The sequence below is a fragment of the Haliaeetus leucocephalus genome, unplaced genomic scaffold, assembly GCF_000737465.1.
Source record: "Haliaeetus leucocephalus isolate CR32 unplaced genomic scaffold, Haliaeetus_leucocephalus-4.0 Scaffold451, whole genome shotgun sequence".
NCBI classification, from domain to species: Eukaryota; Metazoa; Chordata; class Aves; order Accipitriformes; family Accipitridae; genus Haliaeetus; species Haliaeetus leucocephalus.
This window is the reverse complement of record NW_010972887.1, coordinates 280,628-351,892: the sequence shown is the minus strand read 5'-3', so window position 1 is coordinate 351,892 and position 71,265 is coordinate 280,628. Positions and strand designations below refer to the sequence as shown.

The 71,265-nt window shown below is 47.5% G+C and overlaps 1 protein-coding gene across 1 annotated transcript; it reads left to right on the top strand.

The window, feature by feature from the left end:
• The first annotated feature begins 27,877 nt into the window (after window positions 1–27,877).
• MARCO (macrophage receptor with collagenous structure) lies at window positions 27,878–37,894 on the top strand. Its single transcript, XM_010575123.1, has 15 exons — window positions 27,878–27,992; window positions 29,061–29,162; window positions 29,551–29,781; window positions 30,150–30,185; window positions 31,421–31,465; window positions 31,832–31,939; window positions 33,253–33,364; window positions 33,484–33,524; window positions 34,089–34,187; window positions 34,283–34,336; window positions 35,393–35,437; window positions 35,586–35,693; window positions 36,895–36,936; window positions 37,272–37,448; window positions 37,764–37,894. Exons 1-15 carry the CDS (start codon window positions 27,878–27,880, stop codon window positions 37,892–37,894), a joined length of 1,446 nt encoding a protein of 481 aa, XP_010573425.1.
• Window positions 37,895–71,265: the final 33,371 nt, after the last annotated feature.

The following is a 71,265-nucleotide window of genomic DNA, read 5'->3' as shown; positions in this document are numbered from 1 at the left end:
ATCTTCTTGCGATAAAAAGCAGCAAGCCAAATATTGGAGCCCCAGTCAATAATGTATGAACAGATTAAGCAACCTTTCTCCCAGGCAATTATTTCAGCAATTGAAAACCGCGCTCGCTTCAAATTTCGAAAATAATAATAACAATAATAGCAAAAGTAAATAAAACCCAGCGCCTGTGCTATGGTCTCTTGCTCTTTGCCCCTTGCTCGGGAAGGGTGGGCGTTTGGTTTTTTTTTTCCAGCCGGGGAGAGTAGCAGAGAAGGTATTTAAAACAGCAGCAGCCTGAAAATCACAACAATTCATAATAATCTATGGATCGCAGGAGTAAATAGGCATATCGCGGGGACACCGGCCTGCCTGTATTTATTTGTCTTTAAAGCTCCGGGTAAATTAAGTTTCCGGCTGTGTAATTCTAACAAAAGGTGATAGAAAACGCACTGGGGGAGTAATAGATGGTGGCACCAGGGATCAGAGGGGGGAATGGGTTTAATGCTGATTTATGTGCCGAGGGCCAGGGCGCGCCGCCGCCGCGGGAGCAACGCGAGCAGCTCCGAGGGTGCGGGGGCTCCGCGGGGGCTTCGCCACGGGGGAGGTCGTGGGGGGGGCGGCCAGGCCGAGGGGAGTCCCGGGCACGGCACGACTTTGGGGAGCAGCCGCTGGCAGGAGGCGGCTGGTGCCTGCGGTCCTGGGGGGGCTGCTTCCCTGCGTGGGGAGAGAGAGGCGTCCCCTGGAGATCACGGAGGGTGGGGGGGATAAATTCGGCTGCAGGAGAAGAGCGGTGGGTGAGGGCAGGGGGGCTGGCAGGAGGGACGCGGGTGCCTTCACCCTCCCAGTAAGGGGCAGAAGGCAGAGAGCTGGGATGGGTTTCCCCGAGCCAGCCTCGTGTCTAAAGTCGCTGCAAAGCTTTGAGAGAGAAAACCCGCCGTCACCCACTGCAGGCTACTTTTTTTCCCCCCTTTTTTACTTTGCGACCCTTGCCCTGTGGCTGCCGGGCACTGCTGGCCATGCGGCAGGCAGCATTTCCTTTGCGTGCTTGGCTCCGGCTCCGCGATAAAAACTTTCCCCCTTCTTCACTGGTTCTGATCTTGGTCTTGAATTTGGTCCATGGTGCAGTGGCAGTAACTAGCCGTTCGTTTCGGTTGCAAAAGCAGCGAGCCGGTCAAAAGCAAAGAAACTGAACTTTCTGGAGGCAGCCTGGTAGAAACGGGGGTCTGTGCCCTCCAGGAGAAACCGCAACCAGGTTTGAAGTGAGGGATGGGACTTTGGACCCGTTTGGGGGCTAGGTGGGAGGAAGATGAGAAATTATTTGGGAGCAACGATTCCTCCTGGTGCATATGACTGAAGAGGTCTTGCAGGAGCGCCGAGATGTAGGAGCACCCAGCCCCACCGACCTTCTACAGCTGAGAGCCTTTTCCAAGACATGCCAGAGTACAATAGAAATACTCGCTAGCATGGCACTTCACCTGCACACCCAGCCCTGCAGCCAAATCCCACATCCCTCTCCAGACAGCAGCCTTACATTCCTGAGCTAGACAAATGATGAAAAAGTTCCAGTTACCGTCTAATGAAAGGCCTCCATCTCCCTTCCCCCAGAGGTTTCCGATGCACATATAATTAGCTCTCAATATTTCATGAATATGGGGTTTTACTAATTCCTTTTCACTCAGGAGATTTCACATTCACCGTTTTACCCTCTCTGTCATTTTGCACAAAGCCGTGGCTGTGGGAAGGGTGGTTACGGGTTGGGGTGGGTTCTTCTAGCTGGATACACAACATCCCTCAGCTGCCTGAGGCCTCAGCCCAGACTTCCTGAGAGACACAGATCCCAAATGAGGGTCCACAGCTTTGTTTTTCATGCAGAAAATTAAATGTTCTGTGGGATTCCGGTCCTTTGGGGCAAGCATTTCTTTGGATGGGTAGCGATTCAGGAGCAGGTCTTCTGCTTCTGAGCTACAGTACGTTTTGGAGGGAGATCAGTACTTTCTGACCAAAAAGAGCAGTCGTCTCAGACAAACCAGGAGGTAGAAGTCAAACCAAATGTCATGAAGAAATGTCACACAATAACAGCTCCAAATGGTCTGATTACTACGCAATCATATTAGTAAAAGAGCTCTACCCTCCCCGTCTGTGTAACGAAGGGCAAACCTACCCCAGCATCATCTTAATTTTTATTCCATCTGTTTCACTGGAAAGCACTGGGGTAAAAGTTCTTGTGTTCATAGTCTGCATGGAAAAAATTTCGGAAGTCTCATCTCCCTTCCCCAGTCCCAGGCTGGCTCTGGGCACAGGCACTGAGGATACCCGTCGTGTGCAGGGATGAAGTGCAGTCAGGTCTGCCACGAAGCTGCCCTTTCCCATTTTGATTCCCCTGCTAGAGCTGCCGGCGTGTTGCAGAGGGTCTGACCTTGTCGCCCACATGTCGCCCTGGCATCCAGCACCCTCTTGCCTCTGTCTGCAAATAGTTGCAGAAATTCGCAGGCCTCTGTAGGAAAAAAAAAAAAAGCCTTTAAACTTGTTGTTAGGAGACTGAGAAGGACCTTCAGCTGCCGCAGGGCAGGCTTTGCTGGGCTGGTTTTGCAGCAATAGCCATCCTTCCTCTAATCATGCCACAGATAGCGACTGCATCTTTTTTCTTGTCCTGCTCCATCTGAATGTATGTGCCTCGAGTAAAGTGATGTAACAATAGCTCAGTCCTGGGGGAGTTTTCCTAAACACACTACAAGAACAAAGTTTGGTCCTTCTGTTCAAGAAAATTTAGACTAAAGGACTTTTCACCACATCGCTGTAGTGCTGAACACTGGCATTTGCAATGCAGTGGATGGGTTTCTGTAAAGGCGACCCCCCAACCAGAAACAGCTCATTAAAAATCCTATTATCCCCATAACTTGCTTATTATTAATTTAAATGGCTGTCTTAAGATTTGTAAGAAGGAAAACAAATCCTATAATAAACCATACTTAGAATCACTGAGCCTGGTGGGCAAAGGATTTTATTTGCCACACAATTTATTTGGATGTTAAAGAGGTTTTCCAGTTTACAGTAACTGCTGTCTCTGTATGTGGCCCATTGAAGGATAGCTGTGTTTTCTCACAGTAAACTTTGTGAGTCGCTAGTTACTGTGCTTTGCCTATTTCTTAATAACAACTTTACACTTATATGGGCCTTTTCCACCCTACAATTCTCTAGTTGTTTACTAGGAAGCCAAGAGGAGCTGGTGAAAGGGAGAGGAGTTCCCCAAGTGACTGACATGGATGCAGGATGAGGACCTGCAGGCGTTCTGCTGAGCTCTGAGTCACGTTCAACAGAATTTTTCCCTGTGTCAGGGAGAGACTGTTCATTCTCAGAATGTCCATCCCTCCGTGGGTGTGCTGCAGAGGGATTTTTCTGTATTCCTCAATCCCTGGGGTGCCAGTGCCGGTAGTGAAACCCCATAGGAGTTAGCACATTTGGAGGTTATAAACCCAGGCCTTTGCTGCCTACAGGGAACATCTCAGAAGCTGAAAATATCTCCCTTACCTCTCTCAGGACTGACCTGCAGCAGAAGCAGGACTCTAAAGGAGAAAGGGATTCTCCATCGCTGCTCTGGGCTGAGATGGCCAGCGCTGAGACCCCGGCCAGGTCCAGGCACTGCCGTGCTGTGCCCGCGGACCCTGAGGGGTCCAAAGCCGTGCAGACACTGCTCTGGTGTGCAGGGACCATGTGGCAGAAGGGCTCCCAGAGAGAACTGCTCCTGTTTTTACTGTTTCCTGCTGCACTGTGATTAATCTGGTTTTCAATGTGTGCTCTTTGCTGTTTGTGCCGTGACTTCAGAAGTCATACAGTTTTTAATCCAATGGTGATTTACTGATCCACACTTCTCATCCGTGCGGTGAGAAAACGCCGTGCGTGAGACCTCAGGGGCCAAATTCTCACCTGGAGTAAATGGTGATGGAGAGGGAGCTTCAGCGAGTGGGGCTGTCCCACCTCGGGTGCTCCAAGCAGAGGCTCACCAGAGCGCACATCCCCGGGGCTCAGCGCTCACTGCGGATGGAAACAGCCCGGCCCCTTTCCTGGGGTTATTAATGCCTTTTTTGTCCAAATGCTGGTTTCCAGAGACATCTTGTGGCTCTCGCCAGCTATCACAGCTGAGCTGCTCCACATCCCAGCACGCTGCTCCTCCCGCAGCATTGGCTCACCAAGCTGCTTCGCAAGCTGCTTGCTGTTTTCACCCTGAAGGAAATATTTTTTTATTTTATTTTATTTTTTTAACTCCTCGATGTGCATTTTTGGCTTTGTGGGACTCCCCTCTCACATGCAGCTCAGGTTAGGGTATGAGTGTGAGCATCAGTCTCTGCAGGAGAGAAGCCCTTTGCAGAAGTGTCTCTGGTGGGAGAGCCTTCCCAGGCTGGTGTCACCGCAGGAGAAAATCAGTGGTTGCTCCTGACACAGCACCCAGCGCTGGTGCCTCAGCAGCTGATGCAGCACAGGGTTTTTTTTCATCAGCTCCTTTGATGACAGTGCTACAAAGGCAGAGAAATATAAGGCAAAAGTACTTTTGTGAGAAGCAGGGGAAGGGCAGTGTTGGCCCACGGGCAGAAGCTGTGGGCTGGCCGTGCGTCCCTGCGTGCTACAGACAGGAGGGACATCTCCAGCCCTTGCAGCAGGGACTTCCAAGAGCAACTTCTCAGCTGAAGTGGGAGGGATGAACCCTACCGGCATGTGAAAGTTGATCCTTTTCGGAAAGGGGATGGTAGGAAGCAAATAGCGAGGATTAGACCCCATGACCATGAAGGTCCCATCCATCCCCAGGTTGGCCGCACAGGCGGTGGTGCAAAAGCAAAGTGCTCCCAGACTGCAGAGAACAAGGCACTGCCGGGCTTTTAAAATCTTTTCAGAAGTCATAAATTAGCGGTAATTATTCAGGAGATAAAGAAAGGGCATTTAGATCACTCAGTGTCAACAGATCTTTTCTTGTAAACTTCTTGTTTAGACAGCAAGCCCATCATTTTGTCTCCCAGGGTGGCTTGTACCAGCAAGCACGGGCAGCCCCACATCCCCGAGCACACGCGGTGCTGCCAGCTGACTCCTCGCTCCCGGCCGCGGGGCGCAGGAGGGAGCTGCTGGGTTCAGGCAAGGAAACCAAGGCTGTTCCTCAAGCCTCAGGCTCCCTAAGAATAACCGCAGTGCCACGCTAGGCAGGATCTGTCTGTCCAACACCCAGTTAATCCTCCGTCCTTTCAATGGGGAGAGAGCAGCTATGGCTGTGGTGTCTGAGCCGGCTGATTTCTTGCCTCTGTCTAGCCAGGGATTCCCTTCCTACTGCACAAAGAAAGCTTCATAGATGGGGAGGGTGATTTTTAATGTATATCCTATAACCACACAGACTCTTGCTGGGTCCAAGTCATCTATGCAATCTACACTTTCCCACTGGTGTATAATTTTCTTGGCACTTTCCTTGCAACAGGTGGGCTGCAATGTCAGGAAACTTAATGTGACTGCTTCACTCTTGACTAAGAAGATTTACTGCAGAAGACACATTGCTTACAGTTTTATGGAGATTTCTTATCTAAAGCCACGTAACACCCTATGGCGGGCGTCCACAACCTCGAGAAAGTCTCAGAACATCCAAACAAATGTTTTCAAGCAGGAAAGGAGCCAAGTTACCGTGTCTGTGCACAATATCAGGATGCTGGGCTGGGAACTCTAGCTGAGCTCACACAGTGCTATAACCCCATTTCGCCTGTCCGGGGTCCAAGGAACCTTACGTAATTCATCCAGCCCTGGAGAGGAGAAGCTATCGTGCATGAAAAATGACTTCCCAGGTGCCCTGGACAATGCGTTGGCTGCGCTGGCTCAGGCAGCGTGCTGCGCTCTGTCCTCAAGCTGATCATCGGCGTCTCCATCCAAGAGGTGGTCAAGCCCTTAACGTGGCCTTCGTAATGGCAGCGGTGGACCTGATCACAGCGGTGGGTGAAGAGATCTGTCTCCTGGCCTTTTATGGAGGCGAGGCACCACAAAGAGAGGACGAGCAGCCTGGCAGAGACACGGATGACCTGGTGTCCCTGCGTTGCTGCCTGAGGAGGTTTTCCTGCGTGGGGTTGTAGTTTGGTACAGCGCCCACAGCGAGAACCAGCCCCTCCGTCACAGGCACCGGTGCGACGGCAACGCCGCAAAGCAACGAGCACGTTGTGAGTTACAACCACTAAACACCAAGGCAACACTAATAAATCTTAATCTGAAGGCTGATAAACTGTAAAACACAACATAAAATATGATGCATGGGTTGGTGTTGAGCCTGCGAGCCTCTGATCTGTTCCCATGGGGGCAAATTCTGGCTGATTTTTACTGACGGAGCTCAAAGCGGGCCAGCTGCAGTCACCCAGGCTAAAGTTGGCCTCATGGCTCTTATCTAAATAATTCCTAGTTATTAATAACTTTTATAGTTGATACGTGGGACTGAATGGCGTGTGCTTTTTCAGTGAGGATAAACCATTCAATCACGTAAAGCCTCGCCTAAGAGATGTTGCTAGATGAATCATTTAGGTTGATTGAGGACTGTGTAAGTGATATATTAAAGATGTGCCAAGCAACATTCCTTGATGGGGAAAATTATGTGTTTTCTGGCAGATTCATAAGCTAAGGAATTCATCTGTGGGTTGTTAAGGAGATTATTGTCTGGTATGTGTGTATATACATGGGAATAGGAATACCAGTTGGTCCAGTTTAATAGATATCCAAAATAATCTGGTTGTGCTGAAATGAAACTGTCAACCCGGGCTGATGCTGGGTAAACTCTTGACTCATCAAATCAAATTGATTCTTGCAGTAACTCTTATGCCAAGGAAGAATTTGGTCTATGGACTTCAGAGACAGGAGCTGAGTGCGACATGACCGGCAGACTTTACTCTGTGAACATAGTTCCCCTTTATGTCAAGAACATTGCTTGCTAGGATCACTGAAAGAATGGCTAATATTTCTATAACTATAACTAAGTTTAGGATCAAGTGAAAAGTGCAATAGTTATTGCATCCAATTCAATTCCTCTTATTTTGATCCATACATTAAAAAGAATCCCAACAACAACCCCCTTTCATTTAAGGAGGTCCAAGCTGGGTCTTAAAACCAACTAACCCCAAGGAGGAAAAATTAATTTTAACCCCACAAGAAACCTTTGGTGCCTGTGATGCCATCCCAGGGCAAGCCAAAATGCCTCCAGCTTCTCCACCACTCTTTCAGGAAGGTATCCGTCCTGGCTGGCAGGGCTGGGGACAGGTTCTGGCTGGGGTGACGTCCAACCTCATGCTGCCACCAAAACAGCAGCTTCCTGAGGGAAGCACAAGACACCTGAACTGGTGGCAGTTTGTCATCTGCCAACGCTCACATCAAGGGCAGCTGAAAGGAGAAAAAGCATGATCAGAGAATATATTTTGCAACACATACCTATTTTGACACCTTTTTTCTTTCTTTTCACTTTGCTGGAAGTCGCATGTGTCCCTCTGCCCCTGCACTGCCACACTTTCAGCTGAATTCTTTCTTTTTCCACATGTTCAGTATGATCTCAGTTTGGATTGTGATTCAGTTCTTCAGGCTATCTTTAAAAAACTACTTGTGTCAGTTCGCGCAAATCTGTATTTCTGAGTCTGAATTTCACATTTGAAACATTAAGACAGCACCGAAAATAGCAGTCTGCTGTACAACCTGAGCTTTGTATTATCACTTTCATCAGTGATCTAACTTGATATCACTTTCAAAGCGGAGTTGATTTATTGTCTCGTGATCTGTTTTGTATAATTTCCTAGTTTATGGTTCTTACTTTTCCATGCCTTCATATCATACTGTAATTTTATCATCCTGTAGTGAAGGATTTTAAATCACTGCTTAGTTTCTGTCCTGTATCCTCCATCCAAGGGCACATGGCACTCGTCTGCAAGCCTCCTCCTGCCAGTTGCAAAAGGAGGGGAAACCTCATCTTGGCATGTTTCTCCCTAATATTTCGCCTCCCTGTTTGACTCTGCTTCTGCCCGCTGTGCCCAGGCTGCAGCCGATGACCAGAGGGGCTCTCCTCCGCTCTCGCTTGGAGAGCGCTGTTCTCCCCAGAGATGAGAGAGACAATAATTAATATTATTAACTGTGTGTCATGGACAAACCCAGCTTAGGAAGAGCCTGGAGAGCTTGCAGATGGGGAGCTTATGGTCACATCAATCAGCTGAACAAGCAAATGAGAGAGGCAGGCTCTTAAGCCCATTTACTCAGTGGCTCGGTACTCTGCAGTACTCAAGTACTTTGGCCATCTCTCTGTATGCTTTATAAGGTTATTGTGGCCATTATATATCTCACCTTCACATTACCCATTATGGCTTTGAGAGATGTTTAAAGTGAACTTCAAAGAAAGCTTAGAGTTGCTTAATGCTGCGGAGGAAACTTTAATAGCCAGTAGCGTGGGCGAGGTTTAATCTGCAGGGAAGCAGGCTGTGTTTGGTACGACTCCCAGACCAGGCTGCAGACCTCTGCCTTACTCTGCACGGGTGGGCATGGTTTGATACTGCTCTGACAGGAAAAGAAATCCTGGTATGGATGCAGCCATGGCCACTGAAGGGATATTTTTCTGGGTTATACCATGGAGAGGACGCAAGGTGCAGATAGCAACGTTAGAACTGTCTGCGCAGAAGGCTCTGCCAGCTGGAGGTAGACAAGCCTTAGGTGACGGATATTGCTTTATGGTGGTGTAAGTATAAACACACTGATTAAAGGCTTCATGTTTGAAAGGCTGTGACTACCTGAATGGCTTCCCAAGCGATACTTGGTGCTTTTCCACCACCACGAGGGTGACGATGCTGAGAATCTCTCCCCACACCTCTCTTCCCAGCAGAACATAGCCCAAAGGACAATCAAGTTCGATTAAACATATCAAACTGCCCAGCATTTACCCGGGTAAGGAAACTGGTTGTATACTCCCAGCTAGTCTCCAAAAAGCCTCTGCTGATCTAGGGAGCCTGAAGTCCTCAGCTGGTCGAACCAGATAATATCTTTCAGCTACTTGTTGGGAGCATGCATTCCTTGGGAAAGCTATGATAAACCTGGCACTTAACAAGGCTCGCAAACCAACTAAACAGCTGTGGGAGACATTTGGTGCGTTCGACAGTAAAGAGAGGAATGCTTTGAAGACCAGGCTTGTAAGGCAGAGCTCTGTCAACTAACTCTGGAGCAACCCGGCGAGCGGCTGAGGCGTATGGAGCAAGCTCAGCCTTTATGACTCTGCAGCCCTGCGACTCCCCTCCCGGCCAGCGTGTCCGTGATTTATCCCCCCACACCCCCGGACTGCTTTGCTGTTCTCGCTCCCTGCATTTTCCAGGGCTCTGTTTCACATTAACTCATCAGCAGGTTGCAAAGTCAGCGTGCCCGGGGAGAAGCTTTTTAAGAGACCCTGCAGATCATCATCTCTTTGCCACAGAAGGAAGCGGGAGGGAGGAGGATGCCTCCTGCTCCTTCTAGCCATCAGCTTCTCCACTGAGTGCATCTGAATAGTCTTCACTCCTTGATACACAAGGAAGAAGCTCAAGAGAGAAAGGGGTTCTGAGCTAGTCAAAGTCACTGATGGCTTTATGGTTTTGTAAATTGTTTCTGTTATTCAGAGAGTGCTGAAGAGCACTGGGGAAAATGCAGCCCTGGGGTACCAGGCATCTACCTGGCTGTGTTACAGTCAGTGTGTGCAGAAATACAAAATTTTATTTATTTATTTATTCTTTTACCAGACACAATATTATGCCACCTTCCCTCAAAGAACGAGGACTGAAGCTGTTTCATCTTAACACGGGGCAGGGAGATGCTGGGTTCCCCCCCACGTGTCCACCTTGGCAGGTTTCCACCTCTGTTGCTGGGAGGTGCTGAGCATTTTTTGTGCCCATGGCCACAGGGCACGTGCCAGGGAGCTCGCGGCATGGGATCTGGGAGGGGAGATCTTGGGCTCAAGTTTTCCTCCTGCAGATGCTTTCAGAGACTGAAGAACATCCAGGTCTTTGAGAAAAATATCTGGTTTACTCTGAATTGTTACCTCTAAAAGGAGATCTTACGCTATCACCTCATTACAGATGATGGATTATTTCACTGACCTAATTGGTAATCAGTGGGGTTTAGAAATATCTGTTTTTTCTGAAGACCAGTGACTACTCACAGCACTAATTGAGGAATCACAAATGGCTACATCTTTTTTGCTTGCAAAATATACTTTCAGTAAAGGTCACAGATCACCTCTGAGACCCTTTCTTGCGAAAGCAGCAAAGGAGAAGGTACTAGCCAGCTGTGTAACACCTCTGGGAAATCTTCAGTGATATTTTGAATTTTCATGGTACATATTTAGGTATCAGAACCACAGGTTTCTTCTTTCCAGAAGGAAAGATTTAAGCAACATCACACAAAAAAGACCCACCAACAAACCTTTCCTCATTTATCCAGGACTTTTTCCAGACCTTCTAGCGCCTGTCTAGAAGAAGAGGCAGACCACATCCTTAGGTATCTGTTCGCAATGAGCATCTAGGCAAGGCTTGAGGTGGGCCACCCTGAAGCCTGATGGCCAAGGGTCCCTAAAGCCCTGGGGAGCGCGGAGGGGACGGCGAGGCTGGAGGGCTCGCAGGCAGTCCGGCACCGCACCACAAGGTGGGGATGCTACAATGCTGAATGGCAGCCTGCTCCGGTCAGGGTAGCGCAGAGCTAACTGCATTCATCTCTGTATGATATGAAGTTTCTAATAGGCAAAAGCCAAGCCGTCACTTCGTCATTTAGTCCTGTATACCTTGCTCCGCGCCCCGGGAATTACCCTACATCATATCTTCTGCATAATCACGGTATTAAAAGCTTTAGAAAATGTTGGTGCAAGTGCAATTTGGTCCTGGGGGCCCCAGAGCTTTTTCTATTGCCTGGAGAGCCAGCACTGAGAATGCTCCCCGGGCTGGGGTGAGCTGGTGAGACACAGCAAGGCTCAGGGGAAAGAGGGGAAATCAGATGTGCCTCTTTTTTTTTTCATGCAGAAGCAAGGTGACACCACCGTCACAGAAAGGTGATGGATTTCAAGCAATTAAGGGAGCCTCTTCCTCTAGAGGCTCCGCTGGGCTGGAAAACTCAGCGCTTCATGCTCCTGCTCAGTTTTACTTGGTTTCCAAAGAGGCAGACGCTACAGCAAGAGCAATTCCTGTGCAGAGGCAGCGGATGATGGCTCCTTAAAAACTGTAAGACAAGTTGTTGAGCCCTGCCTTGCAGGGCAGCGTGCAGCCAGCGGGTGACACGGAGGCATTTCCCTTGTGCACATTGACCATCGCCCCCTGCTCAAAAACACCCACTGCCAGGGGTGCCAGCAAATGTGCGGCAGGCTCAGGGCTGTGCCTGTGATTTCCCCTGGCAGTGACGGGCATCCTGCTCTGCCTACAGCCCCACAGGCATCACAGGCTCCCAGACGTTTCAGGTTGGGTGAGCGTGACGCTTCCCACCAGCTGGGAATGGGACATCTGACGTAAAGAATATGGGCAAACAATAGCTGTGATACTTCTTGGATTTAACAAAGTTATTTGACAGCCTAGAAAAGAGAAGTGGGAACTTGATAACAGCCTTCAAATACGTAAGAGGTTATTATGAAGAGGGCAGCAGTCAATTGCTCTCCATAGCTGCCAAGGGGAGGACAAAAAGGAATGAGCTCATTGTTTAGCAACAGAGCTTAGTAGCAGGCATTTGGGGAAAAAAATATGTCCTTTCTAACTGCGAAGGTAACTATACATTAGGACAGGTTATCTACAGAGGGCTGGGAGTCTTTGAGTTTTAAGAGCAGATAGCACAAACATATGTCAGGAATTATCTTAAGACCCTCCCAGACCAATACTTTTCTTTTGTGATTTTAAGGTTGCCCTGCCCCAGGTCTTGCCTTCACACCTCATATCCCCAGGGACGAAGCTTGGTGGAGAGGATCTCTATGCCTGGGGAGGATTTCCCTAGTCATCACCTAGACATGGTTCTGGGAGCCTTTTCGACATCATTAAAGGTGTCTCAGCCCCTCCCTCCAGTTCTGCTAGTTCATACATTGCCCTGGCCCATCCCCATTTTGCTGCCCAGGAGCTCCCTCTGCTCTGAACATCCCAGCTCCTTGCCCCTCTGCCTGCAGAAGCGGGCTTGGATTTTATCTCAAGGTTTCTCTCTACGGACCTTCTTCTTGCTGGACTAGGAGTGCACAGCAGAAAGCACTAAGTCTTGATCTTTTCTCATTAAGGCCAGTGGGGACTTTGCTTTTACTGTAAAGGAGCGCAGGATGGGTATGGCCTTTCCTAAGCATCAGTTCAGCAGTGGCCTTGGCCACCCCAGTAAAAGGGTGTAGGTGAACAGGACCCCCCAGCTCTGCTTAACTGACTGATTTCAGCCCAGTATTAAAGAAGGCTCAGGAACAATGAAAATAATCCCCAAATCGGGGTTTCATGGAGCAGCTGGGCACCCCAGGGTCATGGGGAGAGCATCGCCCTGGGGCAACTGGGCTGGGATTGCTTGGCCAAAGGAAGTAGATGGCAAATGCTGGCATGATTTAAGCAGTGACAGCATGAGTTCATTAAAAAAAGAAATATGCCAAGAAACAGCAAATACCTGGGAGTAATATCCAGCCAGATCAAGAAATCCCTGAGCTGAGAATAACCGGAGGCTCAGAAAATGGTTAGGAAACATAATAAATATGTTCTTATATCCAGTTCTGCTCTTCCCTAGGCACCCACTTTTGGCAAACCTTAGGCAGAATGGTGGGCTACGTAAGGCCCATTTGAGCCAATGTGTCCACTCATACCCTGTGTCAAGAAAGGCTGCATGGGACTGAATAGGGCTCAGCAAATTACAGGATTTATTGCTCTAAAGGAGCGGGTTTTTCTCCTGCAGGCCCCAGTGGGAGGTGGGTGTTTCAGCCTTCTGACAGTGCTGGTTTTGCTTAGTTGTCTTTCAGAGACACCAGGATGTGGTCCACAGATTTCCAGGCTGAAGCCTGCAGGAAAAGCAAGTGGATGAGCACTGCAATAATTTACTACTGTCTCTGGCCATTTTTAACCCAGCTGAAGAGCTGGCAGCTAATATTCAACAGTAACGGCTCAGAAGAGGAAGGCAGTGCTCTGCCGAGGGGAAGCGAGTGGAGTTACACCCTGGTGGCAGCAGCACGAGTGAATCGGACAGGGACGATGAGGAGAGCTTGAAGTGACAAGAAATAACATGGGGCATGTAGCAAAAGGTCATGAATATTTTCACACTGATAAAATGTTTGGGGTTTTATTTTTGGGACGTGACAGAAAAGTTACATTCCAACAGCAAGGAAGAAAGTTAGTTCTACCTGCAATTTTATTTATACACAGCTGAGGAGATGAAGGTGTTCATCTGTGACTGCTTTATCTTTGGGTCCCTCCATCCCCAGATGAAACACCATGTACAGCAGTTTATTCTTTATCTCTTTATTCTTTCTGTCACTCGTGTGGTATGAAACGCTAACGTCACGGCTGGAACTAATGTCATTGGCAGGAGCTGGAGTTTCTTTGCCATACTGCTGTAAAGCTATCCCGGGCAATTTATATAGGTCAGAAAATTAAAGGTACTTTTTCAACAGAGAGTTCTGCTAAGGAGGGGATCCCGTGAGCTTGTACAAAGAAAGGGCACCCCTCAGTCCTGCTCAGGTTGGGGAGCGCTGGCAGACCGAGCTCCACCTGCCTGAGAGGATCCCCATCCCTGGGAAGTCCTGTCCCACCCAAGGCCAGGCTTTGCCACGAGGGGCCACAGGGCTGCAGCTCACCACCTCCAGAACCCTGGGGCTTGTGTAGACCCCCAAACAGCCTGGTTTCTCCCAGCCCTGGGGCTACCCCACGGTGAGCAAATCTCTGGGGAATCCTGATAGGAGAGGTAGGACTTTGCTTCTGGCTCGACTTGGCCAGCTGAGGGAAGAGGCTGCTGAGGGCAGAATGAACCTGTCTGTGTAGTGACTGCTGCAGGGGACTTGTCATTATTGTATAAAAGTTCAGTTATTGCTCCTTTGCTTAGAGCTGCCATGTGGACGTTTTATTGTTAAACATACAGAAAATCAATAATGGAAATATGTCAGCACTGCCCACTCGCACAAAGCAGAACATGACTTGATGTGACCTCCTTACACTTGGGCTGGCCAAGAAACCAGCAGCAACGCGGTGGGTTGGCTGAGCTTCCTCACAGCGGCAGGTCACGGCTGGGCAGCCCAAGCGGGTGGGGGTGCGTAACCAGCACCCACCGTGGCAGAGGTGGAGCTCAGAAAGTCATTTTCACTAAAATGTCCATCATAACACTACGTCAAACATGGCCAGGGCCACCGTGGCTTCATGGCTTCACGCAGGGGAAATCCAAGCCCGTGGAAATCAGCTGGGATGTTTCCAGCCTCTGTGTTGCGGTCTTCCACCCTGGGCTGCAGATGCATTAAGAGAAAGCCACAGCTTCAAGCCATAAACCCAGAGCAAATCTCAGCGTGGCAGCTGTGCGTACATGAGCAGGCTGAGCATTTGACAGAGAAAGAGATAAGCAGCTGTTGAAAAACAACTGCAGGTTCAGTTCTCCTTCAGCTCAGGCCAAGTTTGCCACCATGGGACAGAGATAAACCATAGTTAGAGACCGTGCTGTGGCCAGTGCTTTGAAAAGTGTCTGAGTTTAACATGTGATTATGCCTGAGTTTGACCTAAAGGATATAAAATGGCAAGTCTGAAGACTTTGCATCAAGATGAACGTTTGCAAATGAGCCCGAGTTGTCACCTATGGCTGAAAGTTGTTGCTGTTGTTTAGTGTCATTTATAAGGAAGGATTTATGCTATGAAGTCACTTTTTCATTGGGGTTTTTTTTTTCTTTGTTTATAATCATAGAATATTTGTTTATAATCATAGAATCATAGAATGGTTTGGGTTGGAAGGGACCTTAAAGATCATCTAGTTCCAACCCCCCTGCCATGGGCAGGGACACCTTCCACTAGACCAGGTTGCTCAAAGCCCCATCCAACCTGGCCTGGAACACTGCCAGGGATGGGGCATCCACAACTTCTCTGGGCAACCTGTTCCAGTGCCTCACCACCCTCACAGCAAAGACTTTTTTCCTGATATTTAATCTAAATCTGCCCTCTTGCAGTTTAAAACCGTTACCCCTCACCCCATCACTACACTCCCTGTTAAACAGTCCCTCCCCAGCTTTCCTGTAGGCCCCTTTAGGTACTGGCAGGCTGCTATAAGGTCTCCCCAGAGCCTTCTCTTCTCCAGGCTGAACAACCCCAACTCTCTCAGCCTGTCTTCACAGGAGAGGTGCTCCAGCCCTCTGATCATCTCCGTGGTCCTCATCTGGACCCGCTCCAACAGGTCCATGTCCTTCTTATGTTGGGGGCCCCAGAGCTGAATGCAGTACTCCAGCTGGGGTGTCACAGGAGTGGAGTAGAGGGGATGGTGTTTTCTTGACAACGTCAAGAAGACAACTTCCAGAAGACGAAAAAAACAATTCTTCAGCAATCCTACTAGTTTATCGTCAATTCTTATCTTCATAACACTGCAAATTTGCGGTAAGGAGCTCACCAGGCGCCTGTGGATTTGGAAACCTGTGTGGTGGCCTTTCCCAGGGAAACAACACGCCAGAGCAGCCACTGCACTGGTGGGAGCCTGGCAGAGGTCTCCTGTGCTTCCAGCTCGCACCTTGGACACTCACCAAACTTCCTAAAACCTTCATCTCCGGCACCGATGGATGTGAAGGAGCACAGAAAGAGGACAAAACTTAATTGCTTCAAACAAGCAAAGCACTGCAGAGCAGCTCAGAGGAACCACTTACCCGGAGGTAGCACAGCCAGGTGCCACCCCCACCCCATGCCCCGAAAAGAGAACTGCCACTGGGAAAAGAAACTGTGTTTTCTGTTTTTTTTCTTCTTACTTCTCACTATCTCTTTTTTCTGACAAAAACCAAGACTTTAGCAAATGCCCCGCCAGCGCCTTCTGCTCATCTCAGCTCTTTTTCTTCCTCACGCAGGGCCCAGGACTGCTCAGGACAGAATCCCAGAGGGTTTCCTCCTCTATCAAAACTCTCAGCCGCTAAACAAGGAGAGATCTAGGAATATAGGCAAAATGGAAATTGTAATTATTTCTTTGCATCCTAAATCCTTGTCCTTTCTGTAGCTCCAGTAGAAATGCTTTTCTCCTGTCTCCTTACTGATTATCCCTGGAGGACTGAGGGATACCCAAACCTCAGCCACACTTGTCCGTCAGCATTGGACCCTTGCTGTTCAATGATGGACAGAAATGTCCCTCAGACAGACCTTGGTGTTAGAAATCTAATAGGACTTGCTTTTTCTTTGCTGAAAATTGGATTATAAACTATATCCCTTCATAGCCAGATTTTTCAAGGTGTGCCTGTAAAGGTGCATCTTCAGCTATTAGCTTTTGTGCCCTTTGCACCGAACTAAAATGTATTTCAAGGAGCTTTTCTATTCTGATGTTATTTTAAAGCAAGAAGGGTCTTGGCAGGGCAGGCAGTATAAAAAAATAATAGCGTATTAATGAAGAGTGGGGAGGAAGGTCATTCGCCTTTTATTTGTAGCACAATTTCCAATAAGAGGTCATTAGTCATTCAAAGCCACTGAATGACTTTAATTAAAATTTGAGCTTTGAGAGCTGAGTACAGTCTGCTGAACAGACTTTCAGGGCAAAAAACAGAGAAAGGGAGGGAAGAAGAGCAGTAGTTGACCAAAATGACAAAGAGCTTAATTAAAGCCAGGAGGAACACTGGCAAACTCTCATTTCCGAGCTCCCCAGTTGGGTTTTTATCCTGGTGGTCCAGAGCTGCATCTTCCTTTGGTCCACCTGGCACAGTGACCACGGCTCTGGGTACCATGGGCTTGCGGGGGGCACCTGGGCTTTTCCCCATGGGACTATGCGATTTAGCAGGCTGTGCAAGACACAGAGTATTTTTCAGATAATTCTGTATTTTTAAAAGTAATTGTATTTTTAAAAATAATTTTGCATTTGGAGATTTTCTGGTCTATCCCCAGCCCAGGACAGAGTTGGGGGATATAATTGAGCCTTTCACCAGGGAAAATAAAGATAGGAGAACAGGAGTGTGTGCCTGGGATGCTCAAGGTCAGACTTCCCAGAGGTGTTGAAGTTTCCTGGCATTTTTCCCCTCACTGTCCATGTAATCCTGCCTGGTGGCAAGACAGCAGCCAGTCCTCCCTGCACTGGGTCCAGGATGGTGACAGGGAAGAATTGGTGCGGAGGCAAAACGGCAGCTGGTGCTGTAAGAGGAAAAACCTTGCAAAGAACTATAACCAAATTTGCATTTAAAGAGAAGGAAATCAGCTTGTGAAAGGAAGAAGACAGTTCTGCACTGTTTAAGGGTAAAACTGGGGGCTTCCCTGTTGCAGCTTCTCTCTCCAGGGTTGCATCTCCAGCACCTCTGCTTGCACTGGGATGCTGGGACGTTTTGATATATGTGCTTTGAACAGCTGCGAGGCAGACACAGCTGCCCTAGACTGTGAGAATAAAGGAGGGGGTTTGTCCCCTGCTATTTGGTATATGCAACATATCATAATTAAGTAATGTGAGCTTGCTGCCAGCCTGAGGCACTGCCACAGGACTGGGATGTGTTTATTTTCTAGGACAGGAGATATTTCTACATGGTTTTTTTTAATATTTCTCTAATTTACTTTTTTTTTTTTAAATGTGTGTGTGTGTGCGTGTGTGTGACAAATGAACCTCAGAGGCACTTACTGGTACATTGAGAACCTGACTTTGAGTGGAGGTTACACAATGCAACACCCACCATGAGCTGCCAACTGTTGTCCCCTTCCTGTGCTGGGTCACTGGTGTGCCGGAGAGCTTTCCAGGGATACCATTCATGTGCCAACAAGCATTAGGACTTATCCTTGCGGAGGGCTTTATCTATGCCAAAGCAGACGAAAGACCCCATCTCTTGCCCCAGTGCCTGTGTCGGTACCAGGGGACAGAGCTGAGAGCCAGGTACAGTGCGGGTCCTCCCTCCTCCTGCCACCAGCGGCTCAGGCTCCCCCCCAGCTCGAGTCTGCATGCTGACCACCAAGGAAGAGCTTGTTGGCATGACGTGCGCTCTCCTGGTAAGGCCGTGCCACTGGAGACATCACATCAGACCTTTGCATGTACCAATTTAGGATTTTTCTTGCCAGCAGAGCTATATCATCTCTACTGACAACATAGCTAGGCTGACAAAACACTACCTAAAACAAAAATTTTCTTGCCTCAGCTTTCTGTGAGGAGCTGCGACGGTTTTTTGCTCTCCAGCCAGCATATCTCCACCAGAAACATGTTGCACTATAGACCAAGCCCTACTGCTATTGCAAAAGGCAGCCAACTTAGACCAGTGCCTAACTTTCCATCTGGTTGTCATTAGTCTGGATCTTCATGCTCTCAGACTGGAGAATGAAATCTATGACCTTGATCCACTTTCTTTTCATTTTGCTTTAGGATTTTGCTATTCTTGTTGGTCTGCGGGAAAGTTTTGGGACAAATTCTCAAAGGCTACTTCTAATCCAGAGCTTCAGATTGCCTATGTAGGGAAAGTAGCGGACAGTTAAAGAAAAATGTACACCCAAGTCTGTGTGTAGAGCTGAGATCCCCCCCTGGATCTTATTCGTCAAATATCTGGCCCTTAACTCATTGAGGGAATGAACTCTGAAGGCGAGATGACATTCAGAAACTTGAGCCCATTTCTGCTTTGATCATTTTTTTCCTTAATGATGTGAGCTACTGGACTGTCTCTCTCCATAAAAGAACACCTTTCTTTAGCTTGCTCTGACAGACTAACATGATGCATTTATTTCTGGCAAATGCATTTATTGGCATGTTGACATCTTTTTTAATATTCTTCCCACCTCAGGCCACTCCATCAATCCACAGTCCTTAAGCAGAGGCTTTTCAATGCACCACAAAAGAGAAGTCAGGTTAATTCTTTTTCGTTACCTAAAGCGGGGCCATCTCTCCCAGGTTTCTTTAGCCCTATACAATGGCTCATGCCAAGCCAATCTGAATTCCCTTTCAAAACTCAAACTGTGTTTAATGGGAAAGGTATGATTTCATAAGCAGATCTGTGCAAGACTGATGTTGTGCAGACAAAATCCTATAATGATTAACATGTGGCACCTTGGTCCAATTCACTCAGCTATGCACTTACATCGCAGTGAAAACTGCTTACCGGCTTGCTCGGTGCAATTTAATTAAGGAAACTAGGATAGCCAGAAATAGGAAACTAGGATAGCCACTGCAATTGTCACATGCTTTACTGACACCGGGATGTCTGATTTTTTACAGTGTCTTTCCAATATTTTTGGCGAGAGAGAGTCTTGAAGCCTGGTCCTGAGGTCTCTGCAAATCCCTTTCAGATGTGGCTGGGAGGGGAGCGAGAGCCAGGCTGCCTGGCTCAGCCTCCCACCGGTTGGGCTAACCTCCTTTATCAACCCGCACCCAGCCCGGCGCTGGCAAACACGCCGAGCCCCACGCACGCGCCCGACCCCTTGATTTCAGCCCTGAAACGTGGGTACGGGGTCGGTCAGCCAGGGCTCCTGCTGGACCCTCACCAATAAGGAAGGGGGGTCTGAGGCATCGGTCGTGTCCTTCAGTGGCCCCAACGTTGTTGAGGAAGTGTCTTCGAGGAGCACCAAGGAGGCCTTTGGGGACCACAGCTCCAGGGGTCTTCTAGCCAACGTCCTCCCACTCTCCTGCCCCATCCGCTGCAACGGCAGGCACAGAAAAGCTCCGCTTCGGTCCCGTGACTGCAGCTCCTCTCGTGGCTTTCCCCGGTGCCGCCTGACCTGAAGCCTGCTGACGTGTCCCAAAAGCTGCCATTTCACACCGACGCCCTCGGAGAGAGGCCCTAAATCTGCACACGCCTTGGGAAGGTTAAACAGCCTACAGCATGGACATTTTCACTAGCTCAGCTCATTCGAACACAACGGTCAATGTAAATCAGTGGCTTTCATGTAGAATTTCTCGATGCCATCAAGAGCACTGTATTGAATTAAAGATATCCAACTCATTAATAAAGGCAAATAATGACAAGCCGATCTTACTGTTTTATTGGGCTAGAGTTAAATATTTGACCGATAACGAAAACCTATTTCTAACTGATTTCTCCCTTTCCTCCTCGGTCTGTTTCTTTTAAAGTACATATACATGTGTGGTTTCGGTGTTTGTTTTTGCTTAAATTGTGCCTTCTGCCAGGTTCCCTGGTGGTTAGAACAGAGGGAATTTATTAAGGACCATATTTTCTTTATTTCAGTGATTACCATCTCTGTATTGAACCAGCCTTCAATGGCACTTGGTTATTCTTTGCTCTACCACTACCGCCCACCACCATTGCCGTATGGACCTATCTTCCCAGGCAACACGTAGGGGATGCGCAGAGGCTGTGGCATCCGAAGCCCTTTTGAACAGGTTTCTGTCAAAACGCTGCTCAAATACCTGTAGGTATGTGAGAACAGCAGTACTCCTGAATTAACAGTGTTAAAGGCTTCAGCTGCTCTGCCCGAGCCTTTTGGGTCTTTAACTCTTACACAAATCTGAGAATCCACTGCTTCCAGTTACTTTTAAAAAAAAAAAAAAAAAGGCAGTTTAATGAGAAAGGTTGGAATTAGGCAAGGGTCAGGGCTGTGGGGCAAATTCAAGTTTTATTCATCAAAACGATTCAGCTCTGCTTGATCTGTCATTGCCAGTGTAGCAGGAGGAAGGGAATTCCCAGCTAGTTCCCAAAAGAAGCTGTGTGTTGATTATGGAAAGAGGCACAAAAGCCTGAAGGTTAGTACAAAATAATTTTTTTTCCCTGGAAAGACTTGCCCACACCTCAGGCAAGTTAGCCACTGGCAAGATCTGAGCATCGTGTAATTCTCCAGGCATTTGGACACTTACACGCAGTTTCTTTGAAAGAAATAAAGCATCTGAAAGCGTGCAAAGGAAAGGTAGTTTGCTTTGCTCTTTTGATAGCAGCTTAAATCACTCCTGCTACCAGCAATAGCCTATTTTGTGAGTTGCTCAGAGGAGAACGTCAAACCAGGGCTTTGCTTTTGTTTCTGCATGGGAAAGAAGCGGCGATGACACTTGCCTTTCATGCACGGTAGCAAATGTGAACTATGAGGAGCACCAGCCTGCCACTGGCAGGCGAGAAGGCAAGTCCAAACGTTTCACAAACACTCCAGTCCTAACACCCCACCTGTGATGCAGGGCAAGCCTTACGGATGGCCCCAGACACACGGACCTGTTCCCAGCGCTGTCGGACTGACACAGTAAGCCAGCAGCAGCCACTGCATCGTCCCCTCCCAGCCCCTCGCCGCTTTGACGAGGGTCCCTGCTCTGCCCTGACCGATGCTTCACCCCACTCTGGCCATCCCTCACCGGTTTCTTGCTCCCTTTCCCTGGGATGCTTCCTGAGGCTAACACCTCCACGCTGAGAAATAATGGAGAATCAAAAGAATGAATTAAGAATCGGTTATCCTTGCTAAAGACCATAATGGAGAAGCAGCGATCAGTGATTGGCCCTAATTAAGGGAAAACAACCCATACTGATCTAAAGGCAGGATCTGTGGGGAGCAATGCACTGATTGCAAACCGGCTGTGGTTTCTTGTACGTGCCATGCCTTGGAGGATGGCAATAAAGTTCCTAGTAAAGGCGTCCTTTCCTTTTCTGTCACTTTTTCTCCCGTGTGCTGATGCTGGGGGTTTCACACTGAAGCTTATCATTTCCTAGCAGGAGATTGAGCAAGCTCAGCCCCATGTAGCTGTTACTGGCAAGCAGCAAAGTCACCAAAAGGGAATTGAGGTTTTTTGCAGGGCTGTGCCAGGCAGACAGGAGCAGCGTGGTCGTGTCAGCATCCAGAGGAGCTGCACAGGAGGACAGCAAAGGGACGTGAGAAAAGAGGGCAGGTGACAAAGGAAGGAAATTCAAGGGAAAAAGCCATGACTTTGGGTCTCTGAAACACCCAGTGTCACCATAGCAATTACGGGAGATGATTCCAACAGCACGGCTGGTTGCTGCTCTCTAGGGACAGCAGGAAACCGAGAGGCAGGGGAGTCTGAAGCATTTTCAGGGGCTGAGCTTTAATGCCTAGCACTGCACACATGTTTTACAGGACAGTTGCTTTGAGTTAATTCTGTATGGACTGCTGTCAGTGATGGTTTCAAGTCTGTGTATATAGCTGCTCACACACACATGTTTGCTCTCCACATTCATTGAATAAAGGGCATGGGGTGGTTACAGGTTAATGGATTTTCAAGCTGAAGTGTTTGCCAGTTGCATTCAGGACATGGAAATTTGGGCCAGAAACCTTATCAGAGACAAACCATCCTGTGGCGTCCTTCGGTGGAAGCCCAAGTATTAGCTCCTTAATTTGTTTACCCTGAGATAAATTCCAGAGTAATGCATTGATGTGCAGGCAATTAATTGGGATGTGCCCCAGTGCAAGGAGAATGCTGGATAATAAACCTCTTTAGGAACGTCCTTCTGAACGATCTGCTGACTAACCTGCCTAGCTTAGTATCTAAAACTGCAATGACCCTGAACCTCTCATAATCCCAGAGATTTTCCTGAAAAAACATGAGGGCAAGTTAAGGACCTTTTTGCCTGTCTGGGTCGGTTGTGGGGCACACACCTGGGCAGAGGGGACCACAGCAGCACTTGGCTGTTTGCTGACGTGGCTGATAGCTGCTTAGCAAATCTAAAATGACGCTGGGATTTTAAAAGCCCAAGGGATGGAGGAAAGTGGGAACATAGCTACACGTTCTTGTTGAAAGCATGGGATGAACCAAAGGATCCCAGCAAAGAGGAGTGTTAGGGAGCAGCTGATCTCTCCCTACAGCACCGAGCTGCTACGTGCAGAGCGAGCCCCGGGAGTTGCCTCCCTTCAGCTGTAATTGTGCTGTTTATGGCAGACCATTAACAGATCTAACCCGTTCTTCATGTGGCTGGGTTTTGCACATCTCGTTATCCCTCCTGTTTCTGAGCTGGTTTGGGATACATCCAATCTCTGGGATCAGCTCTTACCTGAATAGGGGACAACTGCCTTTGAGGTGAGGAGCAAGACACTGTACGGGGACCTTGAAAACAGAGTTGACTGTCAGAAGCAGCTGCCTTGCAGATCGTATTTTTCAGCTTTGAGGGTGGCCTGCTTAGCCAAGCCTGACTATTTCACCATGCTGCGGAGACTGCCCTGGTATTAATTCACCTCAAAGAGCAGGTTGAAGTCATTAAAATATTTTGCAGGTGGTTCCTTGAATTCATGGTGCAGCTGGATCCAGCCTAAAGGCGGGGGGGGGAGGAAGAAAAGGAGGAGAAGAGGCAAGTTCTGATGAAACACAAATTAACATAACTCATAGAAGGGAAAGAAAATCTGGTTTCAATCTCTACAACAAAGCCAAGCAACACATCAAGCTAGAAAGGAGAAATGTCAGCCAGGCAGCACTGGGGATTTTATTGCTTTAGCACAAGTGCTTCTCCGTGGTCCCAGGAGTGCCCAGGTGCTACCGCAGCAGCCGGACCTCCTGAGCACAGCTCCGGGCATGCAGGGACACAGCAAGGCCCCTGCTCCCATATGGGTACAGGCTCAAACCTTGCTTTAATGCCCTGGCACAAATCACAGTTGTTTAGATCTTGTGTGTTGGCCTCAGTCTCTCTTCTGCTTGGAAACTCTCCACGTACCACATAATTTCTTGCCCTTAGAGCTGGATCCGCTTTTTTTCAGGGGGTGCTGATGAGGGCTGAGCCAGGCAGTCAGTGGGACACTCGCAAGGGAGCCCCCAGTTCTGGCACCTCCATGAGCTGCCAGTGGGCAGATCACTCACAAGCTGCTTTGGCATCCCCTGAATTCCGCAGACCCTCCCAATGTCCATGGGCATCAAAGTCCTTGGTCCTTCCTTGGGGGGAAAAAGGCATAAACACTGTCATACTGGAGAGCTGTACTGGGTCTGACTGGGATGAAGGTGACATTCTCCACAGCAGCCCAACACAATATGGTGTTGTGCTCTGGATTTGTGGCTAAAACAGTGTTGACTACACACAAATGTTCTGGCTACTGGTGAGCAGTGCTTGCACAGCGCCGAGGCTGGGAGTAGGCTGGGGGTGGGCAAGAGGTTGGGAGAGGACACAGCCAGGGCAGCTGACTCAAACAGACCACGGGGATATTCCACACCGTGTAACATCAAGCTCGGCAATAAAAGTTCATGGAAAGAAGGAAGGGGAGATGTTTGTGGTCAGTGCATTTGTCAGCCCAAACAACCATCACGCATGCTGAGGCGCTGCTTCCCAGGAAGTGGTTGCCTATCTGCCTGCCGATGGGAAGTAGAGAATTAATTCCTTTTTCTGCTTTGCTTGCAAGTGCAGCTTTTGCTTTCCCTATTAAACTGTCATTATACCAACCCATGAGTCTTCTTAGCTTTCTTCTATTTTCTCCCCATCCTTTGGGAAACAGAACCGAGTGAGCAGCTGGGTGGGCATTTGGTTGATGGCCAGGGTCAATCCACCACAAGAGCTGACAGCCTTGTTCATTCCAAAAAGAGAAAAGACTGAAAAATCAGGTAAAATGGGGGGGGGGGAAAAAACCACCAAAAAAACCCAAACAAGCTAGTTTACAAACAAACCTACCGCTACAGAGGCAATTGTACAGCTCTGGTGACTGATGGCTTTGAGATGGGCATCTATGGGCTGTGTCCCAGGTCAAACCACTGCTACTTGTTTCTGTGGGAGAGCAGTGTGGTCTGTGGGCAGGATTACTTTTTGGTTTTTTGAAGCCCATCTGCAGAAATGTGAGTGCAGGTGTTGGGATAAGGGGTAGACTGTCATCTTTTCTAGCTGCCACTCTCACTTCAGCCTAGAGGTGACAACAGAGGTTGCTGTTGTGGAAGCTGCTGCCCCTGCTTTCCTGACATGGAGCCTGTTTGTGCCATCACCTCTTCTCTTCCTCATCCTTGGAGGGGCATGAAAGCCCCTGAATTCTGCCCACTTATGCCTAAGACAGTCTGAAATCAAATAGATGAGTTTGGAAAAATTACTATCTTGTAGATAAATGGAGAAACACCTCTCAACCAGGATATCTTCTCATTTGGGAAAAACAACTTTAAAAACCCCACAAATTCAGTTCTTTGAAGATAAATGTTTATCCTGAGGAGGCTAACATCTGTCCAAGCTCCCTGGCAGTATCACTGCTGGGAACCACTGTGTTTAGCTAATGCCAGGTTGGAGTTTGGTGTTACGTTTCTTCGCTCTGCTCTGAGCTTTTGGTGGTGGCAAATGCCTGCAGCTAACAGTTGTGAAAGGAGATGAGAAACGTAACGGGAATGTCCAGGGACCAGACACTTCCTTTTCCCTCCACCAGCAGTTACCCCCAGGCCTGTGACTTTGAGGCAGCTGTGGTCTGTTTATGACCCTTGGTTCAGAGGTGGTGCACCTTTGCAATGAGAGCGTGAGGAGCTCCTTCTGCCCGGCACGAGCCACCGACGTCAGAGCGTAGGAAGGGAAGGGGTGAGCCGGAGGACTTCAGGCTCTTCCCCGAGACGTCGGCAGAGCATTTCGGGGGACGCACGATAAGCAGCAGGAGGGAGAGGGACCAGGGCTTCCTAGCAGAGAGCCTGGAGGGTGAGGCTGATGGCCCAGCAGACATGCCCCATAACGTGCTGGAAACTGCTACTCTATTAATAATCCCATTGTTTCAGCAAACCTTCAACCTAGGGAGACTGCACCGAATCAGCAGTTTCTTTTCTTTTTTTCTTTCCTGATTTAGTAACCCCAATTGCACAACCAGAGTCAATCTATTGCTGCAGCCAGTGATGGTGCAGCGAGAAATGAAAGACAGCAGCAAGCAGGCCGGGGGCAGCGGCAGCGAGCGCACGCAAAGGCTGAGCGAGTGTGTCGGTACGTGATCTCTGACGTCTGTGGCACGGCCGAGACCCCTGGCACCACGAGCACAGGGAAATCTGCCGCCTGTTCGCGGAGGCTGACATCCAGATGGACACACACCGCGACGCTCCCAGGCAGCCAGATGCTCACCTGACTGATGGGAATGTGGCAGGACGCAGAGCGGCATGGGGCTACATCAACTAGAAATAAGGGGAGAATTAAATTTGACCAGCTGGGTAGGCAACCGCAGCTGGCGGGCAAAGATGCGTGGGATCATGACTTTGCTATTGACTCTCCCAAAATAGCTAAGTGGAGAATTGGACTTTGAACCCCGAAGCAGTGCAGATTGGGACTGACAAAATCGAGGGTCTCTACCCCTGCTTTTACACCCGTGCCACCTGGGCCATTGAGAAAGGCATGGCCACAGCATGTCCACGAGGGGTGGGAAAACATACCCCTGAACTTCTTTCTCAGGGAAGGAGGGCACAAAGATCTCATTGCACCTTTTGCCTTTCAGAGAGGCTTTTGAAAACTGCAGTTGCCAGCTTCTTTTTAATACTTTTGAAGTAAAATGGATTTGCCTAGAAGTGTTGTTAAAAGCCTCTCTGCTGTAAATCTGCTGTCTGCATGCACCTGAATCACATCAATCTCTATAAACATCTACTTGGCAACACAAGTGCAGTCATGCCCAGCTCATCGCCTGGCCCAGCAAGAGTAGATGGTTTCAGGCTTGCGTAGAGTGGTCAGCTGAACCACCCAAACCATCAGAAATGGGCTGGATATGAGCCCTTACCTCAGTGGGGAGGCGATGCCCCGAAGGGAGAGGATGCACAGGTAGTTACTATGGCTCAGGTGATCGGTGGTAACGTCTCAAGCCACTCCAAGGGGGTATCTGAGCCCTTCACAACGAAGCAGATGATCCCAATTCCTACACAGTGTGTAGCAGAACATATGATATGGGAGGACTCCTCTTCCTCCCTGCTGGTGCCAAACCAGGTCACAGCTGCACAAGCACATTTGAAAGGAGAACGCAGAAGTGGATTTAAAAATCCCCACATATTTTTGGTTTAAGCCTTTAAGCAATCTATACTTGAGGTGCAGAATAGAGGGCTTCATTCCGCACTGGGCCATCAGGGTGTGGATTTCCAGCTCACGTCCACCTGACGCTTACGCCACGCTTTCTTCCACGGCCATGCAAAGCGGCGAGGACCCAGCAGCCCCGCGGGTGGGCACGGACCCGCGGCCCAAGAGAGGACGGTGTGATGGGGACTGCCCCGTGCCTGGGAGAGGGCAGCAGCACGCGGCGGTGGCAGCGTGCATGCGGAGGGCTCTGCCCGGCACCTACCAGCGGCTCTTGCCTGGGGGCTTGGGTAAGTGGCTTCGCTTTGCAAAATCAAAATCGACCCTGGCACAAATGCAGACGCCAAAAGACCAAATGTCACGGCGAGGTCTGCTGGCGTGAGTTTTACAGGATGTGAAGAAAGAAGCGGTGAGGTGGAGGAATTGCGTCTGTGGGTATGGAAAATGGGTCAGGGAGGAAGCAGGGGTTGGAGAGAGCCTCGGCAAGGAGGCTGAAAGTGTCTCTTCTCCATTACACCCCAAACCCATTTAGGCTTCAGCATCCCCCCTGAACCTGGGATCTTCTTGGCTACGTGAGGAGGTTTACTTTTGTTAGGAGGGAAATGGCCACCTCATCCCCAACCCCACTAAAGTGCAGAGATGTTGAATAACTCCGGGTTGAACCTCTTGCAGGATCCTGCCCGAGGCTCTGTGGACTCGGTGTCCCCAGGCGAGCACAGAAGAACAGCTGAACATCTTAGCTGTGGGATTTTTTGAGGAACTGTTCAAATTACCACATCAAAGTTCTCACAAGTCTATAAAAACTGAACAGATAGCAAAAACATATCAGAAAGCATATCAAATCCGGATGCAGATAGGAAGTCCCTTCAGTTCTTCATTGTCCATAATCTGACAAGGCTTTAGGTTAGTCACAAGAAATTTGTCATGAAAATTAAAGACAGATACGGGGAAGATGGAAATTTGAGTAATATGAACACTTTCAGTATTTCAGACCACACTGGGTTTCCCTCAGCTGCTACCACAACCTTTGAGATAAGTGGTAAGATTTCTTTTTATTAAATGGATTGATATGGATTTTATCTAGTCTATGAAGAAAGCAGCACATAAAAATGAAATATTGCATTTATGCTGCATATTAAATGCTTTTTACAGTGATTTTTCTAGTAAATTAACTGCCATTTAAAAAAAGAAGTATGTGAAAATGTCCTTTCTAGCCAAAAGCTGATGTTGAGCATCAGAAAAAATTAGGTTTTTTCCTGTTTTAGAAAATGCCTAATTTCACTGAGTAGAACTTTCATGTCTTAATAGTTAAGATACTGAACTGAGATCCAATAAAAAAAGTAAGTTTATGAATTTTTAGCTGAATATAAATACTTCATTGCTGACTAAACCATTCTATTGTAAAACTAATTAAATCATTGTACTCTTTTAAAAATAAGACTTTAAAGTCCTGATTACAGTAACTTGAAAAATACTCAATTAAGTGTAACTTACTGAATGTCTGAAATAGTTATTAATGCTTCTGAAATACTTTTTTCTCCCTAAAGGCCAAAATTCGACAAAGCAGTTTATTTCTTTTACACTTGCTGGTGACGATTTGTTTTAAACGTTACAACTTGTTTTCATTTGTTCTGCAGTTCAGTTTATTATTGATTTTTCATTTGTTTTGATGTGTACATGCATCAGTTGGAATCGCATGTATGCAGTGCTCTGGATGGAGAGGGCATGTGCTTTGAGCAACCCTCTTCGAATGGCAGCCTGGCGCAACTAAAAGCGATGGAAACAGGGAGTTTATTGATGCAGAAAGGAGAGAACTACCACATTGATACTGTTATAGGCTGGATTAAGTCTTGATGCAAGTGAGCTGGTTAAATTGCCTAAGGACAAGTTGGCCAAGTGAATTGCAGTGCAGAGCCCAGGTGAGAGGAGGGCATCCATCCTGCCTTGCCTGCAGGACCTGGCAGTCTCGCAGAGAGACCTCGCTGCTCCCCGTCGCTGGAAAGCACGGCTAATTTATTGTGGCCAAGCCTGAAATGGCTGGAAGCGAGCAGCGTTTGTAGTAGCAGAGATGTGAGAGGATGTCTACACTACTTCTGTTGGTTTTTAGAGCCTCGAAGCCAAAGAAAGCCATCCACATGCTGTGCTCAGGCGACCCTCGGCATCTACCTGCTGCTGCTGACGGCCGGCCAGGGGCTGCTGGCGTACAAAGGTAACGCTGCAACCTTACTGCGGGCTTGACATCAAAAGACAGCTTTGCTGGGTGCTCTTGGGGGACATGGGCGAGCGGGGATGAGCACGCAGATAGGAAACCTCTGAGGGAGCACAGACGCTCCTCCACTCACCGCAAGTCAAAACAGCCGCTGCGGGAAACCATTCCCCCACCCTGGATATGTGCTTTGCATTTGCAAAAGCAGTCCTGGCTGCACCCCTGGCTGCAGCAAGGACCGGCACATGAAAACCACCTCCCCAGGTCAAACAGTGGTGATGTTTAACCCCAGGTGTCATCCATGGGTGCTGAGGAGCCGCTCTGACGAACGGGCATTTCCCAGCCGGATCGGGCAGGGAGTATTCACTACACGGACCTTTTGTTTCCTCAGTGTTTAAGATGCAGAAAGAGCTATTGAAACTTCAAGAACTAAATACCTCCTATACAGAAGAGAATATGGAAAGCTCCTTTACCAACAAACTGTTTTCGGAGAGAAACTCTATAGAGGAGTACATGGGACATGAAGAAAACTGGAGGAGAAGCTTAGAAGAGGAAATCACCATAATTAAAAGCAGCAATGCAAACCTGATGATGATGATGAACAACATCACCCTGGTTACAGGTATGGCTCCATTTCTCCATGCTGGCTGTACAGTGGGGAGAGCTGGTTCCTCTGCACCACTGGCAAATCTGAGCCAAAAACCTAGTTCAGATGAACAAATATCTAGGGCAAGATTTGATCTTCCTGTCAGCTAGCGATGCCCCAGTGCCCGGGCTTGGACACTCGCTCCAGACGCCCTGGCCGGGGAGCTGGACACACCTGGAGAAGCTGGAGCACAGCCCTGTGCAGCCCCCCTGGATCCCACTGCAGCTGCACACACGGCTCCGGGCTGTGTCTTCAGCCCAGACCTCAAGCCTATCAACTCCATACTGGTATGTTCCTGACTGAGTGCTGGCTACTGAAAAATATCCATTAAATATTTATTTCAGGGCCTCCTGGACGCAAAGGAGATCCTGGTCCACCAGGTATGTTGGTAAATGAGCTGTAAGCAACTTTCCCTCTTTTCCTCTTTCTCTTTTTTTCCCCTAAGAGACCTGAAGTGTGGATTTGGGATTTCAGTCTCTAGACCCAGATCCTACCCAATGCGCAGACACTCAGTCCCTTGGCCATGAGGAGACCTGCTGCACCTTTTCACTGACCCCCTGGGAGCCTCAGCTTGCCCAAGTGCTCCCACAGAGGTCAGTGGCCACTATGGAGAAGCATTTTGGCTCTGCCTCCTCACTGCTACCCCACCAGAAAAGCTCAGGGGTGATGGAGGAACTGCACCTGGTCATTATCTGCAATAGCCATCCCAAATCTCCATGTGAGACAAGAGAGGACCGGTGAGGGTGTTTGTGTGCATCCAACGACCAGCAGATAGCTGAGCTTTCTGCCCCAGACATAGCAAGTCCTGCTGTCCAACTCATTCCAGGACAACTCAAGAAGACGTCCCTAGTCCCTGCTCTATAGGGCCCCAGCTGAACAGCGTGTGTAACAAACAGTGACAGATTTGGGACCTTGCCCACGACCGCACAGACTCAGGAATGAGCTGGGTGCAAGGGGTCCCCTCCACAGCCATGCACAAGCTGCTGCCCTGGGAACTTGGGGGTTTGGGGTAGAACTACACCCGCTGCAGGAGATAAATGTCTCCAGACTGTGAGGATGCAGCAAGTCCTAATCTAATGTTGGCTTTGAGCAGAGGTTGAACTAGGCAATGTCCAGAGAAACCAGAGTTTCTATGATCCTATGATGATGATCTAAGATGCAACCCTTGTTAGGTCAGGTCTGTATCTCATCCATCCCTAGTTCTTGGCTACACTGATGAGCTTTTCCGAAGAAAAAAAAATTAATACATTTTTAAAAAATCATGTTTTCATATCTTCCTGGCTGCACTTACAACATTGAAACAGCACCTCCCGCCAAGCACCGTTATTATACATCAGAGCCCAATAGTTCAGCGCATTTTCAGGAAAGATCTCCTCAAAGGCCCCCACGAGCTGGGCTTGGCTGGAGGACAGCTGGCCCCTGCCCAGCCACGCACTCAGCCGAGCTCCATGGACTTTACTCAAGCGGTTGTGCTGGTCCCTGCCAGCTGAAGATTGGCCTCAGTGGTGACTGAAGGCACATGCACAAAGGATGATTAAAAAATTCATCTCTTCTTCGCAGCCATTACTGCAAATAGATGATGTGTGTCAGCTGATATATGTATTTTACATCTCAGGGCTACAGGGACCACCGGGGACAAAGGGAGACCGAGGAATCCAAGGTAAGGCTTTTCTGACACCTGAATTACTTCTGTGGATGAACATAAAGTGGCTTTATGGATGATTTTATGGGCAATCTTGTCCTCAGTCAAGGTATAAGTCAGTAGGAATGTCATTGGAGTTGAAGGAAATAAGCCTACGTAGAACTAATATGAACAAAAGCAAAACTTAGCTGGAAAAAATCTTATTATAAAAGTCAATGTGCTCTGGTCACCGTGGGCCCGTTCCCCACTACCACCCACACCACTCTCAAGTACACGGAGAGCAGGGTTCGGTTCATGCCCGCAGCTGAGTGGCCTGGCCTGCTGCTGGCATTCACTAGACACGACACCCCATGAAGCGTCAGAAAAGCGGTGTTGTCCTTGCAGGCTTACATGGACTGCAGGGTGCGAAAGGGAGCAAAGGAGATCCCGGTCCTGCTGGCCCAAGTGGTGAACCAGGAGTGAGAGGAGCAAAAGGAGAGATGGGGATTGCAGGTAAGACTTCTTCCCTATCTCAACATTTTTAAGATTCTTCCATGTATTCCTGTTTAAACTCATTCTACTTAAAACACCAGAAGAAGTCTTCGTAGGTCAAATACTTCATAAAAATCCAGGCAGCCCTGAGTGTGGCTCGCCAGTCAATGAAGGAGCTGGATGCACAGGACACTCGACCTGATCTGAAGGGATTTCATTTCGTGTCATGCTCCAGCAAAGCCCCCAAAGGAGGGCTGGAGGAAGGGACGTGCAAAATGTTGACTGCACCATGGAAGTCTCTTTATAGAGTGACCTTTGTCTAACAAAAGCCACAGGTATTCAATTATCAGCCTATCCCAGATTAAAGCAGCGGTGTTTGCAGTAGGATTTTCATGGTATAAGATAATAATATAATTTATATGCACAAGTATGTGGATGTTAGTCCTCACTTTAGTAAAACCTGTTTCTGAGAACTTTATATCTTATATAAGCCTCACTTTTATACACCATAAGTAGAAGAGTTACGCACCATGTTTCTCCCGTGTAACATGCATTAGTGGGCATCTCCTGGATAGCTGTTATTCAGTGGTCTTACATGGGCTGCACCCAGAGAGGAAAGGCTGAAAGCAGGATAGCAAAGGAAAGCACATGTGTGTGGTGCAGACGAGGGATGACAGTTGGACAGGTTGATTAGAGCTTCCTCAGATCTTCCCTCAGATCCCACATGCTCCAGTGCGCTCATTAGCACAAGTTGCTCCAGAAGAGAACAGTGAAAGTAGGAGGAGTACCAAAAGGCGAGGACTTGGGGATAATTATGGAGCAGAAAGATGAAGGAGATGTCAGTCTTTAAATGAGGCACTTGCAAATAATTCAGGTCTTTTGGAGCATGCTGATCACCTGTTCAGAGAAGAAAAGGCTAAGGGGAGATGCGGCATTTCCCTGGAAGCACAGGAGTGGAATACGCTGTCCTCCATCTCCGCTGTGGCTAGGAGAGGGGAAGGGTTCAGACTGCAGTAAGGGATATTTAACTAGAGAAGAAAACATTCTAGTGGTAGGGATCATTTGGGGAATAGAGTGGGGAGGTGTCATGGCACCACTGCAAGTCTTTAACAGTAGGTCAGACAAACATCTGGCCAGACAGTCTGGCAGACAGACTCTTGAGGTGCCATCCAGCCCTGTCCTCCTACAGCTTTATGGGAATGCCACCGAAGGGTAAATGCAGGTGTGAGGCCAAACTCTGCTACTGGTGCAGCTAGACAGAGGTGCTCCACCAGCTGCAGAGACAATGAATCTGTATTTTTGAACTCATACACATGTGCTGTGCTGTTTGATAGGTCTCCAAGGACAGAAAGGCGAAACAGGCAAGAAGGGAGACCCCGGGCCCCGTGGACCCATGGGTCCTCAGGGGCAGCAGGGAGTCCCAGGACTGCCTGGTTTCAATGGTAAGTGCAGAGGACACAGAGCAACCCACCGTCAGCGCAAGCGTGCCATGGTGGAGGGCTACTCTAGCTGAAGCGTTTGGCTAAGCCTCGTTAGCACTGATGCCAGGATTTCGTTACAGGTAGCACGGGGGAGCCTGGACGTCCTGGGCAGAAAGGAGAGGCAGGTAAGGAGTACAGAAGGTGCAGTTTCTTCTAGAGATGTGAGACCAATCTCTTTTAGATGATGCTTCATGATGAGGAAAACTGCAGCCAGGCTAGATCCCAGCATGGGTAAGAGAAGATGATTAGATGAAGAAACCATGCCAATGTTGTGCAGACCCATCCCACAGCCTCGGCTGTCTCATCTGGACCCCACTCACTGTGCAGGAGAAGGAGAGGGAAAGAAGGGTCCTGTACTGTGGAGGGCCATGTCCTCCTTCCTGACACGTGTACACACACAAGGGCAAAAATTGGCTGCTCTTTCAGGAAAGCATTTGTGCCTCTCAAGGCTGACAGTCTGCAAGGACCTGGGTCCATACAGCCTTTCACTGCAGACCATGCCTCACTGCACCGCTAAGATCAGCACTGCCAGGGGAGTACTGCAATTCGGAGAGACCCAGCGTTTGTTTTGCTTTCATAGGGTCAACTCAATCTGCGCAGTGCAGGGGCTGGTGATTGAACTATCTTTCTTTTTTCTCCTTCCTATGTTGTGTTGCATTTCACATGTGCTGCTTTTGCTCAACCTGAAGGCGTAACTGGGCAACGTGGACCTGTAGGAATTCCTGGCCTTGAGGGCAGACCTGGTCAGAAAGGGGAGAAGGGGGACCACGGGCTCAATGGTATTCCAGGTACAACGTTACGCAAACCCATAGCTCACTGACCTCCTCCTCTGCCCTCGCTTTGTGTGATGGCTTCACCCTTACTGATGTGTTTTTAATTGTAGGAGTACCAGGCATTGCAGGACTCAGAGGTGAAAAGGGAGACAGAGGAGTAACAGGTAAAGGAGAATAAAACAGGTTTGGGGTCAACAATATGCATCATGCAGACACTGGAAAGGGATCTGAAACAGCAAGGAGGAGATTTGTTGAGTCCTGTTCTTGGAGTCCCAACGCAACCCGGGATGCCATGGTGGGCCTGGGCCTCTTCCAGACTGCGGGGAGGGTAGCTACTCACTGGGGGGGTTCTGTCAACCACCTGTAACAGGCATGAGGAGGTGATGTTGCCTGCATTTTTGTATAAATAGAAAACACACAAACAAAGCAGCAGTTTAAGATAAACCAGACAACAACCTCTCTACCTTGGAGCTAAAGACAAATTTTACTGGCTGTAAATCTGATGGGGAAGAGTATTCACTAGCAACCATCTGTCCTGGCCTCCTCTGTAGCGTTGCAGGAAGAGATATCTTCAGAGGCCAACTTAAAGAACATAACCCAGGCCTTTTCTTTGACCTTCCATCTGAAGAAGGCCACCTCTCTGTCCCAGGCACCCAAACGATAGGCTGACATTCTGCAGTACAAGCCTATTCTGGTGTATTTCTCTTGAATCAACCTTCTTAACCCTGAATTTATATAGTGCACACAACCTCTCATCTCCATCAGGAGGTGACAAAGGTCCAAGTGCTGCACTATTCTGCATTCATTGATACCTGGGTGATAGGGATGGGAGTCACCTGGCCCAACATTAAGTGGTTGCACATGTCTGATGCACCTAAATTTACATGTCTAGGCTCTCTATAGGGTCAGTGAACACCCACCTGAAGGGAGGGTCTCTATCCCATCAGTGGAGTTTAGGATAAGAAATAAATGACCAGAAGTTGATCTACTTCAGGAGAAGATGATTCTTCACTGCATGTATTTTCTTTATCGACAAGGTCTGCACTGACTATAATGGGAAATAAGACACTCACTTCAGAAATAGATGCCTATAGTGTAGCCAGCTAAACTAGATGAGTTGAAATCCATCATAAATTCTAGTTTGTATAAGCTTTTATAAATGTATAAATATCTGCCATATTTTTGTTTGTTTGTTTGTTTGTTTGTTTTGATGATCTTAGGTGTTCCAGGGGAAAAGGGAGCAAAGGGAGACCAGGGCCTGCCAGGTAAACCCTTGTTCGACTGCATGACTTACTCTGATGATGCAAAGAACTTTAAATGCCATGTTCCACTTCTCCGCGTCAATGTGAAATGCTCATCACTTACTTTCCTTGGGAAGAGACAAAGGCAATGACTTTCTTGCTTTCCACCCAGGCAGCCCAGGCGTAACTGGTCAAAAAGGAAGCAAGGGTGATCATGGCAGTCAGGGTCCAAAAGGAGAACCAGGAGTAAAAGGAGCCAAGGGAAGCTATGGAATCCCTGGTAAGGCTGTTTGCCACGGGGTCTGTGGAGCTGAGGGTGCATTTGGGTTTGGGACTATACATCACAGGCTGGCACAAGCTGCTCTGGGGCATGTTTACAGAGCTCATTTGGAGGAGGTCAACAGACAGAGCAGTCTTCCCAAAAGATGAACGTGCAGAATGTCACATTTACACCTTGGGAGGTGTGCTAAAAGACATGCAAGTAAACAGCTGCATTAGATTTTCTCAAATCCCTGGTCTTACAGAAAACTGGAACAATCCATGTTGCTCTTTTGCTTTGTACAGAGACATCTTGCAGCATACCATGCTGCTGAGATAAATCCCATGTAAACGCGGTAGTCAGGACCACAGAAGTGGAAACACCAGGGCTATTTAACTACGCCTTGCTAATTGTAGGACACAAAAATAGTTCAACAGGGCCAACACTACAGCTACTCCGCATCCTTACCCTCAGCAGGCCACGGGAAGCAACCAGTGCTCCAGATGCTATTTCTTTTAATTATTCACACAGAACAGTATGAGAGTCCTCAGAAATAAAATAAACTAGAGCCCCTGTGGGACCCCTTCAAGCACTCCTCTGCTGGAGCTTTGCCTCTGGAGAAGGGGAAAAGTGTACCTGGGGTGACCCCAGGTTAGGGACTGCCCTCTGGGTGGGTCTGATCTCCTGGTCCCCAGAAGGAGACAGCCATGTGTGCTTTGTGGAGGTAGCTTTTGCGGGAAGAGCCCACTGGGTTTTTTCAAACACCCCTGCTGTCAAGACCAGGATGCTACCCAGAAATGTGGAGGGCTGTTGGGAGTGGCTTTCTGCTGTCCCACGGCAGCACCTGAAGAGCAAACCCCATGATGTAGATCTTCCTGCAAGTACTGTGGGAGATACCATGCCAGCTTCTGGAGACCCAAAAGGCCACCAGAGATGTCATTTTACAGGTAGTAGTGGGAATAAGACACATTTCCAACAAGTGAGTGGATGGGATTTTGCAAGTGGCCCTTTTCTTGGGTCACATGTTAGGAAGACTTCGGTGTATGTTATCCTACTTTTCTTGCCATGTTTTTTTTACATACCCTTAGTCACTTCAGGGGGTCCATTTCACAGGGGGATGGAGCCCTCATATCTCTGACTCACCCAATTATTCAGAAAAAGTTAATAACTGGATTTTCCCCTAAACAGCTGTCAAATATTTGCTTTTTTTCATTTGGAACAGGTCCCCCAGGAATGAAAGGGAGCAAAGGTGAAAAGGGAGAAGGTACTGGACTCTTATTTCTTCTTCTCTCGCTTTCTGGCATCAAAGCCATCTGAGGTCCAACGTCCCCTCCTGCGCACACTGGTTAACCCACAGCATGGCTACCAATACCGAGGGGTCCATGCTCTGAGCTGCAGCCTGGTGTCTCCAGACCCAGGAGAGGGCCTTGATTTGTTCAGATTTGAGCTACCAGTAACTTCTGGTCCCATGCTGGCTACAGCCATGGAGACGGGAATATTCGTCCAGTTTGGGCAGTCACTGCTTCTGTCTTTCAATGTGCTTTTTTCCTCATGCCTGTATGACCAGTAGAGTTATTTTCTTCTCCCCTGAACTGCCAGGCAACTTCAATCCTGTTGTACGAATTGCGGAAGGGGGCAGGAGGGGCCGCGTGGAAGTCTTTCACCAAGGGACCTGGGGAACAATATGTGATGATGGCTGGAGCACCCAAGATGCCAGTGTGGTCTGCCGAATGCTGGGATATAGACGTGCAATCGCCACCTTCACAGCCACAGCAGGTGAGTCCACAACAGCCTTCCACCTCCCCAGGCCTGGCACAGGAGGTTGCGCACACTCAGAAAGCACTTCAGCAAGGTCCTCTACATGAGCCAAGAGGATCTCCTCAAAGGGGCAGCTCATTCCCCTTGGGATAGGGAGCTGCATGTCAAGTGCTGCTTGAACTGTGCCCAAAGGCTTGATTTCCAACAAGCCAACCATGCAACCCAACACATGCCTGCTTTCCACAGGGGGCTCTTTAGAAAAAAATGCACATTCCTCTTTCTTTTGTCCAACAGTTTTTTGTTTGTCTGTTTGTTTTAATTCATCTCCCAAAGGCACTGGACAAATTTGGCTCGATGACGTGAATTGCAGAGGGAATGAAGATTCAATTTTTGACTGTCCAAAGCCTGACTGGGGTGTGAACAACTGCTCCCACAGCGAGGATGCTGGCGTGGAGTGCATTTGATGGGACACAGAGGCTGCCCTGGGAGCCGCTGCCCACCTCTGCTCTCTGTGGAGCTCTTCTTCATAACGCGAACCCAATTTCATCAGGTTGTGCTTATAGTCTCTTTACCAGGTTGTAAAAACATTGACAGAGAAAGCTGAATTTTCCATAAATTGGTAACAGTTGCAGGACCCACAGGTAACCTGAAACATCCCAGCTATCACGAAACAACCGGAGCTCAGGCACGTGAGCCAGTTCACAGCTTTTCCAGTTAGCTGACATCAGCTCATCTGCCGTAGCTCACATGTGTGTGACCTCTAAGTCCACGGGGGAGGAGAGATGGTCCACTTCAGCTTAGTGCAGTAAGAGAGAACAGGATCAGCGTGCAGAAAGGGGCAGCTGCTGCAGCTGCGATGGCACGTCCATCTTCATCACAGTACAGTTGTGAATCCGAGCCTAAAACCCCCAGTGAGGTGCATACACCCAAGACAGCAGATGCTCAGAAATCATCAGATGATGTCTCTGGCATGAAAATATAAATGGTCTCCAGAAACAATGCTGATCACAGGTTAAAGTGCAAAAATAAGTGCCTGGGATCTAGGTGTGGTGCTACCCTGGTTTAGCACAGACCTTGCTTTTGACCTCGGCCAAGTCCCCTGCCTTCTCTGTCAGTGTTTCCTAACCTGTCCCCAGGAGCAATACCCCTTACTTTATCTGATGTATAAAGCTAAGTGTTTCATACCTTTAGAAATTAGATGCTCCAGTAAAGCAAAGGGATGACAAATACAAGCAATTTAACTTCCAGAATGAAAATATGGACCCTAAACCAAAGGCTTCTACTTAAATGAAAGTCTTATATGTGTCTGAGATAACAACTGAAAGGCTTCTTTTTATGGCCTAAATCTTCCCCTTTTCCACCAGCACGGGGCATTCAGCAGGTGACAAGCAGCCTGTGTACATGTAGCTGAGCACATCACAACAACCTGCTTGCAGATATTTGATTTAAAATGTCAGAAATACGTGTAAGTGACCCCACATCTCTGCCAAATGTTAGACATAATTGCATTTGTCTACACAGCTTCAAAACTTGCTTTTAGTGCTTAGAAATCCAGATATAAGTGGAAAAATCAAGCAGTGCTGGTAAGAGCAGCAGGCGATGGGGCATCCAGGGCCAATGTGAGTGAGAAGACACAGCACTGTGCAGGGTGCAACAGTGCAGTCTGCAACACAGTTCATCACCATTTTGAACCAGAGGAAATGTTTGTTACGGGGTCTCAGGCCTCGGGAAGGAAGTCTGGAAAATCCCAGGAGTTTTCCACTACCCACTCTGATGCCTTTGACAGCAGGAAAATGAAAAGAGACACTTGTCATTCCTGGCTCTGGTTTAGAGGACACAAGGAGCACCTGCCACAAACCACGGGTGAAACCTGCTGAATGACAACTGTTTCAAAGCTGGTGGAAGCAGACAGCAGCTCATCTGCATGAGAACAGACAAAAGCTCACTGTTCTGGTAGGGACCCCCACCAGCACTAGCAGCATGCTGAGTACCGGCACTTGGGCTTACACAGCTATCTGCAGGGCTCCCACGGACAGTGCTGAGCCTGCGCGGGTTCCTTTCATCTTTTTTTGTGTGGCAGTATGTAAATAAAGCATTTCCACTGTCTGGAAATAAAGGATTTACAAGCTGTATTCATGTTTTGATACATCAGCACGTGGTGCTTATACTCCCACTTTCTCACTTTCCTTGCTAATGGGGTACGTTCCTCGCCGTTTTTCAGGCTAAATGCTGAGACATTTGATTTTTTCATCCGGCAAAACTGCCACTGAAGGGAAAGTCACCATGTCTCCAGTGATGACCCTTTGGCTGGACTTAAATCCCCATAAATCTCCTTTTTGGAGAATGGGCATGCAGAAAATAGCAGTTGTGCCAGGATTAGGTTCAGGGCACCAGCGGTTAGATCTGCGTGCCCAGGGCAAAGGACACCATAGTCCAGCCCATCTGCTCCTAAGCACAGCAGGAACAGGTTGAACCCGAGCTACCGTCCAACAGTGTGGACAGAAACTGGAGCATGACGTGCTTAACCTACTCCCCTGCCACTTCTTCACCTTGCAGTGCAGGCGTAAAATCTGCAAAATTCGGAGTCAGAGGGATTTCCTAGCAGCCCGGGAGAGCCCATGCCAACACTGGCGTGTTCGGTGCCAAGTACACAAAATGTCATTTATCTTGCAGGGACTAAAGGAGGAAGGGGAAGGGCTCGAGGTGGCTCAGGCAGGCACACAGCCAGGGCGATGGCTGTGGGGCTGGGAATGCCGCTGCTAAAGGGGAATGGGCCAAAACATGCAGCTGCCTGGCAGCATTGGCATAGCCCCCTCCGTTCAGCGGGGATGCAGGAATCAGTAGAGAAGTGTTTACACCAGTACAGTTCATTCTGGTCTGGGAAGGGAAACAGGAGCCTCAGGACCAGGACCTGTGTGAATACTACCGTGCTGGCAAAACCAGAGTTTGGCAGGAAAACAAACGTTGCCTTCATGAAACCACTCTGCATGCCCGGTCCGGAGAGGGAAGCCCAGCCAGCTGGGCGGAGAGCTGCGGGCACAAAGCTCACACAAGAATTAGAAACACAACCATTTCTGCCAAAGCAGAGCACGTCTGAGCTGCAAGGGAAGAATGGAGCCCAGTGGAGGGTGTGCCACCTGCAAGAAAAAGCATCCTCGCCGGGGACCGCTGTGGCCGAGTCATGGTGCCCATGATTTTTCCCACTCCCTGACTGTGTCAGTCCTGACGGATCCTCCCGGAGAAGCGCTGCCCAGCTGTGAATAAACAGCAGAGGAAGCTAGGTGGGTGGCAGCACAATTTACGTCTGATGCTCTTCTGCCCAAATCAGGGTGAAACCAGACAGAAGTCACTAATGTCATTAAAGCAGGAAGAAATTCTTCCCGGTTCCTGTAAGAGGTAGTAGGTAAGAGATGGAGGCTGTGAGACTTACGCTTCGGGCTTGTTTCCCAGAAATAAAAATCTGAAGTCCAGCTTTAGCAGATCCAGAAGTTCACACTAAATTCCAGACTTTTAGTTCAAATCGCAGATGCCTGCAGCAGCTCCTCACCTGATACAAATCGCCATACTCACTGCTGTGGTTGTGTTTTGGTAAGAAAAGCCCTTATTTAATTAAAAAAAAAAAAAATAAAAAACAACAACATGTCGATTCTTGTGTCAAATAAACTTTTCCCAGCAAGGACCTATAGCTGACAGGGGACCTGCGGGAGGACCCCCGGCTACCGCCCCAGTAACCCACCAGTGCTGAACCGCCGCGACCTCCCACAGCCACCTCCACGGACGACGTGTGTTTATTAAAAATGCTCCTTCCCGACACTAAGGGGAGCTCAAGGGCCGCCACCCGCTCCGAGGCCGCCGAGCCGAGCCGAGCCCGCCCCGTCCCGGGGGCTCCCCCCCCCGCCGGCCGCCATGTTGGGAAGGCTGCTGTTCAAACGACGCATCCCTCTTTCCTGCAGCTTTCTCTCACGGAGAACCGTGGCTCCTTGCGTATCCCGGGAACGGGAGGATGGCGGTGGCCGGAGGGTCCCGGTGATGCCCCCAACCTGTGTCACCGGGAAAGGACGAAATGTGGTTTAATTCTCTTCAACAGACTGAGGGCACAGGCAGCGAGGCCCTGAACCCGAGAACAGGGTGCTGGGTCTAAGGGGGGGTCCCAGTCTTTGGTAACTCCGGCTGGGGTCAACCAGTCCTCCCAGGAAGGGCTTTTGAAAAACCAAAGGGGAAAAAACCTTTGCGATTCAGTCTCTTGTGCCTGATGGTTTGTGAGAGGCTGCCAGGCAGTCAGGACAGCTGTACAGGTTTTTCTCTCCACTCTTAATAGCTAGAATCACTCTTTTTAAGGCAACCCCCCCAGATTTTGCCAGCGTGTCCGAGGTGTCCCCTCAGAGGGACAGAGGAGGGACAGCCCCACAGCTCGCCCCCAGCCTCGCCGCTGTGAGGGCAGGACACGAGTCTCTTCTACCACGTCACTAGTCATAGGACGAGAGGAAATGGCCTCCAGTTGCGCCAGGAGAGGTTTAGATTGGATATTAGGAAAAAATTCTTTACTAAGAGGGTTGTCAGGCATTGGAACAGGCTGCTCAGGGAAGTGGTGGAGTCACCATCCCTGGAGGTGTTCCAAAAACACGTAGATGTGGCACTTCAGGACGTGGTTTAGTGGGCATGGTGGTGTTGGGTTGACGGTTGGACTCGATGATCTCAAAGGTCTTTTCCAACCTAAACGCTTCTATGATTCTATGATAAGTCACAGCAGTGGCACTTGGAGCCTGAAACCCAGCACCGGGACCCCCGGGCAGCAGGTTTGGAGGGCACTCATGCCCCACGCATCCGCTTCTCCGGTCCGAGGGAAGGTCCATTGGGGCAGGAAGAGTGCCACAAGTCACCATGGGATAGTCAGTGAGCAACGAGAAAGCCTCTTGTGACTGCAAAAATGGGTAGCCCTGAGATGCAGAGGCAGGCTTGCGTGCCCACACCTCCTCCCTCCCCAAATACCCAGCTCAGTGCTAGTCGGCCCCAGCTTTTAAGTCTCCCAACTAACTGTCCTACGCTGCCCTAAAATAGCTATCTATAATAGCTAATAAGGAATTGTACAGGTTTGCTTATCATTCACTCCCAGCACCAATTAAAAAAAGATTCAGTTAAGCAAAATGCAATTACACTGTCATGGATAAAAGGGATACAATTAATTAAAAAGGAATACTTTCCCTTAGGAATGCTGTTATTTCCAGATCCTCCCATCCCTGTCCCTGACCACTCCTCGTGATCTGAGGAGATTTGGGGTGGGGAGAATTGGGGGGTTCGGGTAGATTGTCTCCCCATCTTGCTGACTCACATGCATTTCTGAGGTAAGTTAGCAAGACCCTTGAGGACACAAATCTTCTCTGGAGCCCTAAAACATCATTTCCAACATATCTGACGCTGTTCTGCCTGCTTTTCCAAGAAGGTGAACGTTTCATAGAGGCTGTCTGGCACCAAGCTGGGACTCCTCTCCTTTTGGGGAGAATACTGGGCTTTCTGTCAAATGTGATGGAATGGGGAGCAGCTGGAGATTGTGGGATACGTGCTGTGGCTGGAAGGATTTACCAAAATCCGCAGGGAAGCAGCTAAGGTGCAGTTTCCCGTCTGGTGTCCCTTGGGAAGGGAGGAGACGCGTGCCACCCCTCCCAGCCCGTGGCACAGGCAGGCACCCAGGCTGCTGGTTTCCCAGCCCTATGGTGGGGAGACACTTGGCCCCAACCAACACCTCTTCCACGGACAGCTGGATCCAGAAAGCTCAGCTCTGCAGAGAGGTGCAGCCTCCCAGCCCCACAGCTTTAGATCGTGGAGGATCCTGCTGAGAATGTGTGTTAATAAATAAAGAGCATTTATCTAACCATTGCCACGTCTCAATATTGACATAACTGTCAAACCACAAAAAAATGACACGGAAGAGAAGGCTGCTGGCTGCCAGTGGAGTTTGATGAGAGGTTGACTGCAATTCTCATAGCCTCGACAGAAGTCACATGCAATTCAAAGCACCACCCAGGCACACAGAGATGGTGAAGAGCAAAATGTTTACAAACTAAAAGCCAGTTCTCCAGGTTTCCAAAGCCTGAAGCTTATGCTGAATGCATCCGTAACACATCCTGCCTTAGCAAAATTATTGATGATTCCATTTGCAAATGTAAAAAAGGTGATTTCATTTGGCTCACAGCTAAGGAGTTGTTCTGTCTGAGGGTTGTTGTTTTTTAAAATACATTAAACCCATCACATTAAATGTCAACTGTAATAAAGGAATGACTGCTCTGCTCACATTATATACAGGTGAAAATTTTAATACGCATGCTGGCCATATCTAAAGATTAAACTCATCATGTAATATATGGGTCACTGATTGTATTTTCACCCCTCTCTTCTGAGGTCTTCTGTTGTTCATGGAGTAGAGATCATGTCGCTACAAATCTGCTGACACGTTTCTTAGCTTTTTCTGCTAAACATCATGGTAGAAGGCAGCAGCTGGCCTCAAAACCCTCAGATATTTTTTTCTGTTTCACTTGGTGTCAGAACTGGTCATGCTTTGCCTGGTTAACTCTCTTCCCATGGGCATGGTCCAATAAAGGCCCAACCAGCCATCCAGTTGGGCACACAAGCCCAAGCTACAGGAGTTTCTGATTCAAGAGAAGGGGACAGTTTGTCTCTCACTGGGACCAGTATGAAGCTGGAGCATGCACTGATGCAGGCAGCTGCTCTGCTGTGACGCAGAGCTGAATTTAACCCAAAGTATTTAAACAAACTGTTAGTGGTAGCTCCGAATGATTATCCATTTATTTCACTATTTGTCTTTTTCAAATGTGACCTAAAATCTATAAGTAATTAGTTATTGTACTGGCTACAGTATTGCAAAATGCTTCCCTTCATTTTTTATTCAGACTCTGAGCTATAACTCCAAAATCATTCTAGTCACACCAGCCTTCAAAGGTCTAAATGGGGAGGAAGGGGGGCTAACGCCTTAATATCTTTGAGATTTGCAAGAATATTTGAGGATTTTCTGGGGATTCAGTGCGAGATGAAAAAAACAGTTTTGCAGGCAAATAGAGGAACTTGTGCCTCCAGTTCAAAAGGAAAGACACATCCAAATGGAGAAAGATTTAAATGTTAAAGTGCTAAATAAACATTGCTATTCAACAGCGGTCTTTGTCTTTTGAGTCCTAGGTTAAAACCACTTCACAGGGACTATAAAAGCTCATTCCTCTCCTTTGCTGAAGCTAAATAAATTTTAACAGTACAAGTTCCAGAGTGAAGAAGAATTGTTCACCTAAAACTCCTTCCATGTCTTCCAGGTGCCACAGTGGGGGAAGGCAGGAGAGGACTTTGGGAACTGTTAAATAAATATGCCTTGTGAATAAGAAATTAGTACACAAATTGCATTTATTCTAGGTCCACTTTGTGTTTTGAGTAAATCCTAACAAATCAGTGGTGTTGCAAAGCTGCTGGTTCTACACCATCAGGGTATCAGCAGTACGACGGAGCACGGCTCTGCAATGACCTTGTATCTCGCTGCCTTAGGAAATCCCGCTGGAGTCGATGGATTCAGAGGGCTTTCAGGCTCGGGCCATAAATCACTCAAGATATGAATTACTGCCTTATTAGAGCAGCTTCATAACTGTAATTCCAGATAAATGCACAATTAGCCTGATCTCTTCTGATAACATGCCAACAGGAAAAAAAAATCATCTCCTACTAAGCTGACTAGCTATTCAAAGGAACTGCAGCAAACTTTCACAGATGTTAAGGCCAGTGGGACCATTATAATAATCTCATCTGACCTTCTGCACGGTACAGGGCAGAAGAACTCACCCAGGAGTTTCTGTGTCATTCTGAAGGTACAGCTTGTTTTCTAGGAACATGCCTTGTCTTGGTTGGAAGTTTTCTGAAAGCAGAGAAAGCACCATGTTCCTGAAAAACCACCATGTTCTTGCCACATTAGTTATTCTGCTAGCTCTCTCCCAGTAACTCCACTCTTAACCTGTGCTGGGACACCAGGAGCCAGCTGAGGCCCGTGAGCCACTGAATGTTGTTGCCTTAACTTTGTTCAGGCCAGGTTGAGGAGAAAAAAGAAGTTTTCCTTAACATAGTTAACTCCGCCCGGCAAGGACAAGCCCACAACCAGGTTTTGGAAGAGCTACTGTACCAGGCAAGCAGCACACCTATAAAGGGATGCTAACACCCTTGCTAGAGTTAAGAGAAAAGAAGAATGTGCGGCATGTGCCAAGATCAAACTGAAGGTGACCTTGATGGCTTTACTCCTGTTCAGCATCTGAAAGGGAATTTCTGGAAGGTTTTTGCTACGGTAGCTGGGGCTCACACAAGCAGTGGGCCTCTGCTGTTGCTTTGATTGTGCAGTTGCTCTGTTTTTAAAGGAGATGCTTTGACTTTACAGAGTAGTGATGTGAGAAGCTCGGTAGGGGTGGAAGGCTCTCAACACACTTCTGAGGCCCTCAAACTCTTTCCTGGGTGGAAATGAGATCAAACTAAACCTCAGTGGCACTGTTTGCATGAGTAACGCTAATCCCAGTTACCTAGGGCTGCATGATGAGGGTCCCAGGGCTAAAAGAACAAGGGTGGTTTTTGCCAGGCATGGGTAGAGACTGTTGACTCAACTTGCAGGGCTATAAAATTTCTCTAGTAACAAGCAGGGACAGACTCCTACAGCAATGCTGGAGGGAAGGGAAATACCCTGTCTCTGAGAATCTAGTTATTTCAATCAGCCTGGAAGAGCTGCACAACACTATAAATGGATCTGGCTGCGGTTAAGGGATAGATGGGCGGAGGAAGAACACCCTTCGCTTCTCCTGTGTTTACGCTCCAAAACTGCAAGATTAAGAGTGGGGAAGTCCCCTACTCCCAGTTTATTTGCTTTAGAGGCCCTTTTGAGGCCCCTGTGCAAGCTGGCATGGGGAGGGCAGACGATGGGAGAGAAGCGTCACTTTTCCAAGGGCTGCAGTGACCGCAGTGCTGTGGGTCACTCTGACTTTCCACTTCTTGGACTAGGAAATGTGGAAAAAAAAGTCACTTTTTCAGCATTTTCCTTTTGTTGCTCCCGGATGTGCAGTGCCACTTCCAATTACGGGCCAGCGTGTCAGTGGTGACCTGCCCCGGTGCGACGTGCTGTGACCCCATGGGGCAGACACAGCGCGCTGAGGATGCGAAAATAAAATGTACAGTCTTCGGTAAACATGTGGGGCCGTGCCTGGTGAGGGGGTCCTGGGTGATGAGACTTCAGTAAAAGGCCTCCAAGCATCACCCAGCATGGGAGATGAAGCAGAGAGTTGTGACCTGGGTCACGTCTGCAGCTGGTATAAATCAACATTGCTCTGTTGATATCTGTGGAGCTAGACAAACTTGCTCATGCTACAAATTCAGCCCTTTTTTGTTCATTTTTGTTTTGCCCAGCTCTTTTGAACTCTGCTTAGCTCCCAGAAAAGCTGTTATAATAATATGCTATATGTGCCCTTCAGTGGTTAAGACATTTTACAAGCGCCAGTCCACTCTTTTTCTCCAGTATCTTCTATAATACACTTACAAAAACCATTTCTGCGGAGTGGGGCCACTTCTCTGATGGTGATGTGATCCCTTTGTATGGGCTTGGGTGTAGATTTACACTAGCAATGGCCACACACACTGGCAGTGACCAAAACGTTCATGTAATGAGCTGCTGAGGCTCACACAAGGCGGTAATGAGAGGAACAAGTCCAGGTGCTGCATGTCTCCAGTCTCTCAAATATTTTAAGAGTAGTTTGGGATATGCAATCCCCATCATGTGCACTTTCGTGATCTCCCTTTTGCATGTTAGCATGTGGTTGCTCCTGGCCAGTCAAACAGTAAGAAAAGCCCGTAAATATGAGTAGTGAGAAGGATGAGCCCTTTCCTTTTACGGCAAAGCTTGGCATATAGACCAAAAGACAGCCTTTGCTTGGTACATCAGAAGATAGAAACTCACACGCTATATGAGATCCATGACAAATCAGACAAGCTGTTGTGCAAAGGAAAAGTCTCTAGAACAAACATCCCTTGAGAGATTCACAAAGTTGCTTCATCTAGAAATGGATGACACCAGAAAAGTAAGGGGTAAAGTGGATTTTAGCATCCTCCCATGCTCACTATGCTAGGTGAGCATGTCTTTAGGCCTTCTGGCTTTATCCTAGAAAGTACAGATGAAAATCCCACCAGGATGTGCCTTTCCAACTAGCTCTCTGTATGTAACAGGAAAACAGCATAAGGGGTGGGGTTTTTTTAGAAAAAAGTTCATCAAATCCATATCCATGTTCCTCATGGAGATACTTGTGTGGTTGTTCTGCTAAAGGAGGCATCTTCTGGGTGGAATGAAAAGATACAAACAGTTTCTATGTTGAATTTCACCCAGTCATGAGATAAGAGGAAGAAGGAGAAATGACTGTAGGAAGGCCCTGTGAACACCGTATCTGTGCTGGTCTGCAGGTGTTTCATGTGCACTAGATAATAAAATGAGGACTGCAGTTTTATTAATCCACGCTGGATCTCTGCCAGACCCAGGACTGCTGTTCTTGCAGACGCAGACTTCAGAGCACCTTCTTCAAACTCTGCTTCCTCTTCTAGGATCCCAAGTGGAAGCTCCAGCATGGTCCAAAAGCCTGGAGCAATTTTCCTTTGCTCCTAAACTGGAGCTGGGGTGTGCGTTGCCCCTCACCTCCCTCAACACCCAGGGAAGGGAAAAAAAAATTGAAAGAAACTTTTAAAGAAACACTGCCTTACACAGTCACTGCAGGACACATGGGATAAGCTCTGAAGCTGGCAACACACGAGGCCATCGAGCAAGGGAGAGACCGAGCTCTGTCTCGGCTGATGTGAAGTGCACATTTCCCCCACGCACCTGCAGAAGGGAGGCAATGCCAGGGTGGTTTGTCTTCTTCGAGGAACTCATTTAGCACTTCTGGTTATACTCAGCTGGCTGGTTCCTTCCCTGACATTTACTTCACAAAATTTGGAGCTTCCCTTAGAGGGTCTTTCTGGAGTTTATTCCAGCTATGAGTCAGAGGCTAAGTGCCTCCCAGAGCCAGACTATTCTGCTCCTTTGAGTCCCTCTTGGCAGTTATTTCACCCGTAAAAGAAGTCTCATTCCAGTTCTTTACCTCCCCTCGCAAACACAGAGACCGCTCAGGGCCATGTGCTTCCCGTCCATCACTCAGCACAGCTCCCATCAGCTCTATCAGCCGCTGATAGCCCAGAAGCAGCAGCCAGGGCTGGACATTGCCAAGGGGCTTTCTGGAGTCTGGGTGACATTTATAAATCCTTCGCTATCTCCTTTTCCCAGCCAGTCATAACCCTTTGGTGGGCACAGTTTCCCAGTGCGGGACCCATGAAAAAGCCCACCTTGTCCCCATTTCCCCACCTGCTCCCCACATAGCCCCATCTGAAATCCGATCTGAACTCCCCAACCAGTTGCTCCTTAAATCTGGAGGGAGAAAATTCAGGGTGAGACAGGAGTCTTTTTTGCAATAAAAGGTGCAAGAAATAATGTCATCATCTGGAAAGCAGATGGTACTACTGAGAGCAGAGAGGACTTAACTCAGGACTGAGAAAGCTTCAGGGCAGATGGATTAACTAACGGGGCGTGGGATGCTTCAGGAATCAGGATTCACAACCTTGGGCATGTTTTTGCTGGTTGCCCAGGCATTTGAGGAGGGACTCGTTGTTCCTGCTGTGCACAAACCTGAGAGTTGGGTCTCTCGCCTTCCTCTCAGGCTGCCGGGCAGCACATGTGACCCATCCACAAGCAGACTCACCCACCAGCTTTCTAATGCAGAAAACAGTAGGGACTCTCCCAAAATGGTTATTTAAACAAGGCATTTTAAATTGAGCTGCACTGATTATTAGAAAGTGTGGTAATTTTCCGTCTCATGGCACAAAGGTGTTATAAAACTGCCATGAACAACACTTCATCAACGTCTCTAGTTCCAGCTTTCTCCTACCTTGATACTTCTGCAGTTTACCCTGATTATTGCCATTTATCTGTTCACCCCATTACGATGGATGCAGTCCTGAGCCATCCTTTGACCCTGTGCCATCCAGTGATCAAGGATCCTGGTCCTTCACTCAGTATCAACACTCCTAGTGATGAAATTGGTTCTGACCAAGAACATGGCAACAGGGACACAAAGTTAGAAAACTGCTTAAGTTTTGTCGAAGCATAAGCATAGAAGAGACTTGCATAAAGATTTCATCCAAACTTCTTAAAAAAGACACATTTGGACAGGAGAAACTCCTACTCCAGTGTAGAAGGTCGTATTTTCCAGCTAACATCAAATACCACAGCTAAGCCTATATAACAAAGTATTTGTGGAACCTTTCCCCTATCTTTAGGGTTTTTTTCCTCCTATTCATTTGTACATCTTCTGCTCTTTAGCTGTAAACTGTTCCAAGATGTTCATATGATATGAATTTGTAAACCAGATGATAGCTATCATTTTCACTTTAAGGAGGCAAACTCATGTAGTGTTTCTAAGGCTGTAACTCTTAATCTTTGTTTTCAGAGCTGTATGTACTGCTGTATTGATATTTCTGACCTTTAGTTTCCAAATATTCAATCTCTTTCAAGTGAGATCATGGTAGCTGGCAGTATTTGAAAACACTGATACTGCTAATCAGCAAAAGTCTTGCTGAATTTTAAAAAAAACACCTTGTCTGTCTTGCATGAGAAAAGACAAAGTTAGCCCCAGCCGACACATTAAGGTATGGAGTAGAGAGCAGGCGCTTAAGGTTAGTTAAGACAGAAAATATTTTAATCACAGCTGAGAAAGGAAGAGATCAATGTCAGGTTTGCATAGGTTCAGGCAGGTCCTCAGCTGGTGTAAATAAACTCAGCTCTGTTGAGGTCAAAATGGTTTACAGCCACAGTTGTTTTTCCTGAATGAGGTGAACATGTAAAATCCCTTATCAAGTCATTTTCAGCAAGCTGGAGCACTACGATTCTCACTAAAATCAAGAGGAATTAGCAGTCTGAGAGGAGACCACCCAAGTTATTGCAGGCTGTCAGTAGCTTTCAAGGGAAAAATGGCTATAAATCAAAGAATGCAAGTTCTTCACCATTAAAAGCACAGATTAGAAAGGAGCTCAAAACCTTTTCTTTCTTTGTGTGCAGGACGTTTGACGCAGTAGGAGAGTGTTCATCCTGGGAGCAACATTTCAGGTAGACTGGGGTAGGTCAAGTATGTAAATACTCGGGCTGAAGCATCCCATCTGTCACTTTGAGGGTAGCTGGGAGAGTTAAGTGGCAGGTGATATGACCAGTACCTGGATGGAAAAGTGGAGAAGTTCAAAGATGAGGCGAATGTCCAACTTTCAAAATGGACAGAGGAGAAGAGTATCCAAACTGACTCCATAGGAAAGAGTAGAAATGTAAAGAACCTCCAACAGACCATCAAAATTGTCCATTATTATGAAACCAAAGCAACATTTTCAGGGCTTCTGGAGTCATAAATTAGGCTCTGGGTTTCAGAAGTAATTGTACCACAATTGAGTCAAATTTGAGAAAAAAAAAGAAAGCTCACACCAAGCCTAAAAAGTCTTGGCACTGCAGGTATGAGAACTGGAGCAATAAGAGGCTCTTTTTGTTCTATGGCAAGCTAAAGAAAATCAAAAACAAGCCTTGAGATTGAGCCAAAACGCAAATTTCTCTGTTTTCTTGCCAAAACTAAAAGCAAAAATATTTCTGTTTTTAGGGAAAGTGAGTGTTAAAGATTTTACCAAGTTTGCATATCGTTTAAGTCAAGCCACAGCAATTTAGAGGTGGTCCCAACAGCGAGGAAAGCAGCCTTATGTACCCCAGGAAAAAGTGGCCAAAAAGAGGAGGTCAGACCACCCGGTCCAGTGTTTGTCTGTGCCACATTAACACTGATTTAAGCCTAGTGTCCCTATTACCCACACTGCCAGGAAAGACTTCTGAGCATCCCAACTACTTTCTAGAAACTTTGTCGATGGGGACCATCTGTCATTGGGAAAACACGAGAAGGAGGATTGGTAACAGACTGGCAGGGAATACTGGAAAACTGGCAATATATTTTACTGAGTACAGATGTAAACACAATGAGGATATTGTTTTGAAATTAAGGGAAGAGCAGGAAATTTCACAGTGTTCTGAGGATTTTTTTTCATTGCCACACCAATAGAAAAAAAAGCTGGCAAGTCAGAAGACTAATTACAGGGCATAAATCTACCATTTTGGGGAATCTCCCCTGGGGTCTGCTCCTCCTCCATTACTGCTCGATTGCCACCATTACTGCATGTGAGTTGCATGTATCCGCTGCTGCTAAATGCCACAGATGCATCTCTGTTATCCTTGGAAGTATAAACTGCTTTTTTCTAACAATCAATTGCCCAATTCAGAAACAAATCTAACGAGCTCATTCTGCCTTATTTGTTGGAATCCAGCACCATTTCTGCTGGGACTAAGATAAAAAGGAAAGCGTGCAGAAATTGTGCAGAAAATCTAAGTGGGGAACTTAATTACTTCAGTCATTTTGCTTCCTACATTAAAGGGAAAAATGTTTCACAGATGAGAAGATTTTCAGTGTCTCAATCCCAGTAAGAGAGATTTCTGTTTAAAACACTGATGGTCAAAACACCTCCAAGGCCATGTTCATTGCAGAAGGGGAAAATACTCAGAAAACTGCCAAAAATGTCATCCAGGGAGGGAACCTCTCCCCAGATCTTGTCTGCACTAATAAGAGTTTGCTGGCACTTTTGAAGGCAGATGTATCTTCTGCTGGCAAAAGCCTTTCCCGTTCCCTCACTGAAGGAAGACACGCTCTTTGGCTGTTGTAAATCCATATATTGCTGCTCCTGCTAGCATCAAGATGTCATTAAAAATCACACCCCAAGAGGCATTATTGCGGCAGGAGAAGTCTCTGGTATGGGTTAGGCTTTGGCTGGGGGCTGCCACTCGGGAAGGGGTCTGTGTCACTGCTGAGGCAGACGTAGGCACCAGCAAATCCCCCAGAGCAGGGGGAAAAGCATGAAGCCTCATTAACCAGCCAAATCTGCAATTAGTAGGGTAATGCCAGGTGAGAAGCGTGATCCACAGAAGTGGTGGCTGCCTGGGATCGTTCCCGTCCCTCTCTGCTCTCCTCTTTTCATCAGGTCTCCTGGGGATTAGCCCGAAGCTAACTGAAGTGATGGGAATACTTCACCAACTTCGATGGACTTTGGATCCGGCTTTTCATGACATTTTATCCTCTGGTACCACTCCAAAAGGCCCTACATGACGACCATGCAACTGAGATTTTCAACTCTACTCCCATCACTTTCAACAGAGACTTTTCTTCCACCTGTCGAGACAACCCTGAGCCACGCACATTAATAATTAAATAAGAGCTGAGCACCAGGGGAGGGGGAAGTGACAAAGCTGCCAAAATCCTTCCGAGATATTTTGACAATCCACTGCCTGGAAAGATTGTAAATGAGGGTCTGGTCCCTCGTTACTCTCCCACTTTTTCCTGTGTATCTTTAAACATCACACAGATTACGCATCATCCATCCCGGAGATGCATTTTGATGTCATAACAATAGTTCTGACACCAGAGTACACAACACTGAGCTGCAGGCACAGTGATAAACAACCACTTTTGCCACTGTACCTTCTGGACTCCCATCAAAGTAAAATTTGTCCCAATTAATCAAACCCAAGTGTTCTTTGCTACAATGCTTGTCTGTATTGAGAAGATCTCGAACGTTCATCCCGGATGCTGTGCGCGGCTGCTAACCTTTCAGTGGAGTCCACCGGGAGCTGCTGCTCATTTGTATACAAAGCGTGGCGGATGAAAGGGCAACTAAACCTAATTTACCTGGAAGTGAGGTTAAAAGTGGTTTACCAGCTTGATTGTGTTTGGCTTGAGAAACAAGACGTTAATTAATGCCTACCCATTGATTAATATTGACCAGGGGTTTTGCCTCCTGCAAGTTTTAAGTAGGTGATTTTAAAATTTATTTTTAGTTAAATTTTCCCCTTACCAAGAATATTTTGACAAAACTTTGGCCAAACGTGAGCCTACATCTGGCCTGACTGCCTGACGCGGAGAAGACCTCAACCTCCACTGCAGACTGCAAGTGCTGCTGCTCCGAGAGGTCCTCGGTGCCCTCAGTGGGAGGGTGCCCCAGGACACCCTGATCCAGCACCACGGACATTAATGAGCCTCGTCGCCGCCTCCAAAGAGCCTGCGGCCAAACCTGTGCGGCCAAATCCTTCTGCCTGCAAGGCTGGGACTTTCTGACATTCTCTCCTTCCCTTGGGAGCCATGTGCCTAATTTCACTGCAGGAGAAACCCAGCGTAAAGACCGAAATCCTTGGTTTCTTTGAAAGGCATTGTATTTATTTAGCAGTAGCATCCTCGTGGTGCCATTGCAGCTGCAACACGGGATATTCAGCACCCTGAGCGCCCCACCGATCCCACAGATGGAAGTTGGGCTGTTTCACCCCAAATAAGAGCGAAGACCTGCCCCATGCTTTGCTACTGTCCCTGGGCGCATATGACACGGGTGAACATGTCCCTGTTGCCAGGGTGCTCCTGTTGGAACGGGAACATGGTCTTGATTCATCCTCTGAAAGCGCTGCTTTTATCACTTCTGGCCCATCCATGGCACATTTAATTTGGCAACACTGTTAGATACAAGCAAAATTAAAGTCAGCTATTCACCTGAGATGGGAGGAAGCCTGGGTTCCCACAGTTAAACAGATGCTTTAAGTGGGGAAACTGGCTTTCACGTGAATCTTTCCAAAAAAAGACAGCATAAGGCTTGAAACCCACCCACAGCTGGGACCTCCCAGGTCTCAGGAGAGCCCATTTCAAGCAGGGAGGCGATTTGGAGGCCATGGTGGGGGTGTAAGCACCTAAGCCTGATCTTCCTCCAGAAATTGTCCTTCAGGCTGGCCAAAGCTGGTGGAAGCAACTTCTGTGAAAACCAGAGCAGGTAGGAAAAGCCTTCAGGAAGCAAAAGCAAACCCTTGCAGCTGTATCTGCCTTGGCAGGCCTTGAAATAAAGCCCTTTCCCTGGATTTTTTTTTCAGTGGCTCTTTTACTGGTGTTTATTAAGAAGTGACCACTTTTGAAACTTGAAAGATCTCTTTCCAAATCACCATAATTTTTCTCATCCTCCAAAAAATCTGTGTTTTCTCTTGAATTGAGTTTTCCATAAATAAAAGACCTTCTGCAACTTTTAAAATTACTTTGATTCAAAGTTTTAATCAAAAACGTTTGAGGCATCTTATTGTCCTCGCCTAGAGGGGAGAATGCTTGTTTGTTTGTTGGCAGGGTGGAAAATGGTGACAGTAATGGCAGCTTCAGGGAAAATTAATTTTTGGATAATGAGCTTTTTTTTGTCCTGGAAATTCCAAACATATGTACATAGGGGTCTATACCTTCAACTATAGAAATACTAAAGCATGTGTTTGTTTAAATTTAAGCTATTAAAAGATTTCAATGCACTGAAGCATCACCCTGCTCATTTTCTGTTCTCAGCTCCCATTTCAAATGGGATGACTTTGCACTCAGAAGCGATGCTTTTCATTTCGAAGTTGACCTCACTTTTATAGGACAGGTGAAACAATCCCAACTGCAATGTGATTTTAATCAAACCAAACATTCTGAAAACATTTCAAATACTCTGATCTCTTTGTTTTTCCTTTTGTAAAAGAAAAAATGCCAATTTCAATTTGATTGAAGCCAAATTTCCTCTTGGCTTGCTCAACAGACAAGAAAAAAAAATTATTTGCCTAAACCTAACCATGAACAGAAGATGCACAGAGGAGCTTATTGGTGAAAAAGCACTACAGCGTGCCCTGACTCCCACCAGCCAGCCTGCTGGCTTAGCTACTGCTGATGGGCACCATTTTGCGAGTTTGCTTTTGTTTGATTGATCAGGTTGTTGGGTTGTTTTTAAGAATAGATCAAAATAACACATCTTGCCCATCACAGAACAGTAACCCAATGTAGTCTTGGCCTACGTCCTATCCTCTTGCCTCCTAACCACTAAACTAGATCAAGCATTCAAGGAGTCTGAAATCAGCCCTGGCCCAAGAAATACGCAGTATACAAAGATCTCGCTCTGGACCACTTTGCAGAAGTACATTTTGCTCTCCGTGCTCCAGAGCCCCCAGAAAGCATCTTTAAAATCATCCCTCCAAGTGTTCTGCAGCTTAGCCTTAAATGCTGAGCACAAATGAGGCAGCCTCACCCTTTAGGAGCTGTTTCATGGCTCCAGCTGTCCCGGCATTCCCATTATCTGCCAAGGACTTGGGATTTGCTCGCATTTTATGACCAGGGAGAGCTGGTCTTCTAGTGCTCAGATGAGAGATGAGGAGCATCCCTAATACATACAGGTAAAGAGAAGGATGAAAATTGTTTAGATCTGTGGTTTAATGGGAAGAAGTAATTTCCTTGCAATTGAAGCCTGGTCTCCCCTGAAGGGAGGGAAGGCTGAATTTGCTGCAACCCTTTACAAGCAGCTCTGCGCATCAGGCTGCAACCACTGCTTGACTGACACAGAGATTTAAGAAACTCTGTGACTGATGAGTCACGTCCCTGTAGGAGCCTCCCTCAGCACCAGCGTGGGCATGGGGCAGCCGGCCTCTCCTCCGGATGGTTGTACAGTCATACTCATTGCATGAATAAATTGTAGCTCTCCAAGGCTCATAACTCAGCCAAATCAGTCCCAGTTTTCACGGGAGCGCCCGGCTGCACTCATCAAGGAGACCCATTCCCCTGCCAGGATTCATTTGCCTACCCCCAGCTGCTTTGTCTGCGCAGATGTTAAGAATAAAGTTGCAGTGACTGCTTGCTACAAGAAAAATATAATTTTTGCACTCTCATATTGCAGACTGAGCAGACCAGGTCATCTTGCAATCCCTCACGTGCTCTCCCCCAGCTATGTCACCCCCACCCATATAAAAAAATAAATGAAAAAGCAAGAGATCAGCTAATGCTTTTGTCCAGAGAGAGGCCAAGTTTTTAAATCAATGCTCTGGAAGGCAAATACAGAAAGCCTCTTTAATCACCAAGAGACCTGGACACCTTTTTAATTATCCAGGCTGAACCCCCCAGCAGCCTCGCCTTGTCTGAGCGCTCAGCCAGGGCTGGAGGGGGCCAGATGCCCTGTTGAACCCCGGTCCCAGGTGCCCTTGGAAGTCACCTGCCGAGACTGAGCAGCTTCAGCCCCTGCCAAAAATCTCACTTTTCTGTCACTTATTTGTTATGAACTTCTACAAGCCGCCAAGAAAGAGATTTCCTTACACAGAGAATTGGCTAAGACAGCAGGAAGACAAGAACAATGCCCCTTCTCCCCCCACTTTCTCATTCATCACTAAATTAATGAGAAGCATTTGCAAAGGACACAGGCGATCCAGCCCACGCTGCACACCGGGTTTCCCATTCCCACATACCCCACAGGTAGGCAGCATCTCCAAGGACTGGCTTTGTGACAAAAGGCGCCCACCATGGCCAGAGCTGCAAGTCTTTAAGAACCACTCTTCAATTAAATTAAAAACATTTCTTGCAATAGTGTAATTCAGAGCCTGGGGCTTAAGGGAGGATTTCTGAATGCCAAATAATCCATTTATTAAAAATAAAAAAACCCACCCTTAGTTTATCACCTGCTATTCTGAGGTGAGAGACTTATACCAAACCTCTGCAGAATGCAACTATATTGACTACAAATGGGATTACTCACAGGAGCTTTTCATTTGTAAGTTTTCTGTAGAGCTTGAAGGTCACACATTAAAAAGGGCTACAACCTCCTTCAAAAAACAACAAGGGAGAAGGGACTACCTTTGCTGCTGCTGCTTATGCAAGGAAACAGTAAATGCCTTTCTTAGATGGCATAAATTGAGCTGTGCTGATGTTTCACAAAGCCACAAATTGCTTAGCTTATTTAAGTGTCAGGTTGTTTGCTCCTGGATGAGATCCGTGCCACTTGCCACGATGGACAAGATTGACTCAACAGCTCTGAAGTGGGAAGGGCCAGCTCAGAGTGCCCAGCACAGCTCGTCTGGCCAGTTAAAGGATATCCGCAGGGGAAAGTCACTCTATCGCACACGTGCCTTACTTTACCATCTATAGCCCAGTGACCTGAGTCTCCAGAGGCTGAGCTTTGACATGGTCAAGCCAGAAGAACCTTTGGTGCCTTCAAGGATCCCCCTCGAGACCCCGAGGTTTGGAGAAGCCACCACATGCTTGCTGTGCCCAACTGAAGCAAGGCAAGGTGGGCAGCCAGGTCTCCCCACCATTCCCAGACCCTCCAGATCTCCCAGACCCTGCTCGGGGGCTGCAGGCAGCCTCGTGGAGGTGACACGGATGTCATCGGTCTACCTGGTTCCTGCTGGCAACAGCTCCAAACCTCTCGCAGGCGCGCGAGTGCTGCAAAGCCAAGGCGACGTGCTTTCTCGTCTTCCTTCCCCAACCCCGGGTAGCGCCGGTGATGCACGCCACGTGCCGGTGGACTCCTCGCTCTCAGCAGGGACATGGTGGAGCTCGTTTAGGAGCAAAATGAACTCACCTCGGTCTTGCCTCTGGTCTCCGCAGTAATTAGTTGTGGCCCGGAGGACCCCTGTGCCAAAAATCACACATCTGAAGAGATCCTTTTATTTTGAATTAATTTTCAGATTTTTTAATTGTCTCCTTCAGCACATTTCAGTGACATCTATCTTTTAAAAATGTCTTAATTAAATACCAGATTTTCAGAACTTTGAAAGATAGCAGTGAAAGTGTCATGGGGCAGATGTACAGACTCTTACCCCACCAGGCACCAGGGGGTTTGATGATCTTCTCTTTTTAAGAAAAGGGGTTGAATCATCTGGTCCTCAAAATCTCTGCTTGTACCAATTTTGGAATTCCTGCAATCTAAAACATTTAGTAACGTAGCTCTAGCGCAATGCAGAAATAGCGCATATGAAGTACCCGTGATTAAAACCCATGAAAATTCTGTGCCTGGAAAACATTACTGAGTGTGTTTCCTGCTTTTTTACTTGCTGCAGGGACTGAACAATGTGCCATGAATACCAGGTGACAGGATCAGAGGTCTGTGTGAAGACTGACTGCCCTGTAAGGAGAGAGAAAGAAAACAAGTGACTGTCTCTGCTCTGTAAACCTGTCCTCTCTGTTTGATGGAGCTCCCAAAATGAGCACAGCGAGCACTGGTCTCGCTCAGGACCAATCCCCAGCCCACCGTGTGCGGAGCCACGAGTGGGGATCCCTGCAGGGACCTGGACCTGCTGTCTGCTCAGCTGGAAACCACATTTCTGGAGGAGCTATTTGTCCTCCAAAAAGCCACCAATCGCTCCCATGACTCCATGAAAGCAATGGCTTGCAGGACCCATCTGAGGTACCTGATCCTAGCTACCCCCATGGGGCACTTTTCTCCTCCAATAGCCCAATACAAACAGCAGCAAAATCAGTGCGGAGAAAAAGGCCTGAGTGTTAGGGCTGGAAGAGATTCATGGGACCAGAAGAGCCCAAGCCATGACAGAGCGACTCCAAGAGCTTGGAATAAGCACAGACACAGACCAAGTAGTGGAGGAACTTCTTTTCCAAAATAAGCACCCATTACATGTCTTCCTCCCTGACCACAAATCCTCCTCTGCTAGGGTGAAAGCCACCTTCCCCCTAGCACCAGCAGGTTTTATAAGCCTGGACTGGTGATGAATGCTATCTGCAATCCCAGTTTTACCTGCATTAAGTACCTGCTAGTGGTACAACTCTGTGTCCCCATCGCATGTGAAGCAGCCACCCCGGTTTGTCTTTCATGGCTTGCTTAAACAGGATGCAGAGTAAATTTTTCTCAGGACCAGCTGTAACTAACACTCCTTCTGTGATTTTCTTTTTTCATTACTTCTGACATTTTGGCATATTAGCTTTGTTCTGGACTATTACATCTCCAGCTCTCAACTGTGGGAAAGAAAGGCTGGGTAGATGGAAAGCCTTCTTGAAAGATCACAGACAAAACTGAATGGTAACGGGGGCAGCAGCATAGCCAGGCTCTTCTCCTGTAGCAGTTGGGCTGCTCATCTGGACAGTATGAAAGTCCCCCAGTGGCTCTGGGACAAGGATGTGCAGCCCGTGGTGGTGCCCTGTGTGTATTGAAGACCTCAGATAGACAGTCCAAAATAGCCAGGAATGATCCTCCTGGACCCGGCCTCTAGGAAAGCACTGAACACTGGGAGAAAACTTGGTCTTGGCTGGCTAAGCTAACCCTTGTTAGTCATGGGAAGGCTGCTGACTTCCCAGGACTCCCCCCGACTTGGCACCCGTGTGGTCCCACAGAGCAGATGGCTGTCCCTTGTGGCTCCAAGGCATGGGTCATCTTTGTTTCTCGCCATCTTCATCAGGTATCACATAATGACATGGAATCTAAATACTAAATAAATCATGTCTTTCATAAGCATTTATTGCTCATTAGTTTGGACACCGAGCTAATGAATGACTCATTTGTCTTCTAAATCCCTAATGACCATTAATTACAGAATTTACCCAGCCTGCTTAGAAATGGAAGTAAGAAATCAACTGTCAACTGTTTACAGATACATACAAAAATGCATGGCTATTTTTAAGACTCCAGGATGCTTTGTCAGGGAATTGCAATCACTCACCAAAGTGCTGTGCTTTAATTTCCAGTTGGAAAGCTTTGGAGCATTTCTCCTGGCAATTGTTAAGTGGCTGAATGATTGCTCCCCATTGACAAATGAGGGGCTGGCAGGTCGCAGGTGGTTATGTACATTCATATAAAGTAGCACAATGCAAGTCAGTGCTGCTTAGATGTGTGTGTCACCTCTTCACATTAACAAAGAAAAATACCACGAAAGGTTTCAAGTGTTTTGCTTATTAAGCAGTTGACTGATTGCTCCAGACTGGCAAGTGACACTGTGCAAGGTACCAGGTGCTGCTGCTTTATGGCGTACTAGAGCTGCCCAACTTCCTCTTGGGCTAACAAATTAGTCAGTGCTACGGTGAGAAGACGAAGTTTTCGGTGGATTAAATATTTTAAAGTATCTCTTACGTGATGTGTTCCTGTCGACCCAACACCTTTCTTGTTATAGATGGCGCAGCTCTTTCTACTTGCTCTGAAAACAACAAAAAAAAGGACTTGGCTGACCACTTGAGACACAGAAGTTTCCATGGAGGCAGACGGGGGCTTGGCATAATTGGGTGTCAGGTGAGGTAATATTTTCTCATGTTTACTTTGAACCTGCTGCTCAAAAAATTCACTGGTGGCCTTGGAACTTGTGTTCAACAGCGTGGTGAATAATCCTCTGGTCACTCCATCCATCACCTTCAAGATATCAGAATTTCTAGCTCATCTCCCTTGCAGTCATTTCTTTTCCAAGAGGAAAAGTCCCAGTCTGTTTAGTGTTTGGCATATGGAAACTCTTGCATGCCCTTGATCATCCCTCTTACCCTTCTCTGTATCTCTCCTGATAGATGAATAATGCTGTTGGCTTCCCTGGAATTAGTGCAAGCTTGAAGTTGAGCTTGTAGTTAAGAATTTGTTGGTTTCATGTGGGGGTTTTAATTTCTTCAAAGGTCACACACACACACATCATTTCGGTGACACTGGGTTGGACAAGAAAAAGTGTTGGTTGGATCACCAGTGCACGAGCTACAAAAGCACAGCCTTTGCAAAGACTTGGTTATCTGGATCACTCCGCGGCCAGCAAGATCTCAGTATTAGATGATGCAATAGCCAATACGTGCCTTTGAACTTCACAATATTTATTTCATTTATACCCTGTAATTTACATATTCAAGTGTTGGCTGTATACATCTGCTAATGAGTAGAAATGAGACCTCATATTGCCAAAACAGAGCATTCAAAAATCATGTTAGTCACCGTCCTGCCTCTAAAAACATGTACAGGGGGAATTTTCTTCTGGGAGGGATTTTTTTAACCTGTGATTTCTGAACCAGTGAGGTCTGCTGAGCTCACATTTCCAGGGTTTTTGGATTAGCCACTCTCTTTGCCAGTGTCTCAGTACCCCGTGGTGACTCAAACTACGGTGAGGGTTTTGCTGCAGCATCTTTCCTCCTGCCACTTCCCTGGTGTCCACCTCTGCCTTGCAGTCTCCCACGGCACACACAGGTGGACAGCATGGCAGTGGGCATTTGGTGGTGTCTAAGGTGGGATTTTCACCACAAAATTGAAAAAAAAAAAACCACCCCAAAAATGCAAATGAAACCAATTTTGTAACCAACTTCCCCTGTTTATGCCACTGCCAAATGGGGCAATGCTCAAGATCTCAGTATCTGTGATGGAGTGGAAAAAACATTTCCCAACTAGCTCTGCCTAATTACAGCCTCATTAATGGGAGAACTGAGTGTACTGAGCCACTGGCAAAACTAGGCTGCCACAATGGAAAAACTGGGAAAGGCCACGGATTTCACGACCTGTACCACTGCCAGGCTCGAGCATCTATGGTAGGTCTCATGAAGAACCAGTCCAGATATCTTGAGTGTGCACATACAAATAAGCCTGAGCGTGTATTTTTACTTTTTTGACGGGTGTGATAACTGACAGTAGGTGATGTCACCCCCAGCCATCCCCCATCCAGTGCTCATCCCCAAGGTTTCACTCGCTCCCCACTTTGCCGGCAAGCGCAGCCTGGCCTGCATCGGCACACCTCTGCTCTGGCAGCAGATCGCCGTGCTGCCAGCTCCAGCTGCTCCAAACTGACAAGCTGGGACAAAGCAATCATCACGAAGCTGGCCTAAAAAAAACCAAAATCACAGGGTTAGGTGTTTCAAAACAACACCATGGACTAGTAAATCCCCTGGCCTCGTTGCTCAGAGTTTGCAATTGCTTGGCGAGAGGTGCAAAATGAAGGTGGAAAACACAAGCTGGGGTGTATACAAAATACGTACATGATTAAAAGCAGGCTGGGCTCGCCCAGCCCGCCCTGGCTGCCCGCCTGTCCTGGTACCCTTGCATCTCCCATGCTTCAGTGGCCACTGCACCTAGAAGCACCCTGAATTTTTTTTTTAAAATTGCTGTGTAAACAGGAGGAAAGGTTTGGGGCATGGGTTTGGCTTTTAATTGATTAATTTATTTAATTAATTGCCTTCCATTTTTTTTTTTTTCCCCTGGCCATCTCCCATCCTCCCAGGCACGTACCGGTGCAATCCAAATTGCCGGCAGAAGCAAGATGAGAGCAAACACCAGTGTTGAAGGTGGGTGGTTGGCAGCAGAGCTGGGGGTAGTGACTGGGATGAGCTGGGAGCCTGCTCTGCGGTCATCACTGCTGGGAGGACAGCAAGGAGCCAGAAAGTTTCATCATGTCCGAAAGAAAAGAGCAGAGGAGTAATGAAAGACTGCTCAGACAGTGCTGCAGGGTGCCAAGGGTAATAAATCAACCAGAAGGAAAGTCAAAACAAACAGGAGTGAAAACCTGTTTTTGTGCTGATTTTCAAGCTTGCTTTGTTTAAATTTGGAAGCATTTGGTAAGGGCAAGTCCTTATTTTTATACAGAACATTTGCAATATAAATCCATTTTCTCTCCAGACTTTTTGTTTAAATCAAGAATGATTTTTTTAAAATCAGGAATGATCCTTCCACAAAAGATTTTGTAAACAGTACATCTACAGAAATAATAGTTTAAGTAGGATTACTTTTTGCCCAAATTGCTTTTTTAAGTAAAAACTCATGCTTATTTAAATGTGCAATTTGAAAAAACATTGACCAAAATCCTCTTAGCAGAAACCATGGCCACAGTATAATGAAGGGAATTTTTGTTCTTGATTACAATGAGGACCAAGATTAATCACAAGATGATTTTGAGAAACAGCTGGATTTTTGGCTAGAGGGGAGGGAGTTTAAAAATAAAGTTGGCATAAAGATGAAAAAAGAAGACTTAGACATTATGTTTAGCTCATTAGCTAATTATCCTGTCCTAGCAGTTCTTCTGTCTGCACAAAATGAAAATAATTTTAAATGAGCGTCGAACTCCTACAGATTTCCAAAACGTATTTTGGAAGCTGTTTTGCCCTCCGAGTCCTTCCCTGAATTTCTCGTCTTTACTTAGCCCGGCCGGTGATGGGTTAAATCCCCTCTGTTCGTGCTGGGGGGTGAGACGCGGGCACAGACCTGCCACGGTGGAACTTCCCAAGTCTCGGAGCAACCCTGGCAGCTGTTGGGAGGGCTGTACTGGTGCACAGTGGTTTCTCTTCTGCACTCATGCACTCTGAATTGCACCAGAGTAAATAAAAACGATTTTACCCCCTTTTCACCTCTTGGGAAACATGCAGACCAATCCTTTGCTCTTAGGGCAGAGAAGGGACAGTTTTGCATTTGTAATCAAAGCTGTAGTTTAAAGTGTTAGGTTTTGCTCAGAAATGAGGAGCGTCCCATGCCAGACCCTAAGCATGCACAGACCAAAACCAACATTTCCAGCTCAAGACCAGAGACAGCTACATACAACCAGGGCAAGAGCAAGGGCTTAAGCACCCACCACTCTGTGGACCTCGGGGCACCAAGAAGTGATTATTCTGGAGTGGGACCATCTGAAGAAGGAACTGCTGAAGAGCACGAAGGTACAGGGAGGTTTACAGAGAGGAAGAGATGACCACCGACAACCCAAAGAGGGAACTTCGTGGTGGCTCCCCACAAGCCCATCAAGCTGCATTTGTCAGGCGAGGAGGAAAGGTGGGTGAGGGAAGACTGGAGGAAAGATGTCATTCTGGAGGGTGATGGATAGGTGGTAGCTTGGAGGTGCTGTACAGAAATAGTGTGCAGGACAAAGGCATAGCCTGGATGCAAAGGGCTTGAGGTGGTGACCAGACATCCACTAGGATACGTCAAAAATGCAAGCCAGGGCTGTGATTTGGGAGAGCAACGTTGGTCTGTGAGTCACCAGCGTTGGCTGAATTGAAGTTTGCAGATGAGAAAACCTGAAGAGAAGTAGAGGGAGAAGGGGCCCAAGGACAAAGCCATGTGGAGCTCTAACATAAAGATGGAAAGACAGCAAGGATAGTCCAGAGGTGATGCTCACAGCCTGGTGTGCCACCACCCCTTCACCTCTGCTCCTCGGGGAGCAGTGTCCTTCCCTGGTAAAGAGTTGGGAGGAGCAGGCGGATCTGCCCTGCCACTGGGGCCCAGGAGGGAGAAGAGCCAGGGCTGTGGGGACGCTGGGCATTCGGCCCTTGACAAGGCTTGGAAGAGCTCAGCTGACCTGCTTGGACCTTAGCCCACCCATTGCAATTTTTCAGAGAAAGGGAAAGATCCTCAGGGAAAGTCATAAAAGGACTCTGAGCTTGAGGCTTACAGACAGATTAAATCTTAGAGTTAGTCCAATAAGCTCAGGCACATTATTACAGTTGTGGCAATCGTGTTCCCTTCAGAGTCATGCTACCACCGCCTGGGACTTTATGTACCCAGAGCATCATTTTAAACCCAACTGCTGCATCAACTGCTGCACTCAGGGGCTTTGCTCCACTGCACTCCTTGCAAAAAGGCAGCTGGCCCCACACATCAGCTTGGACGTTGAGTCAGGTGAGAGCAAACAGTTCCCCCTCCGAAGCCCGAAGCCCACAGCAACCTCCAGGCAAAAGCAAAGCAGCGAGCGATACCCTGGGAGCAGCAATTAAATCAGTTTAATTTGATTTGTTTCAATATTGCCAACAGCATACTGGCCAGTGCTCCGGTCTTGCCCGTGGTGCTCCAGCAGCAGGGCTCTCTGCTCAGCAGTGGGTGCCAGGACATCTCTGTGCCGGGACGTGCGCTGAGCTGGCGTGGAGGCCAGCGATCCCCTGAGCTAGGAGCGTCAAGAAGGGGTGGGAGGAGAGCGTGGACCTGCCAGGCAGCCCTTGTCCCAGCCACGTCCTTGCAGAAGACACGGTAATACGAGTTTTTCCTGGCATCAGGAGGCATGGTCCTTCACCGGCTGTCCCTAACAGATGTCTGTCCTAACACAATGATGGGGAGAAATGTTGAGACACCCTGTTTCTTCCATGACAGACATGCAAAGCATCCAACAGAAGGGTGGCAGCTCCCTGGTCTAAAGGCTTTGTATTTTATTTTTGCTGCCTTTTCCCTCCACCTGCAAGTCCCTACCGACTCCCACGTCTTCTTCTACCAGGACAGCTATTTTTGTCTGCAGTTGTACAAAATGTCAGCAGGTGTCCCCGCATACTTCCTGGGTATAATTTGGGGATTTCAGAGCTTGCAGCCTTCCTTGGCAAGAACTGTGTCGTTTTGACAATGCTCTCCCCAACCTCCTGCATTGAGAGTTGCATGGATTAGCGTGGCATGTCAACATGAATATATCATGCAAACACCTTCAACTCACAGCTATTAGATCAAGTTTGGCCTGCCTAGCAGAAGTGAGTTTGATGGGCATGATGCCTTGGCTGGCTGTAATAACTACTGGTAAAGTGATCTCATAGGAGTAAAATTAAGAGGGCAGAGCTAGCTGCAGCAGAGTAGGATATTACCAACAACAACCGTGTGCCTTTGCCAAAGGTGTGTCTGAAGTGGGCAGCAATAACCAGAGTGTGCCCAAGCAGCAGGGTTTGACTCTTGTGAGCATGCCGGCCAACGTGAAGCTGGTGAGGAGAGGGCATCCCATCACCCAAGATGCGGTGTCTGAAGTGGGACACGTCTCTGCCCACTGCTAGCAGGAAGGAGAGCAGCCAGGGGCGATAGTTTCTCCTCCCTACACCACTGAGCCTCTGGTCTTTTCATCAACCAGCACCCTTCTGGTCAACCACACTGATAAATTAATACCTGCTAATTTTGTGAGGCCAGTTCCTCACGTCTAACTCACCATACACATAAGCAAAGAGTTGTAACAATTTCCTTAATACCATCATTCACTGGAGTCCAGAACAAAACATCTCTTGTCCTTCCCTGTAACATTTCAGTGCTCAGTGATGTGAATGCAACCTCTTTAAATTTATATTTTCCTGTAATGCTTCTTAGAAATGCTCTCTAGAATGGGTCTTCTCAGTCTGATTTCTCACTGGACTTCTATTTTCAGCACTCCTTTTTAAAATCCTGTCTAAGAGGTTTGACTTGCGTGTGGTGTGCTGTGCCCAGGAGCACTTCACTAATTGCTGTATCACCCACAGACCTGGTAGTACACTGCAGTTTCAACATCATTGGCTCAGGTGCAACCAGAAGAGTTTTATGAGATTCACAGCACATTGCTGAAGTGGGGAGAAGATAGGCAATTCATCAGCTGCAGAGACTCTCCAAGCCATAAGACATTGCTCTTTCCACGCTCGGTATGGAGAACTACGTCAGCGTTCAGGCCTTGTCTTGAGAAGCTCATCACCCCGCTGTCGGTGCGTGACCCCAACTACTTGTTGTTGAACTACTGAGTCTTTGTTAAAAATTATCCCTGATGGATCCCCAAAACTTCCCAAACCTCTGCGTGCTGCTGTCAGATGTAAGCAGATTTGACTGTTACTGCATGAAACAAGACACTAATAACTAATAGGCAATTTATTTGATGCTGTTAGGTTCATAATTACCCACCTCAGAGATGTGGCCTAAGAAAACATGAATTAAATGTATGGGCCAGATCCTCATCTCTGCAAATCTGCCTCATTAACTCCATTGGTGTGAGGGAGATTGTCACAATCTGACACTTAATTCACTTGAAGGACCAATGTCAGCCACTGGGAAAGAAGCACTTCATTGAAAACAGGACATGTACCATAAAACATTTGGTGTACAAGGTGGGAGTTAAGTGTAGAGGCAAAAGGGCCCAGGAATTATAAAGTATTAAGATTAACTTCCCACCCATCTTGAAGACTGATTTTCCCTTGGGTAGCACTTAGTATAAGAGCAAGTCTGTGCTTGAGTGGCTTTTGGCACGTCATGTTGGGGTTTTTATCCATCTCAGGTGAGGGAAAAGCTGGGCACTCAGGCACACGACCTGTGCTCGCTCAGATCTTCCCAAGCTGATGCTGGCCTGCGGTGAGCGTAGGGTAGGACATCGTTTCCACCAAGGGTCACAAGACATTTCGGGTCCCTTTGACAGGTACGTGCTTGGAGGTCCCTGAGAGCAGGACATCTGGTGGCCTGCTCTCACCCAAAGTCACCCAGTGACAAAAACCAGTCAAAATTAGCACCCACCCTTGGTAATAACAAGGTATGTAATGGGTCCAGAAGTCAGAAAAGGCATAACACTCCTGAAATCCTGCCCATCTCCTTTCCTCCCACTCTATACTTTCTTACACAGACACCTATTCTCAAAGCCATCACCTCCAAGCATGCACCCGTCTTGCTGGATGGAGGAAGGAGTGTTCCCCAGCACCCTGCTCTCACCCTGGCCAGGACAAGGGGTGCTTTGCCACCATTCACCTGCAGCTAGTGTAAGAAGGCGACCTTATGGACAAGCTAGGAGTTCACCTCACTTTTCTATACCCATCGCTGTCAGTTCATTACTTCATGCCCCGAAACATTCTGGTTGTAAGTCTCTTTGCAGAGGTCCGAGTAGCTTTCACAGTGCTCCATCAGAGCACCAGCTTTCAGGGTGCTTTTTTTCCGAGCTTCCCTCGTTTGCATTCCCGGTGACAAGGGCTGGCGCATTGCATAAAGACAATTTCATACCTGTTTATTATGGGGAAGGACGCATGCATCTGTAACTGATTTGATGGGAGACAGCATGACAGCTGTTTTACAGGATCCTCCATTGAAATAGCAAACGAGAGCCTTGCTAGCATGTATGGGACATATTTATATCCTAAACAAAAGGGCAATAACAAACATAGTGACAAGCCTTGTTTGTACACAGCTTTCAGCAAGTTTGTGCCAAGCGCTGGCTCCCAGCCAGGCTTGCGGCTGGTACAATCTGGCGCAGCCCCACCAACTCCAAGGCAGCTGCATCAATTTACACCAAGGAAGAAATGAGGTATGATTTTCTCAGTTACACACCAGAATTACAAGAGAGGGGAAAAAAACCCAATGATCTGTAGGAAGGCTGGGGCCAAGCAGCATCTCAGCCTCCCGTGTGCCGGAGGGGGATAGCTCTGAGCATCTTCACAAGGCTCGGCAGTTGGACTTGCGTGTGTTGTGCAGGCTGGCAATAAAGATGCAACCATTTTACAAGCCACCGATAGCTGCCTGCATCCAGCATGGCAAATAGCACTTGATAGAGCAGCCCCCTTGTTTTCCACCTGTTTAAATGGGAGACAGGTACTGAGGGAAAAGCTGCACCTCTGTGGGTGCTTCCGCACAGGGAAATGGGGACGGGGCTCTCCTGTAACCCAGGGTCTCTAATTATTCTGCAAACAGCAATTTTCTCATCCAGGGGAAAGAGTTACAAAGATCACCTCCAGCCCTCACTCAGTCCCCAACCATCTGTGTAATGCCAGAGGATGCTTCAGGGAAGAGGCTGATGGCAGTAGCCAGTGGAGGCTGAAGCAGGACATTAGCGATCACACCACGGAGCTGAATTTTGGCTGAAACTAGCACGGTGAACAACCTTTGTCATACCATTAGTGGCTTTTTTTAACAGCAGCACACTGTCAGGAGCACAGTGAGTATTAATGCCATTTCCAGACGCTAGTTCAACATGCTTTATAGAGGTCTCCACCTTAAGCCTATTTTAAATTGATTTTTATAACTCAATGACCAAATTAAAAAATAATGGTGCCACTTAGCTCTGCTCTCTAGGGAAGGCATTGCTTCTCCATGGATATCTCCATAGCACCTTGCAGCACCAGGCTGTTGTCTTGACTTGGACATTTGCAGATCAGCAAGAACAGAAAGAAGTCACTGTTATTGTTTATTGTCCTGGTTTCAGGTGGAATAGAGGTTTGGGGTTTTTCTTCTGGTAGCTGATACAGTGTTATGTTTAGGATTCAGTATGAGAAGAATGTAGATAACACACTGATGTTTTCAGTTGTTGCTAAGCAGTGTTTAGACTAAATTAAGGATTTTTCAGCTTCTCATGCCCAGCCAGCAAGAAGGCTGGAGGGGCACAAGAAGTTGGGAAGGGACACAGCCAGGGCAGCTGACCCAAACTGCCCAAAGGGGTATTCCAGACCATGTGATGTCATGCCCAGTATATAAACTGGGGGGGGCTGGCCTGGGGGGGGATTGCTGTTCAGGAACTAACTGGGCGAGTGGTGAGCAATTGCATTGTGCATCACTTGTTTTGTATATTCCAATTCTTTTATTATTATTATTATTATTATTTTCTTCTTTTCTGTCCTATTAAACTGTTTGTATCTCAACCTGAGTTTTACTGTTTTTTACCGATTCTTTCCCTCATCCCACTGGGTGGTGGGGGAGGGAGCAAGCAGCTGCATGGTGCTTAGTTGCTGGCTGGGGTTAAACCACAACATTTATAATAATTAATACCAGGCAAAACAAATTAAGCCGTGCCTGTACATCTTCTTAGAGTATCACTATACCCCATCACACCCAGCCCTGCCCAGAACTGCTACTGAGTATGAGGGATTTGTTGCATTTCCAGCCAAAACCCTTGTATCAGTTCCTCACGTATAGCCAGAAAGCTGCCCAACAGATGACACTGTCAGAAGGCTGGGAATCACAGTGGCCTGATCATGTAACTTCACTCTCACCTTGGCAAAAAAATCTTGCATAACACAGGAAAACACATAGGCCATAAATCTTAGCAAGAAGATCCCACAGATCTATGTTCATGCCTATATCACAAGTTTTATGACAATCGTCTTGAAGTTGGCTTGTTATGTCAAAGACAGGTATGTTAAGAGAAAGGTCTGGGTTTTTTTAATTTTGAACTTGTTTTAACTTCCATTAAAGCAGGAAGAGACATCTCATTAGCTTTAATTTTAGCTTTCTAATACTAAAAACAAGTTTCTTGTCAGGAAATTGAGATAATTTTGCCTCCAACTATTAAAAGCAACAGTATGGGTGTCATATGCTAAAACCCCCAGGAACAATGGCAAAACAAGAAGCCAGTGTAAGCAAATGGATGAGGCAACAAAAGCTGAATGAGACATTTTCAAACATTTAATGATTACATGTCAAAGCACAATTTAAATGTCACAGCACCTTATGTGTTCATGAAGAGGAAAACAAAATGACTGAGAACTCCTGGCTAAAATAGTCTTGTTCCTGGCACTGATTGATATTCTTGAATGGAGGACTTGATGGATTATGATTTTTGCAAGAGAATCATTACACGCCAGATGCACAAATAGAGAAGTACAGCTTGTTGACACCTCCGTGCAAAATAAAGCCATTCTAGGAATTTTGATTCATTATATCTCTATTAGGAATCAATCCACCTGACCTAAATTTTGCATCATAAATCAGATTAAGAAACTCGGCTGGATCTCAGCAAAGGTTGTACGTCCTTGGTTTAAAATCACTCCACTATATCCAGCACACCATTATTATTCCAAATGCAATAATCTATATTGTATAATTTAGGTCAACTTGATTTCAGAGGAGGCAAGAGCATATCTGCCGACTCACCTGCATAGGAATTTAATAATTTTAGGGACATTATTTGTCTTTTTGCATATGGGTTTTTTGGGGGGGGGGGTGTCACATTCTCTGCTCAAGATGTGAGGAAAACAAATACAACAACGTGCATGAAATACTGCAGGAAGATCATAAAGCAACTTTGGAGATCCTTAAAGTAGAGCCGTATCATTTTCTTACGTAGGTAATTACAGAAAATGGGATTTGCACAGCTAAGTAGAGAGGCATTGATTTTTGATGGCTGGCCACAGCGCTTAAGAGAAGCCAGGTGGGTTTGTGATGCTGCCTAAAAGGCTTTGACAACTGAAAATCTCCCTCCGAAAAGTATATAGCAGCGTATAGGTCTGGCTGAAAGTCAAAGGGAGTT

What these genes read in the sequence shown, in the direction of transcription:
- MARCO (XM_010575123.1), top strand. Translation starts at nt 27,878, where the DNA reads ATGAAAATTAAAGACAGATACGGGGAAGATGGAAATTTGAGTAATATG. An exon ending in CAACATCACCCTGGTTACAG is followed by an intron (nt 29,782 to 30,149) that starts GTATGGCTCCAT and finishes TATTTATTTCAG; the next exon opens with GGCCTCCTGGACGCAAAGGA. An exon ending in GGGAGACCGAGGAATCCAAG is followed by an intron (nt 31,466 to 31,831) that starts GTAAGGCTTTTC and finishes TTGTCCTTGCAG; the next exon opens with GCTTACATGGACTGCAGGGT.